The following is a 72,089-nucleotide window of genomic DNA, read 5'->3' as shown; positions in this document are numbered from 1 at the left end:
CCTTCGTATGTGCTGTTCTCTCTGCCCAAAATTCCCTTCCCTCTTCTTAGCCTGGAAAATTCCTACTTTCCTTTCAAGGTTCACCCTTGATGCTCTCTCTCTCTTAGGAAGTATTCCCCATCCCCTCCGAACTGCCTCCTCAGCCTCCCCCATGCTCCCTCCTCTGTGGCCCTTCTCCTCCGTGCTCCCACACAAGAATGCCTCCTCATCTATGACAGCATTAACCAAGCTGGAGCAACATTGTCTTTTCACGCTTCTCTCTCCCCAGCTGTGACATCCTGAGGGCAGAAGTTATGGCATCCATCTTTGGACCCCCAGATTATGGCCTCATGCCTGGTATAAACCAGACACTCAGCAAAGGTTGGCTGACTTAATGTAAGTAATGAATTAGTTATGCTCATCAATGAGGGAGAGGCAGGGGAAACACACAGAGAAGTTTGAGAGCCATGTAAGGCATAGTGGGATTAAGCAGCCCCTTGAGCAGTATAAGTAATAAACCCTACAGCTGCGATTTTCTACCCTACTGATTTAATTTGTCTGCTGTAGAACCTGGGAATCTGGTGTTTTTTTTAATGTTTCATAGGTGATTCTACTGTGCAGCCGGATTTGAGAATTACTGCTCATCCCACCTCCCATCTCCTTCCATTCAAATCCCAGCTCTGCATTTAACTGTGTTCTCTAGACAGCATGCCTGGCCAGCCCTGATGCTTCCCCATGTAGCCCTACGTGGCATGGCATTGCCCCCCTCAACCCCACCCCCATCTCTTGGGAACTCTGAGTAACATCTTGCCTTAAGAGTTCAAAAGAGGGGCACTTCCTCAGGCTTCTTATATCCACACAGCCCAGCCATATTCCCCATTGGGTGGTACTTATCTGCAGGGGCTGGTCCTTGGGCTCTAACCTAGCATCATGTGAAGGGTGAAGTGGGGTAAGAAAAGGGGCATGGAGAGATAGATGGGGTACAGAGGATAAGTGAGAGAGGTGTGAGCTGAGGGACAGCTCCCAAGTCAAGCCAAAACCATCATCTTTCAAGACCCAAGTCAACCTTCACTTCTCCTAAGAAGCCTTGGCTTGGGCACTTCCATATTCTGAAGCTCTCTGCAGCTGGCCATTAGCACCTGCTTGCCTCTCCCCAACTCAGCACTCTCCTGTGTGCTCCCTCCCTGAATCTCAGGGACCCTCAAATGATTGGTTACTGCGAAGGTAAAGTGAAAATTCTGAATTACAGTGTATTTTTAAGAAAAGCAGTTTAACTGCCTTCAGATGTCAAAAGTTCTCCCACTAAAAGCTAACAGAGTGGACCCAAAGCTGCACTGAGGAAGAGTGGAGTCATCTGCAATTAGCAGACTGTTATGTGTAAACAGAAGCCTCACAGTAGTTGAAAATAATTTGCTTGTGTGAATGAACATTACCTTGCAATATTATGATAACAATGGTCTACCTTAGTTTTCCTGCACTCTCCACCTAATATTGTTTACACACACTCTTATTAATAGTGAAAAGGAAGCCTGATTTTACTGGCTTCAAATCATCCTAGACTGCAAACCACTGAGGTCTGAATTAATGAGCTTGAACTCTATGCATTTGCATCCTGCAGCTATCTCAGTTCCCTCTACATGAGCTTTCCTTCAAGAACCATCTCTCAGATGACAGAGCCCCCTTCTCTTGGCAAACTCTACTACCCATCCTGTTTACAGAGGGGAAAGTGGAGGCACAGAAAGCTGACACAAATTCCTGAGTTGCACAGCATTCAAGCCCAGGGAAGCTGCCCCAGTATCTGTGTCCTTAATCATGAAAGTCCCAGTTATGGGGCAAAGATTCAGATTCCAGCTCTGCATTCAACTGTCTTCTCTTCCACTAGACAGCATGTCCTGACCAGCCCTGGTGCTTCTCCATGGAGCCCTGCATGGCATGGCATGCTCCCCACCACCACCCTCCATCTTTTGGGAACTCTGAGTAACAAACTCCCTTTTCAACGGCAAATATTCCCTGATCTGCTGGCCTCACCATACCTGAACCTGTTTCCACATCTGTAAAACAGGGACAGTATCACTGACCTCTCAGGTTTGCTATGAGGATGAAATGAGATGCCTGTAAAGCACATAATATAGCAGCTATTACATAATAAAAAACTAATACAAAGCATTGTTATCACTGTGTACTCATACCGTTGTTTTATACACTTGGCTCCAAATTCCCATGTTTTACAGGTGAGGGAAATCAAGACCCAGAGATGTGTGACATAAGGTATCCCGCCCAGCGTCACATGGCCAATAGGTGATGGGGCAGGCACTGGAACTTAGACCCTCTCCAGCCACCAGAGTCTTGTCCTGGGGCCCTGCCATTCCCTCTACAGATGCTGTGAATCATCAGGACCAGTCTTCACACACACACACACCCTAATTCTGTTTCTTCCACAAAGGAAGTCTTGCCTTTGAGGTACACGTGCAGGTAAAGCTCTCAAGGTTTTCCTTTTCCTTTGCTCCCCAGTTTCCCTAACAAGCTTTTCAACATGTGACACCAGTAACAGGAGATGGTGTGAGTACACATGGCTGCCCCTTTAAGTCCAGTAATCAAAACCATTCAGGGAACTGAGAGTGGGCTCCAGCCAGGTCAGCCTTTCTTTAGCTCTCTAGTTCTTTCCTAATTCTTCAAGGGTGGTGAGTAGGGGTGGGGGAGTGCCTCCACTTCCCCCACCTGCCCTGAATGTCAGCAGCAGCAGCTGCCGAGGACCCTACGCAGCACGGAGCACAGATGGGGCGGAGGTCTCCCGTCACTTAGCGTCCCCATCCCTCCTCCTACACTAAACTCTGTCTCCCGGCCATGGTGCTCCGTCCTGGGGCAGGATCATCCAAGATCCAATCCTTCTGAAATCAAAACCCCTTGGATACAAGTTGAGCAACAAAATAAATTAAATAGCATTGGATTATAACCCAAAATACAACATAAATATCAGTGAGCCCACACAGAAATAAACAAGTGCACGGATGCATAAATGGGGAGAAGAAACCAGTCTCCTAGGCAGAAGAATTTCAAAAAATTGATGTAGATCCTCTGCCCACAGGGAGGTGGAGTGTAACTCCCAGCACTTACATGCGGGCTGTGCCTGGTGACATCCTTCTGGGGAGGACAGCACCGAATGGGGGGAATGAAGTGTGAGTTTTCAGTGGAGAAGCCTGACCCAACAGGCCCTCAGCAGGTGATCGAGGTTCACGTCAACATGAGAAGTCACGTGGATTGTCTGTACCCTTGACAGGACGGGATGAAAATGACACTTCACGTCTGGCGTCTTCCTCCCTAAAACCCACGACTCCAAGCTAAAAGCTAATCATGAGAAAAACATCAGACGTCCCAATGGAGGGACGTTCTACAAAGCTCCGGACCCGTACACCTCACAGGGGTCAAGGTCATCAAAAAAGGGAAAATCCAAGAAACTGTCAAGGCCAAGGGGAGCCTGAGGAGACGTGATGATGACATGGAGTCCCAGTGGGGTCCAGGGACAGAAAAGGGGCATTAGGGAAAAACTAAGGAAGTCTGAATGAAGTGTGAGCTTCAGTTAATGAAAATGATCCATATTGGTTCATTAATTGTGATAAACGTCCCATACTAATGTCAGGTTTTACACAGGGGAACTGGGTGTGGGGTACATGGGAACTCTTTGGACTACCTTCAGACTTTTTCTCTAAATCTAAACTATTTAAAAGAAAAATTTATTAAAAAAAAAAATTCCAAACAAGAAAGCCTCCTTAGATAGTCCAGGACAGACCTGCTTCTGTTGCATTACCTCGGAATCAGGAATAATGCTGGCAGAGAGGGTTAGGGCTTTGTTCACCAGTCTCAGAATTCTTGGGGGTGGAGTGGGGGGAGGAGGTCAGGGAGAACCTGCCTCCCTTCCCACTACCAGCTCCCTCTTCATCTGCTTCGTACCTTCAGCTTTCACATAACATTTTCCCTGAAACAGAGGATTCCTCTGCTCACCTGGTCCAAACCCCTCGTAAAAGGTCCAGAGAGAGGACAGGGCACCTTGGACGGGACTGCAGCTGGAATCACACATGGCAGGCACCGAAGACTACCCCAGGCATTGCCCCAGTTCTCACCTGTGAGCCTGGAGCTCCTTGAGGCAGGGACCAGGCCTGGTTCATCTGTGTCAGGGGACCCAGAAGAGAACTTGAGACCGAGAAGAACACAATGAGTCCTGTGTAATGAATACGTGACCCTGCTCCCATCACATGGTGATTCCAAAAGGCCAGTGCCATTCAAACCTAGAAAATTCCGCTGGCATTTCAGATAACTGCAAAATGGTTCATGAACATAGATTTGGTTTTGTGAAACAGCCTCTTTTATATCTTCCAGTGAGCCCATGTCCTGGAGACTGGCTTTAGACTTTTATGCATCTATCCATCATTCACTTTTAAAGCTTTACTGAGCACCTCCTACACATTATGAACAAGAGCAACAATAATAACTCATACAGTAAGCATTCACTGAGCACCTGCTGAGCGTCAGGCTCAGTTCCAGGTATGACAGATACAGCCCTGAGCAGGAAACAACCACCGTACTCCTGCCCTAGGAGGGATCGCTCATTGCTATTTGATGCTTTTGGAGTGCCAGGCATCGTGCTCAGAATCTCTCACTTTAATCCTCACAACAGCCTTAAGAGGTCAGTATCATTGACGTCCCCGTTTTTCAGATGAGGAAATGGAGATCTAGTGACTTGTCCGAAGTCACTCAGTCAATAGGTGGCCGAGCTGGGATTTGAACCCAGGCGCCCCTTATGGAGAACTCACGTTCTCAACGTCCACATGGAGAGTCAGCGTGGAGCTTGGGGGCCTGGCTGGTGAAGCACACGCGCAGAGAACTGCAGTCAAGTGGAAAATGCAGCAGCCCTTTATTCCTAGTAACTGGCCATGGGTCCAGCATCCCTTCCTCACCCCCTCCTAGGCAGGACTGTGCAGGGAATGCTGAGGCAGGCAGGAAGGAAAGCTTTGCTTCAGCCAGGCTTCCTTTCTCAGCGCTCCTGAAGCTGAGACGAGGAGCCCCTCAGAGCGGGCCTGCGTGACTTCCTCCCGGGCTCAGACACAGAAGCTGCGCGGAGAGGAGGGTGGCGGGGCAGGCGTCGGATGGGATTAACAGGCGGGGGAGGTGCAGAGCCTCTGTTCCTGCCGGGAAGGCACAGACACCCCACCCACTAGTACAATTTGTTTTAGAAGATGTCCTGAGTCTGACCAGATGATCACCGTGTGATGGGTGGTGCAGTTAGAAAGGAATTAGAGGGGTCCTTTCCCCAGGTGAGAAGGGAGGCATGTGTCCTTTCTTCTCTGTGCAGAGAGGACATAAGGGGAGAGGGAAGAAAACATATCCTCTTGGCACTGTGGGCCAGACCCTGCCCTGGGCACAAGTGAGACTCAGGGGATAAGACGAGGTTCTTGTCCCGTGACCCCCACAAGGGTGAAATAGACTAAAACTGATAGATGAATGGCACTACCCGGCAGGACTGGACCAGCTGGTTGGGTGGTAGGACGGGCTTCCTGCAGGAGGGGGCAGGCCTTGGTTCCTTCATCCCAGCTGGGGTTTGAAGGGCGTGTTGAAGTTCTCCATTGAGAGAAGAGGAAAGAAGAATCCAGCCGGAAGGGCAGGGAAGCCTCAGGTGGGTCAGGAGACTCTGGAGGGCTGGGTATGCCCGGGGCTCAGAGAGTCTAGCAGGAGGCTGGAAAGGCAGGCTGGAGTCAGACTGTACCAGGCCTTGTGTGATGCTAGAGAGCTTAGCCTTTTTCTCAATAAGCAGCGAGCCCAGGGTTAAGTTTTGAGTTTCTTGGTTTTGTCTGGGAAGGGGAGAGTAGTGGGTTGGGGGTTTATGTGATCATATTTGTGATTCAGAAATTTATTCTGACAATCATTCTGAAGAATTCATTGTCATTTAAATCACTAATTGGCACCTACCATGTCCCTGATGCTCCACAAAGACTGGAGAGAGAATGGTGTACTGAATAGACATGATTCCAACCATCACTGAGCTTGTGGCTGGCAGAGGAGAGAGACATTAGATAAGTATTTCATTCCAAAATCTATAGAGGGAAAGGCCAGAGGGTGGTGGGTACATAAAGCTAGGGAACACATAAGGGGATAGGAGAGGGCTTCCCTGAACATCAGTATGTAAAGTAAGACCTGAAAACTGAGAAGTATCTGCTCAGGGGGCAGGAGCAACGTGTTCCAAGTGCAGGAACAGCATGTGCAAAGGCCGTGGGGCAGGAAGGAGCATGGTATAGCAGAAAACCACAAAGATGGCCAGGAATACAGCAAGCACGGGAGAGGGTGGCTTAGGATGAAATTGAAAAGGGAGACAGAACAGGGCCTTGAAAGCCATGGTAAGGATTTGGGGCTTTATCTCATTATCAGGGTCAAGACATTAAAGGGTTTTAAGAAAGATTATGACAAGATCCCATTAGCATTTTGGAAAGACTTTTCTCCCTATTATGTAAAAAACATATTGGAAGGATGCTCAGGGAAGCAGGGGTATCAAGAGGAGGTAGAATGGGGAGGATTTGGGGGCCGTATCTTTTGAGGTAAAGAGAAAAAGGGAGAACGTGATTGTGAGGGTCTGAGCTGGGAGGGAGGGACAGATGGCAATGCAGGGTCGAGAGGGAGCCCATAAAAGAAGGGGCCGATGTTGTCAGGGACCAGGAATGTCTCCACCAGAATTCCTGCCTTCTCACTGTTAGAGAACAAGCAAGCAAAGGTGAGCTCCCCAAGAGGCAGGAAGGGTTGGGCTGGAAAAGAGATGGAGAGCGGCTGCAGGCACCTGGGCACCTCTAAAATCCACTGCAGGGGAGCGAGCAGGGAGGGGTCAGGAGTCTTGTGAGCCACATCCTGACCCCACAGGGACACAAACTTCTTTCCAGCTGGTAAGAGAAGCAGAATCAAAGGCACAAAAGTTCCCCACTGCCTGACATTTTGGGGAGCTCGCAGAATGGCGAGTTTCTCATCGCCAACCCCGGCACCAACCAAGGAGGAGCTGAAACACACTGTACCCATTAGAAAAGGAATGCAAATCAGAAAGTCAGGCGTTTGTGTCCATGACAACAGGGGGAACGTATTTTGGCAAATCTGAGTTCATTTATATTCAAATAAATATTTCAGTCTATGACTCTGGCACTTTTTTGCATGAGATATTTCCGAACCATATTGAATGTTGCTCTCATGCTAAGAACTTGAGAATTAAAATGAGGGCCAATTTCAGAGTCTGTCAGGCTCCAAGATTCGGAGTTGGTTTTACCTCAAGGAATGGAAAGGAATGATAAACTACAGGGGAGGGGGGTGTGATTCAGCACATTTGTATATGAACTTCTTAACGGGACAGAAAGGACATTCAATGTTGTCCCCTGAAGGTCCCTCTTTGTACAAATGGGAGAACAGGCCCAAGCTGCGTGGGAGATCACACAACAAATGAATCTAGACCTCGGCCCCTGATTCTCGGGCCAACGTCGTCCTAGGCACACTGAGCCCGCTGTTCGAACTGGAAGATGCGCAAGCCTAAAAAGACCTCATGATTTCATCAACTGTTTCTTTTTCAAGGGAGGTTGTTTTCCCCAAACTATAAAAGCAATCTCTGCCTGTTGTGGAAAATCTGTATATTATCAAAAACTTCAAGATATTACCACTAGTAGATCGTGTAATTCCCCATAACATCACCAGTACATTTTAACATAGCCCCTTTCTACCTTTTTTCTGTGTGTATATCTTTTACATAGTTGAAATGTTAGCATACACACAATTTGCATTCGAAGCATTTTCCAGAGTCATTAAAAACTTTCCCTATCCAAAAAAAAAAAAAAGTTAATGGGTGAAGACTGATCCACCCTACAAATATACTATAAATTTATGAATTCATTTATTTAATTCACTATTGGGTACCTAGGAAGTCTACTTTTTTTTTTTTTTTTGGTCCTTTGAGTAACAATGTGTTGGATACCTTTTTGTTTAAACCTTTATTTTCATGTCAGATTATTTCCTTGAACAAGAATTCCCAGACATGGAATTATGGGTCAAAAAAGTATAAGCATTTTAAAGGCTCCTGGTGTCTATTGTATTTCAGAAAAGGTTCTATTATTTGCTAGTGGGATGGGAAATGCTAATCTCACCGTAGTCTCACCAACAGGTTGCATACCACTTCAGGCATCAAGGAACACAGGGCTCAGTGAGGGTGAGATGAGAGAGGCCCAGATAAGTAATCTGCCATCACGGTTTGGAGGAGTGAGGAGAGGTGTGTCTGCCCTCGCAGAAGGGAAATTTCCTTAATTAGATGCTGACTCTGCTCTCTGGGTGAAGCGCCCGTATTTGTTACACTTTGTGGTTCCTGACTCTGGGCTATCAGACATTCTTCTTTGTCCATTACCTTCTGTGGCCACATCTGAAGTGGGTGCAGAAGAATATTCCCTCTTTAAGCCTGTGCAACTTTGGCAGCTGCTTTCTTCCTGTGCAAGTTCAGGGGCTCAGGAGTTGACATAAGGCTAACCAGACAAATCTCTCTTGAGCTCATCTCTTTCTCGCAATACATTGCCAAAAGCAGGGAGTAAACCCAGCACATTATCACTTTGGCTTTCTCCAACTGTGTCCCCTCAAGCAAGAGGCTCAGTGGGCACGTGGTCTGCCTTCCAAGTTATCACAGGGGCCAGTTGTACCAAAGGTTTGTCCCTGTATGTGACAGGTCTCCATATTTCCAGCCTCTAAGATCAGTTTCCTTGCTGCATGCCACCTGACTGCCACGGTGCTGTCACATATTTTAAGTTTTTATAATACCCATATCCCACTTCTGGTACCAAATTCTGTATTAGTTAAGGTAATGCCAGTTGCTGGAGCCTAAAACCCTCAAAACTTTAGTAGGATAACAGATTTTTTAAGTAAAAAAAGGGTTTTAAATATATGATATTAATTTTTTTTAATTTCCTTGAAGTCCAAAAAGTCTTGATCCGACCTCAGCAGGCTGCTTTCCTCCACTAATGACTCCATTTCCCAGGGTTTTTTTTTAATCTGGTGTTTCTGTCATTTTTAGTCATTGCCTTTTGAGGTCACTCTGCTCATTGATATCAAGCCAGGAGAGGGAAAGAACACGGAGAACTGAATGTTAGAGTTTCTCATGTCTGGTCTGGAGTGGCTCATGTCAATTCCAGCGGCGTGCCTTTGGCTAGGACTTAGTCACAGGGCCACACCCACCTGCAAAGGAGAATGAGACATGAGTCATCTCTAAGCCAAGGAGGAAGACAAACGGCTTTGGGTGAATTCATAGCAGCGTCTTCCATACATTTCAAGGTTCGGTTGCACAGTTCGTCTGGTTCACCTCTCCCTAATCCTGGCCATGTCAACAGAGCCCACTTTAACAAAAATGCTGATTTTTTTTCATCATAGGTGTTTAAAATTAATTTTAATTTTGAAAAATACCGTATTAAAATGCTATTTGTCTTGATGACTGAGTTTTTGGGCAGTCCTTAAATTTTGCATGGAGATGAGAGTCCAGTCAGCTCAGCCAAGTCCCAGCCTGGCTCATGTTGCAGAATCAGATAGAGGAAACTCACTTGGCACTACTTTTTTCCCAACTTGTGGGATTCATTTTTGAAAGAGCTCAGCCCTGAGGTTCCTCCATCCTTTATTATCCTACATATAATGACAGAAATAGAACTAGACATAGAGTCAAACCCTCGCTCAGCCACTGATCAGCTAGCTGTGTGACCTGGTACAAGTCGCTTGACCTCTCTGCTTGCTTATCTGTACAATGGAGATCACGAGTCCTGGGTCATGGAGTCCCTGGGCTAAATGAGAGAGTCTGTGAAAAAGACCTCAGGCCCAGGCTTACGGAGGCAGGGAATAAATATAGGCAGATCTGAATCCAAGATGTTTTCTTGGAAAATGCCACCCAGGCTAGGCTGTGTATGAAATATAAAACCAAATGTCTGTCTTCGTGGATTTTACACCTTAAAGAAGAGTCCAGTGTGCAAAGATCCTTCAGAAAGAATCAAGCCCTCTGCACAGCTATAACCACAGAGGAGCCAGGTTGTGGCCTCAGTGTCCTCAGTATTGGCAGTTATAAATAGACTGATTGGTGGAGCCAGGAAGGGAAGGGGGGCGGGGGAGCCTGGGGTGCAGTGGGTGGTGACATGGTTTCATTTTAAGTGCAGTGATTCTCCTAGCAACACCCATCAACCTGAAACTCCATCACGCCTCGTACAAAATACCTGCCAAGAGCTCTTTTCCAAAAGGTCCCACAGTCCTTGCCACAAAACATTTTTAGCATGTTCAGACCAGCATTTAAAGCATAGATTAAAGTGGTCCTGTGACTTCATGCGTGGAATATATAGAAACGTTCCTTGAGCGGAATATTTGATTTAGCTTCGTTGTCAACCACACATCTGTCTGGAGCAGCTGCAAGGGCCAAGCACTATTCCGGGCACTGTGGGCAGAAGCCAAGTGAGGGAGGGGAGTAGTCTGTGCCCCCGAGAGGCTCACAGTCAAGGTGGGAAGTCAGGATAGGCACATGGAACAAAGACACACCTTCGTCACTCAGGACTCTGTGTGTGGGGACAGACGTCCTATTTAAACTGGCTTAAGCAAGGAGGTAGTTGGCTGAAGAATGTTGGGATGTCCCACAGAAACCAAAATAACCAGAACCCAGGACTTAAGTGCAGCTGGACCTCTCTCCTTCTCTCTGTCTCCCTCTCTTGCATGACAGCCACGTTCTTTCATCTCCTTGGAGCCTGGCTTTCTCCCCCTACACAATGGAACACGTGGCTGGGCTGCCAATAGCCTCAGAGCTTAAGGTGTGGTGACCTCAGCTGCCCCCAGAGAGAGACAAATCTGACACTCCTAGTTCTGAATCCAGAATTCCTAAGGAAGGCATTGGTGGCTCATTTCAAGACAGGAGCCACCGCTGGGACAATTGGCGGCGCTCAGGGGAGAGAATTACAGCACGCCCACCTGGCTCCCAAGGTGAGCATGTGGGTGGAGGAGCAGCAGTTCCTGGAGGAGAGGGGCTGGAGAGATTCCCTGCAAACCACACAGGGTCCTGCACAATCAGAACCAAGAGAGGGACACTACCAGGAGGCCAAAGAAAGATGCAAAAGACGTCACTCAACCCCAGGGCTGTGGTAATCAGGGACGGCTTCTTGGGGAGGCAGCTCCTTGCTGAAGCAGTATTAGAAGGACGGCACAGCAAGGCACCTCATACGCAAGGGGACCACACGCATTTGCGTTGCCTGCCTTCTCCAACAGAGAGCAAGTGTGAAGGAAAAAGGGGCTGAAGGCCTCAGAAGCCAGCCCAAATATTTTTCAGATACTGAGTAAGCCTTTATATGCATGATCTCAATTCATCCCCACCAAAAAAGCCTGTGAGGGAAAAATGAGTAGCCCTTTTACAGAGGAGGAAACTGAAGATAATAAGTGAGTTGCCCCAGATCACTCACCCTTAAGTGGATGAGCCAAGTTTTCAGACAGGTGTGTGTGATGCCACATAGCGTGGTTTGGCTCTCCTCCCCAGCTGCACCCACCCTGACAGCAACTGATGGTTCCTGGGGGGGGGGGGGGGGAAAGGTGCCTAAAAAAATACACCTATTAGCATTCTCTTTGGAGCACTCTTTTGAGAAGGTGCATTAGTCCTCTGAGATTCAATGTGCAAAAATTTTCCTAGGGGAAGAATCTGGGGGAAAATGTAGGAAGGGTACCGGGAGAGGCTGGGATATAGGTCTAATCCTGCAGAAAGGAGAGAAGGAAGTTTCAGTGGAAACGTCCTGGATGGCAGTGAGATTTTAAGGACAGTACAGCAGACTGTGGAGAGGTTCTCAAGCCAAAGTTATCCATCAGAAGGGCCCGTGTCTCCTAGGAGCAAGCCTGCTTTGGTATCCCTGTCGTGTCCTGTCGTTGGCTGGGGACAGCCTATAGGAAGAGTGGCCTCCAGCAAGCACGTGAAGGATTTCAGAGCTCAGCAAAGGGGCTGCTGGTCAGTTACATTCCCAGCCTCCAGAAATCGGAGAGGGGCATTCTCACAGCCACCCCAGGAAGGCTGCCTCAAACTAACCCATTTTTAGCCATTATCTGGAAGAGATGAATGTTTTATTGCTATTGCAGGGGGATCAATAAATGTTTTAAAAAGCAAATGATAATTCTTTGGTCCCTTTTTTCCTTCCATGATTGATGAGTGTCATCCTGCTTCCTCACTCATCCTCGGACGCTTCAGCTCCTTTCCTGCCTTCACCTTCCTCATTGTGTTCCTACCCAACAATGCTATTTCTTTTCCTATTTTTCTTGGGGGCTGGGATCCTCTGATATCTGTTTCCTTTCCGGGTCTATGTATAGTTGTAGATTTGATCCCGGAATGATAGACACCCCAAATTGTAAGACTTTAGGCCTCACAATATAGCCCCTTCCATGGGCATCCGAGGCATTCAGCCCTTCCTCTATCATAACAATCCTTACACATCACTATACTTTCTTGCAAACATCTCACCTAACAAACTGCAAACCCCATGAGGGCGGGAGCTGTGACTACTACACTGTCATATTAGCAAGATGCTTAGCTCAATAAATAGTTCTTGAATTAACGAATCCCCCAACCTAGTCTCATATTTTCCATCAAACCCATTTGATGATTGATTGACTAGCTACTTTGCTTTTACTCAATGACAATCTAACAGTATTGCAGCATTTCGAATTGATCGATTTCACTTACCAATGTGCTTGATTGCAACTGATCCCCATGGCAAACAAGCTAAACTCCACCTGTACTTTCTGGGCAAGGGTCCCGGGAGCACCTGAGACAGCGTGCTCTCTGCCATTCCTTGTCCTACCACTGCCACCATCAACCCCCACCGCAACCACCACAGTGTTGCCTTTGGACTGAGTAGAGGAAGCATCTTCTTCTACTCTATGGGGAGCCTGTAGAGGTTTGCACACAACAGGCTTGTGAGAAGGAGCGTGTCATGATCAGAGCTGAGATTCATGAGTAGGCTACACCTGGAGTCAGGCAGCAGGATGCATTACAGAAGGAACAAATGGAAATCTAGAAGGCATGAGATCATGACATCAAACAGGGGAGAAGCACAAAGTCTTACTACATTCACCAAAGTCACAACCTAATTTAGGTTTAGTAATTTAAACATCCTGTCCCAGATAATAATCAAACCTCTAAATCTAATTTTAAGTTGGTGCTTTTCCAGAAAGAGAAAGAAAGATACCAAATGATATCACTTGTATGTGTAATCTTTAAAAATGACACAAATGAACTTATTTACAAAACAGAAACAGACTCACAGACATAGAAAACAAACCTGTGGTTACCAGGGGGAAAAGGGGGGCAGGCGGAAAGATAAACTGGGTGTTGGGATTTGTAGATACTAACTACTATATATAAAATAGCTCAACACAGCACAGGGAACTATATTCAATACCTTGTAATGGCCTATAATGAAAAAGAATGTGAAAAGGAATTTATATACATTTATATAACAGAATCACTGTGTTGTATACCGGAAGTTAACGCATCATTGTAAACTGACTATACGTCAATAAAAGAGAAAAGAAAATAGTAAAATTGAGGCTTTCCCACTTAGCCTCCTCCAGACTACGGCAGATAGGAAGCCTGCAGTCGGAGTAGAGGGACCTGGTAATCCTGCTCTTTTTCCTCATCTTTGTTCTATTTCTCACCCATCCCGCTACCACCTTTCTGAGTCCTCCAGGAATGAAATGCAAATTAGGGTAAGGGGAGTCAGAAAGTTCTCTTTTGACTGGTACATGGAGACCTAACATTGCTGTTCTCTGAACTCAGCAGATGTTTAAAGCTAATTTCTTCCTTTTCTCTTTTGGGTTCTTTGGGGACCCTGCTCTCTCTCGGCTGCAGCCCTCTTGATGAGGGCAAATGTATCTCTGCCTAGGGCAGTCAGTGGCCCTTCTTAAGTTCCGAGGCATTGGGTGACACCCGGTCCAGTGGCCAGGTGACCCTCCTGGAGAGGCACTCACACTGGCTTCCTCTCTTGCACATTCCCAGGAAACTCTCACTTATTCTTTATCCCAACAGATGGGCATGTAGAGCTTCCAAACACAGCAACTTCTAGGCTGCCCCAGGCTACTTCTGTCAGTCTCTCAACCTTTGGGTTTCTTAGCTGTAAATCAAACACCTGTGAACGGTATTTCTCAAACCAGAGGAGATGTATATTAAGCTCTCCAAATGACCCAATAAGCTCTTTCTCAAGACTTGAGGCAAGAGGCAGGTATCCCACAATCCTCCCCTTGGGGCTCCCAGCATAGCACCATCGCCTCCCAAAGCTCCTCTTCCCCAAACTTCCTCTCCTCGTGGTCCTTCTCATCTGGTTTAGGATTAAGAGGCAGATCCCACCTCTCTCTGGGGTAGGAGGGTAGGACTCACAGCGTGGTTTCTCTGAAGAAATTCTTTCCACAAACCCTCTCCAAATCTCTGATTCCTCTTCTTTTTGTACCTTCAATATGGGTGAGGCGCTCAAGATTTATCAATCATCACCTTCGAAAACTTATCGCATGATTCAGCTCTGAGCTTTCCAATATGGTAGCCACTAGCAACACGTGGCTATTGAGGACTTGAAATGTGGCCAGTTGGAACTGAGATGGCCCATAAGTATAAAATACCCAATGGATTTTGAAGACTAAGTACAAAAAAAGAAAGTAAAATAGCTCCTTAATAATTTTAAAATGATTAAGTACTGAAATTACAGTATTTTGAAAATATTGGGTTAAATAAAAAATATTATTAGAATTCATTTTGCCTGTTTCCTTGTACTTTTTTAAACATGGCTCCTAGAAATTTTTAAGTATGTGGTGCTCCTAACAAATGACACCGAAAGTATGATCCATAAAAGAAAACAGTTGATAAGTCAGACTTCATACAAATTTTAAAGCTTTGCTCCACGGAACTCGACAAGAGAATTAAGAGGCAAGCTACAGAGAGGGAAGAAATATTTTCAAACTATGTACCTGACATAGGATTTGTATCCAGAATATACAAAGAATTCTCAAAGTGCAAGAAACTGGCCAAGGAATTTGAATAGACACTTCACAAAAAGGGAGTCAAATAAGCACGTGAAAAGAGGTTCAACCTTGCTAGTCATTAGAGAAATGCAAATTAAGATCACAATAAATCCCATTTCACCCCCGGGAGAATGGCTAATTACAATGCTGATAACACCAAGTGCTGGTGAGGCTGCGGAGCATCTGAAATGCTCATAAATTGCTGCTGGGAATGCAAAATGGTACAGCCACTCTGGAAAAAGGTTTGGCAGTTTCTTATAAAGGTAAATGCACACTTGCCATATGTACCCCAGCAATCCTACCCCTAGGTTTGGATGTTCACCCTAGAGGAATGAAAATCTGTGTTTACACAAACACCTGCACACAAATGTTTATCGAAGCTGTCATGGCCTGAATGTTTGTGATCCACACCTCAAATATTTTATGTTGAAATCTGATCCCCAGTGTGATGGTATTTGTAAGTGGGGCTTTTGAGGGGAAATTAGGTCATGAGCATGGAGCTGTCATGAATGGGGTTAGTGCCCTTACAGAAGGAACCCCAGGAAGCTCTCTCACCTTCTTTCCTGCCACGTGAGGATACAAAAACTTAGCAGTCTGCAACTTGGAAGAGGGTCCCCATCAGAACCCAACCATGCTGGCACCCCGATCTTGGACTTCCAGCCTCCAGAACTGTGAGAAATGAAGTTCTGTTGTCTGTGAATCACCCAGCCTATTGCATTTTAGACAGCAGCTTTACCTGTGATAGCCAAAATCTGGAAACAATTCAAATCCTCTTCAGTGGGTGAATGGATAACCAAACTGTAGCACATCCGTACCATAAAAAACTACTCACAGTAAAAAGAAACAAACTGTTGATAAACATAACAATTTAGATGAACCTTCAAGACACTATGCTGAGTGAAAGAAGCCAAGCACAAAAGTATATATACTGTATGATTCCATTTATTTGAAATGCTTAAAAACACCCATGGTAGTGATAGAAAACAGTTGAGTGGTTGCCAGAGATTATAGTGGGGGGAGGCTGTGATGACAGAGATAGCCCGGGGAGCTTTTTGGGGTAATGGAATCATTCTGTGCTCTGTGATGGTGGATACATGAATCTATTCCATGTGCTAAAATTCTTGAAACTGAACGCTACAAGAAAAAGAAAGTTAATTTTACTGTTTTAAATTGTTTTTAAAAAATTAATTGCATTGGTGGCTTACATTATTTTCCTATTAGACAGCTGGTCTAGACTCTCCTTTAGAATGTTGTCTGTTTGCCTTGAGCCAGAGCAGAAACTTTCATCCTGACAGCCTGCTCCCCCGACGTGTCTGCACGTCCCACAACAGTGGTATAGTCTCTCATACACCTGTCCGTCTCCACCGCTGGACCATAAGCACCACGTGGGCAGGGATGTGATCTTTGTGCCCAGTCACAAAGTAGATGCTCAGCAATATTTGCTCAATCTATCAGCAGACTACATGCTTGAGCTTTTGGAGAATTAAGATAAAATATTAATTGCAGTGTTTTTTGAATTTCTCCTAGCCCCTCTGACTGACTGTCACAGGGTCCCAGGGCTTGACCCATGACCTCTGAGAGCCAAGACTGGGGGTGAGTGTAGGCCTGACCAGCCTTCAGCCAAGAAGGCACAGAAGGAAGGGGAATTAATGTCCAAGTCGTAGGCAAGAACACGGAGGTGGGAGGAGAGTAATAATGGGACCTAGATCCGTGGGTGAAGCCAGAGAGGAGACTAGACAGCCTTGTAGATCTGGAAGGTAGGGTCTGGAAGCAAAACTTCAGGCAGAGAAAGCATCTGGTCAGCCACAGCATCAGCTGGCTCCAGGGCTTATCATTCTTTGGAAAGTTGATCCTCTGGAGTAAGTGGGGGATGTAGGATGCACGCTGTCATAGATACAAAGTGACCATGTTTTCAGCCTGGCGCATTTTCCAAAGCAAATGAAAATTGTTATGAAAACAATTTATACCCAGCAGACATGGCTGATTGCCCGTGATGACCTTTTGCCAGAGAAAATGGGTCTGATAAAGAAAAAATGTGGACTCATTAGGACAAATTAGAAAAAGCAAATGATTGCTCTTAAATTACCGAAACTCCAAGGCTGGTGAATCTCTCTGTCCTTTGAGGACATAAAAACAATAAAACACAAAAAGAAACTGTTTATTCAGAGAAAAGCGTTGCAATTTGTGTGAGTAGATGTAGTTTTGTTTCTTGGGCGGTTTGAAAATGGAGGGTATTTTGTAAACTAAATGAAATTTAATTGACTTATTAACTCTGCTCTGAATTCTCCTTCCATAAATCTAGCAACAACTGGAAAAGAAGAGAAAAAAAAGCACTGAGAGTGAGCAAAATCATCCTTATCTTTGTATAAACGCTGTCCAAGGCATATTTCCATCAGTGTAACATGGTAGAATCAGGGACACAATATTGGTGCTTCCCTTGAAAGAATGTGGATGTCCAGAATCGCAGAGGAAAGTGGGGGAACCGCGGGAGTGAAGACATCACTCAGGAAAGTTTTAACACCCTCCAGCATCCGTGAAAATCCCCCACAGGCATATCTCTCTTTACAGTTTATAAGGTGCCTTCACATACATTATCTCATCAAGCCCTCACAGCAGTTCTTATCCATGTACACCCATTTCACAAGTGAGGAAACTGAGATTCGACCAAATTAAGTGATTTATCAGCTAGTAAAAGTCACAGGCAGGATGAAAATCCAAGACTATCCATGCTCTCTCCCAAGTGGTCCCTTGCTCTCACTCTGTTTTAGGTACCTTTGATGCATCTGAACCAAAATTCCCTGGATTCATATATTTCTCTGTAGGGAAGAGCAGAGTGAAAGGAAAGGAAGGAGAGGGGAAAAAAAAGAAAGAAAAGAAGCCTTTTCCACACAAATCCAAGAAGGGCTCCAAAAACAGTCCTCAGAGAAGAAATATGATGTATCAGAAAGGATCACCTATTTCCCCTGTCAGACAACCCCCAAGGCTCAGCGTTCAAGCACAAGAAAGGTTATTTCCTGTTCAAGCTGTAGTTCGACACAGGTCAGTGAGCGGGACTCTGACCCAAGCAGTCATTCAGGGGCTCACGCTCCTTCCATCTGGTTGTTCCATCACCTTGTAGGGACTCAGAGTACTCACCAGATCATTGCAAAAGCCAGGAAACTGGAAAGAAAGAGGATGTGGAGGGTCTCAGGAGGGGCCAAGCCTGGAAGCAGTATAATCACTTCTGTCCACGTTTCACTGATCAAAATGAGTCACATGGCCCCACCTCCACGCCAGGGAAATGTAAGCCATGTAGAGAGGGGAAAACACAGATGCTGACGGAGCATTAGCAGTCTCTGCCACAAACTTTCAAGTGTTTCTTTGAAAATGAAATATTTTCCCTGGTGCCCATGGAAGACCCTCTCTATGAGCCCCCAGCCAGACGCTCATACCTCTGGGTGAGTTCCCAAGCGAGACCACCTGACTATGCAAGGCCAGACACTGGACTTTTATTTTTCCAGGTTGAAGGAAGTGGACCTTTCAGGCTTATACAGCAAAGACTCTCTCTATATTTTCTTCCAACATAGCTGAGTGAAAGGGCAAACAGAAATTTGAAAGCGATGATTGCTTCCTTTGTGGGGGACAAGGATACCCACTGAGTTGGGAACATATATGAATTCTGATTTGCAATCATTTCCACTATTTATGAGGTCACTGGACTTACTCCTGCTGAGTCCAATTTACAAAGAGCTTTGGTTGGATCAGGGAAAGGAATATTAGAATCCCGTTGACTTGGTGATGGCCAGAGGACAATGGGTACCAAATGCAAGGAATGTTATCAATGAACTGCAAGGGAGCAGAATCCTCCACATCGGCTCCAAAGTGCTACATCCAGGTGGGTGGGAAGATAAATCTCTCCGGGGAAACTATCGGGGTTGGGTGCACCAACATTGCAATTTGACTACTGATCCCAGAAACAGGCAAGGAATCTTCCAAATTAAAAAATTGTAAGATAAGATTCAGGATGTCTAAGATAAGCAACACTGTCATCACGTCTCACTTCCAGGGCAGCTGTAGGATGTTGTCTGAGCATTGGTCTCTCTGGTTCTGACCCCTCTCCGGTGGTCTGCTGATGAATATCAATATTGTAAATATCCCACAGGCATATCTTTGAGCTCATTTCTCCATCATGGCACAGCCCCTATGCCTGCTCCTCCACCTCCATCACCATGCCAGTAAACAGCACCACAGCCCCATGGTCAGCCAAGCCTCTGACCTAAAAATAAAGGATACCTCCCTCTCTTTCAGCCACTGCTCCACCAGTCCCCAAGTTCAGCCAGTTCTACCTCCCAAACGGCTCTCAAGTCTATTTTTCCCTCCATCATCCATCCTGGAATAGATCAACTACATCTCCACTGGATTTTCTGACAGTGAAAATTGCCGTTCCATCCCCACCGACCCCACTTCCACCATAAGAAATCAGCCCGGCTGCAACACTCCCCTCCTTAAACCCTTCCAGGGAATTCCTTCACTTGCTAGTAGCGATCCTTCTTGGTCTGACCCCGGAGGCCCTCTCTGGTGTGATCTCTGGTCTCCCTGCCCAAAGCCCACCCACCTGCGCTTTTGCAACACCAGGTGACATACCCTTCTCCTGAGATTCCTCCTGACTTTGATACTTGCTATCGTCTCAGCAAGTATCGGACTGCTCAGACGAATCAAACAATCCGGACATGCACTGTACATCACCATGTGCCCAAGAGATGTGCATTGGCGGAGAAATAAAACATATTCACTCATCCCCCAAACCAAAAACTCAGTCACACTTCAATCACAGGCTTTGAAAAAGATTCTGTAAAAATACAAAGCAGATGCTGTCACTGATACCGTAGTCAAACAGTGTAAACCCAGAGGGGAAAACAAAATTCTTCATGAAAACTTCTGTTCTAGTCACAATCACCTAACACCAAGGATCAGACACTCGGGCAAACCAGCGTGAATACAAAGGTGGCTTGGGTCCTTCGCTTGTTTGTTATTATTGTTCCTATGGTCCCCACATCAGGTGGTGTAGAGATGAGAAGCACCGCTCTGGACGGAGACCACATGGATCCAAATCCAGTTCTGTCTCTTTCCCATCTCTTCACTGAGCCTGCATCCTCACTCTCAGATGGGGTGAGAATAAAACCTAACGTAAGGCTGTCACCGAGGTGACACGAGATCATGTGTGTAAAGGCTGAGCCCAGCCAAGGCTTCCTGGAGGTGATGCGAGATCACATATGAAAATGTTTATTCGCCAGAACAAATCAATGCTGGTTGGCCAATAAATGTTCTAATTTTTATCCAGGAGGATGTTCCAGAATCCTCCTGGAAGAAGGGAGAGTGAGGACCTCACAGCAGCTGGGACCACCATCTCACCTGCCCCGTTTACCTCCCTCCTCAAACTGACTCCTTCCACTGGCAGCATCTGCTCCCCATCCTTCATCCTGTCCAGATGTCTGGTCTGCCCTCGCCCTGACCCTCCCAGGGTTCCTAATGAAGCAGCCCCAGGCAAATACAGTCTTACTGACCACCATCACTTTGTTCCTGGGAGAAAGACAATGTTTGGAACAGCTGGAGATCAGATGTGCAAACCTGGACCAGTTTTGCATCGGGGCTGGGGAGGAGGGCAGAAGGAAGGAAAGGAGAAGGGACCGGGTTACCTCTCATTACCACAAGTTTTAGGAATCCCAGCTCCACCATGTACTAACTGTGTAAATTCAGTGACAACTTAATTTCTTTGCATCTCCAATATCTTATTATTAAGTGAAAGATAATCCTGTATTTTTTTCACATTTTAACATTCTGAAATTGGAATATGCCTTATGATGGATGTATGCATTTAGTGCAGTAGTGCCCCGCATCTGTCCCCCCAAATTAATAAATGGATGGTGTGTCTTGGAGTCAAGGAATTACAAAGCAAGACCTATCACCCAAGATTGTGCTGCAGATTGCAACAGCCAATGCAAGTGAGGGCTTAACAAGGTGTCTGGCATATAGGGAAATGTCAATAAAGGGCCACCATGTGACCACAAACAGGGCACTGAGAGTCTCTCCCTGTGAGCAGGAGCCTGAGTAGAAGCGGCTACCTTTGGAAGGACCTAAGTCTGGGAAAGTCATACTGACATGTCCAAGAGTTTCAACCAGGCAGAGATCTAGCAGCTGGAGAATTAGCTGAGAAATAACCACCAGTTCAAAGGTAGAGTCTTTGAAAACATTTTTTTTAATTGAAGTAGAGTTGACTCACAATGTTGTGTTAGTTTCTGGTATACAGCATAGTGATTTAGTTACACACATATATATGTATTCTTTTTCACATTCTTTTTTTGGGGGGTAATTAGATTTATTTATTTGTTTGTTTATTATTATTATTTTTTAATGGAGGTACTGGGGACTGAACCCAGGACCTCATGCATGCTGTGCACACACTCTACCACTGACAGACAGCCAACAGTCACATGAAAAGATGCTCACCATCACTAGTCATCAGGGAAATGCAAATCAAAACTACAATGGCATCTTAGCTCACACCTGTTAAAATGGCTTTTATCAAAAAGAGAAGAGGTAACCAGAGTAGGCAAGGATGTGGAGAAAAGGGAAACCTTGTGCACTACTGGCAGGACTGTACTGGCGCAGCCACTATGGAAAACAGTATGGAGGATCCTCAAAAAGTTAAAAATAGGACAACCATATGATCCAGCAATTCCGCTTCCAGGTGTTTATCCAAAGAAAACAAAAGCACTAATTTAAGAAGATATATGCACCCCATGTTTAGTGCAGCATTATTGATAAAAGCCAAGACATAGAAATAACCTGTGTCCATCAACAGATGAATGGATAAAGAAAATGTGATGTATATATAGACAGTGGAAAATATTGTTGATTCAGCTGTAAAAAAAGAATGAAATTTTGCAGTTTGTGACAACATGGGTGGACCTTGAAGGCATGCTAAGTGAAACAAGTCAGACAGAGAAAGACAAATTCTGTATGATCTTATATGTGTAATCTAAAAACAAACAAACAAACAAACAATCAAACAAACAAACCCAAGCACAGAAAACAGATTGGTGGTTGCCAGAGACGGAAAGTGGGGGATGCGCCAGATGGGTGAAGAAGGTCAAAAGGTACAAGCCTCCAGCGATGAAGTAAGTCCTGGGGATGTAATGCACAGCATGGTGACTACAGTTGGTTAACACTTTAGTGCATATTTGAAAGTCACTAAGACAGTAGATTTTAAAAGTTATCATCATACAAAAAAAATTTGTAACTATGCAAGGGGAGAGATGTTAACTAGATCATTTAGCAAATGATCATCATTTAGCAAATACAAATAATGAATCTCCTGAAACTAATATGTTATATGCCAATTATATATCAATGAAAAATAATTTTAAATTTTTATTAAAATTAGAATACAAAACAAAACAAAAAAGAACTAGTAACAATAACAGGAGTAACAAGAGTTTGTTATAGGAACCACAAAGGATAAGTAAGAGAAGCCTAAGGAATATAGGAGAAGCCACTTCGCCCAAGGGCTGAGATACAGCTCCCAAGGAAGAGCCTCAGCCCCTCGCCCGCTGTGCTGAGATTCAGAACGTGGGGAAGGTCTGTGTGGGTTCCGTGCAGAGGCAGAAGGAATGGTCCTCTTTCCAATTCCGTGTCACATCAGAATTTACAGCTTAAAAATATGTAACAACAATTCCCTTAAAATTCTGCTCAGGATTACCTGACCTTGGGACAAATCAAAAATCAAATAGTGGGCATGTTCATTTTCTTCAAGAGCTGCGATAAGAAAGCAAAAGGAATTTTATGTCCACTGGTAAATGCTGGTGCAAACATGTGCTGATTGCCGGCATGACTGTGTTTTGATGAGCTAAGAAAGATAGAAGTGGCTGGCCAGTGAGCCACTGGACCCTCACTTCTGCTAGACAACGCTGGGAGTGTGTGAGCCGATGGGAAGTAAGTCTCCCCTTCTAATGTAGCCACATTGAAGATGGACCAGTGAGGAGCCAGTGCCCACATCTGACGTCAGAGCAGGAGCAATGAGATCGGACCTAGGCCAGGGCCGCTGCATGTGTCCTGCTGGTTTCCATGACGTTTTAAGACTCCATTCAATTTGCCAGTGCTGGGGGAAGTCTTCTCTCTCTGCCTCACATTTCCAGCTCAGGTCAAAAAGGGGGCTCCATCTAGCAACACTTCATCCCCCCCTGGACATCCCTGAACTAACTTCTCTTGTTGGGACAGGGATGGCTAATTTGATTGGTCAGGTCTAGGTATTCACTGGACTGTATTTTACTAGTGGACAAAGCTTCTGTGGTTGATGGCAAGAAATAGGACATCCCCTTCCTCCTGCACATGGGCTTTTCTCTTGCTTCCTGGGCACGCCTAGCTCTTCGCTAAGCTCTCTGTTCTACCCATGACGGAGGGAATGAAGCAGAGCCCCCATTCTCACTATCAGCTTCAGAAACAGACCCACCTGTGTCTGTCTGTTTCTGAGGCCCAGCCTCATTTCTGTCTTTAGATTTCATAAAACCCTCCAACATCCTTGTAATAAACCCCTATTGGGGGGCCAGTTCCAAATGAGTTTACAGCATTTCACAGCATTGGTTTTAATATGTACAGAGAAAATTAGAAATAAGCAACTTTGGGAGGGGAGGACCAGCGATGAGCAGAGCCTACTCCTGACAGCAGTAAAGGCGGGGAAGGACGGCGAAAGAGCCCCAGTCCCAGGCGGGGACGGCTGGGATGCGCAGCTTGCCTTGCCTGGATAACACTGAGACGGGCTGACTTCCTTGGCTTCCTGCGTTAACAAGTTCCTGAAGCCAGGTGCCAAGAAGTAATTTAGCCGTGGTTTAAAAGCAGCCACCTCCATCTCAGAGGAAGAAAGCCAGATGCTGAAAGGAGCTCAGGAAGGGAAATTAGAAGGAGAGGATCTCAGTCCTGTCATCCCATCGCACCCCAAACAAATAGGCCTCTGCCCCAAGATGGTGCCTGTTTAGTGCTAAATCCCAACAACGCATCTAGGTGTTTCTCCCGCTGCCCTTATCTCTTGCCAACTCTGGGGCTGTCTGCTAACATGAAGACTCCCACAAAAATAGTGCTGCCACCCTCTCTCGAACCCTCCTAGAGGCTTGTGCCCTCCCTCTGCACTGTCCTGGCCTCCCTCCATCCTATATCCATCTTCCTCGGCGTAAAAATGAAACCCCCTAGCTAGTTGATGCCCACTCAAACTTCATCTCCAATGTTACCGCCTGGTGAAGTTCTCCCAGACTCTCCCAAATTAGACAGTGTCCCCTAACCTATATTCTCCTAGCTCCCTATGTCTGTCCTCTACAGCCTCACCACCGTTTGTGATTTTAGTACTTGGGAGAGTGGCTGGTGCCTGCCTCCCCCACTGGATTATTAGCTCCATAGTGGCAGAGAATTGTATCTGGTTTTGCTCACTACATATTTCACAGACCTGAGTGGAGTCGGCTCAAAATAAATAGTCAAATGGATGCAGAGTGGTCAAGGCTCTGCTGTCAGCCCGGCTGGGTTTGACCCTAGATCCAGGGGAATAATGTGGAATCATAACAGTACCCTTAGGGGCTGTAGGAAGGACTAGATACAAGTGCTAACAATAGTGCCTAACACACAGGAGATGTTCAATAAACATTCGCCAATATTAGTCTTGTTTCCGTTAGCCGGTCTGTGTTGGTGGGTGAGGTAAGAGGGCGTGGACACTGATCCGCTGGGATCGCTGGTGTATGTGTGTGTGCTGGGGTGTGGGAGGTGGGCACTGGCCTCCATGAGGGCCACTCAGAACAAAGGATCTTATTTCTGGGAAGAGTCAGCTTACCAGCCCTGCAGCTAGCCAGAGCACACTCTCTCTGGGGCTGGGTGACTTTAGAACTGCTTCTCATTGATATTTCATGGCCAATTAAGTGGCTGGGGATGAATTGGCATCATCAGAACAATGCTATCAAGTTGTCACACTAATGTAATTCATATTACAAACGATGGGGTGAGAACACCTAAATGGAAGGGTCTATGGTACCCGTAATAGTAGAGCAAGGTGAGATATTGATGCCTGTCAGACAGGACCACAGTGGTTTCCAACTGTTTTTACAGTAACAGAGGCCTTGCACCAGGAGGACATCTTACAAAAGATCCAATAAGTAAAACCAAGAGTGGAAGAGACTTATTTGAATTGGGTGCCCCGATGGTCCAGGTGCTTCTCAGCCCATCTGGGCTGATTCTGAACTGTCCTGAGCTCTGGTAGGGGATGAATGCATATCCATGGCAGCCTTGCAAATTACTTCTGTGTTCCCAGGGTCAGCTTCCTGGGCATGTGACCTGTTCAATCACACAGGGCCCCGTGACTAGACAGGGCCATACTCGGTTTAATGCTCTGCTACTGTCTTGAAAGTCTTGATAATTTTTAAGGGCCCCACACTTTCACTGGGCACCGAGCCCTGCCCGTTACGTGGCCGCCTCTGTCACTCTGTGCGCATGATCCTTCTCTTTGAGCTTCCTGCCTTTGGGGCTGGTCTGGAGAGCTGGAGATGGAGCAGGGAAGCTCACAGTGGTCACCCAGCAGTCTAAGCTGAGTAGACTCATGGGCCTTGGGGTCAGACAGAGTTGAATTTCAGATCCTCTGCCACTTACCATTATATGACCACAGACAAGTCACTTTTCCTCACTGGGACTCAGTTTTCTCATCTATCAAATAAGGACAGCATTCTTTTCTCCCCAAGATCGTAGTGGGATCCAGTGAGATACCCCATGGCTCCCAACATTTATCGCCACCACCAATTTCCTTTCCCTGCCCCTCATCCTCAGAGGTCTCTTTTAAAGCCCCTAGAGCCATCCATCCTGCTGGCTAACCACGGGCTCTGCTCACCAACATACCTGGCCAAGCACTGGGAAAGGAGGCTGCTTTCAGGATTGCCTTCTCCCTGCCAGCCTCCCTGACTACCACAGGCTAGAGTGACCTCACAAAACCACCATGAGCCTCCAACTCCCTCCAGGTTCAAGGCTAAAGATCTTAATCATTGTCGTCCAGAACTGAGGAGCTGGACCCCAGTTGGACCTCTCCCTCTTCTCAGCACCTGCACACAGCACAGTGAATTTCTCAGGAACCTTAACTCACTTTTACATTCCCGCCAGACTTCTGTTCAGGGTGCTTTTCCTAAGAAACCCTCCCTGCAACCCCACCTTCAAAAACACCCCCGTTGAAGATGCAGCCCTTTCTGAAACACCTCCTGCCTCTCCCTTGACTCCCCGCTTGGCCCCCTATCCTCCCACTGGGTCTTGCACAGTCACCATGAGCCTTACCCAACTGTTTATGTATCTATTGCCATGAAACCAGAGTCAGGGGCACGGGCTTTAGAGACAGACTGCCCGAGTTCAAGTCCGAGCTCCCCCACTTCCCAGCTACACAATTATAGCAAGTTCCCAACCTCTCATGCCTCAGTTTCCTCACCTGTAAGATGAGGATAATAGTAGCACCTATCTCCCAGTGTTGCTGTGGCAAGTAAATGAGTTCATAAACTCCAAAACACTCAATAAAATTCTAGCTAGGGTAGAGTATAGCCCAGTGGTAGAGCACATGCTTAGCATGCATGAGGTCCTGAGTTCAACCCCCAACACTGCAGTTCAAAAAAAAAAAAAAAGACACTGAAAATTCTAGTTCTTGTGATTATCCCTCAGTGAATATTCACACACCTCTTACTACGTGCCCATCACTGTGCGAGGCACTGAGGATGCACTGGTACACAAGACAGCATCATCACTGCCCGAATTTCTTTTCTTGTGGATGCAGTGGTTTTAAAACAAATAGCCACAAATTCTTTGCCTTCTTCCCATGGAGAAGTGGGGGCAATGTTCCCTCCCCTTGAATCCAAGAGGGCTTGTCAGTATTTCAACCAATAAAATATCATGAAAGCATGGCTATGTAGCTTCTGAGATCAGGTCATAAAAAGTCAAGCAGCTTCTGCAGGATTTTCCTGGTAGGCTTGTCCATGCCAGCCGCCATGGAAGACGCCCACCTGCTCAGACAGGCCACGTCTTGTTGCTCCAGTAGACAGTCAGCATCAACGGCTAACCACGTAAGGGGGCCATCTTGGTGCCCAGCTCATCTGAGCCTTCAGATGACCGTAGCCCCACTGCAACCACTCAGGTGACCCCAAGTGAGAAGTGCGCAGCAAAACGTGCTCCAAATTCCTGACCCACAAAGTCATGAGCAAAATAAACTGGTTATAGTTTTACGTCAGTACAATTTGAAGTCACTGTTGTGCAGCTATTGCTGCTGCAACGTGGGGTCGCTCGATTGTGAGCTCCTCAAGGGCAGAAGTCATGTTTTATTCATCTGTGGACCTCGTGTGTGTATTGTCCTGCCACTCGTGTGCTGATAATCCTAGGTAGGTGTGATGGTAGAAGAATTTAGTAGGCTGTTCCAGGCAATTCTGTGAGTTAGAAGAAAGATCGATCATTCAGAGGCATTCTGCAATACACTTCTTAGAACTGGGACCAGTTCTTCCAGGAAATGCTGCTTAGTCAAATCTGATTATGGTAACTTGCCATGCGTACCATCCGTGGGGTGCAGAACAGTGGCTCCCAAAGATGTCCACTCCCTATCACCAGAATCTGTAAATAAGTCATGTCAAAATGGCAAAGAAGAATTAACGTATCAGATAGAATTAAAGTTGCTAATCAGTAGATAAGGAGATAGTCCTGGACTGTCCTGGTGGGCCCCGAGTCATCTGAAGGCTTTGTAAAAGTAGGGAGGCAGGAAAGTCAGGGGAAGATGTGATTATGGCAGGATAGTCAAGTAGGGGCAACGCTGCTGGCTTTGCAGAAGGAGGAAGGGGCCATGATGAGACAAGGAACATGAGTGACCCCTAAAAGACAGAAAAAGCAAGAAAACAGATTTTCCCTTAGAGCCTCCAGAAAGAAATACAGTCCTGCCAACATGTTGGTCTTAGCCGGTGAAATCCACATCTGATTTCTAACTTTCAGAGATGTAAGATAATAAATATATATTGTTTAAAGCCACTGAGTGTCTGCTAATTTGTTACAGCAGGAAAAAAAAAAAAAGAAATACACCAACTTTACAGGAATGTCCTAATTCACCTTTCTCCGTCCAACTCTTTAAGGGTCTTGGTTCTTTAAAAACAAGACCTCTTTCCTCTTCGCTTCTGCCTGTCTCCCTCAACCCTGCACATGCTAATTGTATGCTTCGCAGAGTAGGCAAGAGGAAATACTTACTGAATCAGGGAATACCTTTATTAGCCAAGATTTTGGAATACCCTTGATTGTAGAGTCTAGAATGTAGTTAACACCAAGATGGTTCAGAACATTCTGGGGTATTTCTCTGATGATTCTGAAGATGCTTTATATTATCACAGCTCAGAGGTCATAATTGTGGGAACCAGAGTGTAAACAGAGGCACTGGTTAATCTCATCTGCTGTCCAGGATTCTGAAGGTTCTCAGGTATCAAAGAACGGCAGGACAAGGTTGCTGATGCTAGGCACAGGGCGCAGCGCCCCAGTGAGCATCGCAGCCGGGCTGTGTCATCCCAGCACCACCATTTCCTGCCTCTGCAGCCTTGGGTAAGTTTCTAGGCCCCTCTAGGCTTCAGTGTACTCCTGAATAAAATGAGGAACATGGACAACATTACCCACAAAAGTCCTTTCTGATGTCAGCTTTTTTGGCAACCCCTTTCAACATTCTCCAGGAATTTCTGGCATTTATAAACACTCAAGAAATCAGACTTGCAAACAGGACCTTTTGCTGATGACTGACATATCTGGTAGTTAGGTTTCAAGGTTGTCCCCGAATGATGGGTTGGAAGGAAAATACACAGTCCGGATTAGAAATATGGCCTCACAACTTAGCTCCTTGTCCCATGGGGAGCTCTCATGTTGGAAGAAAGAGCCATAGGGCCCAGGGAGCACATAGATGAGATGGAACCACAGTCAAGAGAAGTCTGAGGGTTACCTTTCAATGCTTCAGAAAGAGACACCAGCCTGAACCATGATTTAAATCCTTGCTCTAATTCTTCCTCTGGGCAAGCCCCTTCTCACCTCTGAGCTTGTTTCTTTCTTTGTTTTCCACTATAAACTATATCATACAAAAGAGGGTTTAAAGCACATATGTACTGTTTGAAGAATAACAATGAGATGAAAACTCATGTATACACAACCCTGGTTAAGAAATAGAATATAGAATAGAATAGAATCTTAGAAGCCCCTATGTACTCCTCTGATTTATACCCTTTCCCACAGGTCCCACCCACCATAAGGTCACCACTACCCTCAATTTATTGTGGTCATTCCTTATAATTTTCTCTATAGTTTTACCATCCACTTACAGATCCCTAAGCAAAATACTAATTTACTTAACCTGTTTAAGAGTTGTCTATAAATAGGACTATACTCTAGGTGTTTCTTTATGACTTCCTTCTGTCACTCAACATTTGTTTGTAAGTTCCTCCCAGTTAATGCGCATAGTAGTAATATATTCATTTGTATCATAGAATAGGATCCCATTGTATAAGTTTGACACAGTTGCATTATCCATTATGCTACAGATAGGTAAGTTGGTTAAGCCCATCATCTTTGCTACTATAGAAAATGATGCTAGGAACATTTTTGTACACATTTCTGGCACACATATACAAGTTTCTTTAGGGTATACTCTGGGAATGGATTTGTTGGGCCACAGCAAAGTGTGTGTTCAGCTTTGCTAAAGAATTCCAGTTTTCCAAAGTGGTTGCACAAATTTACATTCCCAGCAGTAGTAGACGAGAGTTTCTGTTACTCCATATCTTTACCGACTCTTGGTACTGCCAGTCTTTTTCATTTCTGGAAGTATGATGGACATGTAATAATATCACTGTGGTTTTAATTTGCAATTGTCTGTTTATCAGTGAAGTTGAGCATCGTTTTATGTTTATTGCCCATTCATGTTTCTTCTTGTAGAAAATATCTGTTTATGTCTTTTCACACTAGTCTATTGCAAATGTGTTCTTACACATCGCAATCATTCTTTATATGTTCTGATATATATTAATATATATATGTTCTGTATATTAATCCTTTGTTGGTGATGTGTGTTGCAAATTTCTTTCCCAGAGTGTGTCTTGCCTTTGCACTCTGTTGTGTCTTGTGATGAATACATTCTCAATTCTAATGTAGTCAAAGTTATTAATCTTTGTCTTTAGAGTGTGCATGTTTCATGACCTCAAGGTTATGAAGACATCTTCCTATATTGTGTTCTAAACATTTTCCAGCTTTTCTTTTTATTTTTAATGACTTAATCCACATAGAATTTACCTTTGTGTACATTGTGGGGCAAGAACCAAATTCCTTTTTTTTTTTTTCAGTAACGGTTGCCAATTTCCCCAGGACTATGAATTGAATATTCCATTCTTTTCCCGCTGATCTGCAGTGTCCACTCCATCAAGAGTCAAGCTTCCCTGTGTGCAGGATTTGTTTCTGGGCTCTTTCTTCTGCTCCAGTGTCTTATTTATCTATCACTTCCTTGATCACTGTAGTTTTATGACAAATCTTGCTACCCAGTACAGAAAAATCCCCCCAGCTGCTGCTTCTTCTTTTGAAAGATCTCAGGCCTTTGCTATACTATATAAATGTAACAATTAGCTTGTCAACTTCCCACCCCATTGTAAATCTAATTGGAATTGCATTGACTCAAAAGAGCATATTGAATATTTTGTCCAAGAACATGATGTATCTATTTAGTTTTTAATTTAACATATTTCAATAAAATTTTATAATTTTCTCTGTAAAAAACATTCATAGCTTTTGTTATATTTACTCCTTGGTCACTTTTTATTTTTGTTACTAGTATGAATGGTTTATTTTAAATAAAGTTTTCCAACTGATTGCTATTCCAACAGTATTGTTATATTGCTATGGTGTATAAAAATTCAATTGACTTTCGTATATTGATTTTGTATCCAGCAGCCCTACTAAAGTCTCATTTTGATTCTACTAATTTATCTATAGTTTCTTTTGGGTTTTCTACATAGTCAGTCATAGATCTGCAAATAATAACTATTTTTGCTTCTTCTCTCCTAGTCTTTATACTTCATATTTAATTTTTTACATCTGCATCTTGGCATAAGCCTGGCAAATGTGATAAATTTTACCATTATTCCTATTTTTATAAATGAGGAAACTGAGCCTCAGAGAAGTTAAGTAACTTGCCTACGGTCTCACACCTAGAAACAGACAAAGTCAGGACTCAAACTGCAGTCTACCCATCCCCAAATCCATATTTTTATCCCCTAGGCTAAGGATTTCTTTTCCTTTCCCCATCACACAAATACATCTGAGGCTTGTAAAAGAGAATCTTGGCACATAAAAACATTGCTCTGCCATTGAGGAGAAGGATTTTTATTTCTTTGTTTCTTTTAAAGAAAAAAAAAAGATTATTTGGAGTTGGTCAATACATCTGCACCATCTTTGAGCCAGAAAAAGAAGTAAAGGGGGAAGGGACCTAACATATTGTTTCCCATATATTAGCTGATTCCATCTTCACAGCAAAAGTAAGCCTAGTGTCAGTGTCCCAGATCTGCAGCTGAGGAAGCTGAGGCTCAGAGAGATGAATATAAAAAAGCAATGACCGAAAAAGGAGTTTTCCATGGCAGGAAGGACAGCAAAATGTGTATATTACATTTAAAAAAAAATTGGAATAGCCTCCAAGTACAATTTGCAACTTAGTTTTACAACCCCAGGTAAATTCTCAAATACGAAGCCTTGGGAAGGTTCCTTGTGTGTTCCCTGCAGATCCATGGAGACAAAGAAACCCTCCATGGAGTCCTTATGGGGACCAGGAAGGAAAACAACGGGGAAGTCATTTGTTCTTTTGCATGCATATATTCATTCATTCATTCACTTAATAAATACACTATTTATTAAGGACCACCTATCTGAGTCCTGGGTTTAAGGTTGGCGATACAGCTGGGAAGAAGCCCTGCCTTCATGAAGCTTTCAATCCAGCAGGAGAGTCAGGCATTAAAACAGTAATCACTACTCTGCATCCATGGTACTCAACGCCAGACCCCACCATCAAGCAACAGGAACCCTGTGTGAAGCGCTTGCAGACACTCAGTGCTTTGCTCCCAAGCAGCTCCAGGTCCCCTTGCGGAAGCTGCCACAGCCCTGCGGCAGGCAGGTGACCCCCCCCCTCCCTCCCCACCTTGGTTGCCTGCAGCCCCGATGTTGCTGAGTGTCTGTCCATCAGAGTGCCAATCGCCAGGGAAATTGAATCCAGAGGCTCTTTCTAGTCGTGTTTGCTCACTTTTTTCTTAGCATGATCTTTGGTTTCATTATATTTAGGTATTTCTTTTATTTATCCATGCACTAGGAAAAAAGGGGGGGAGGGGGGAAGGTGCCTCTTTAAACCAAGCATGAAATGTATTAGGAACCTAAAGTTGAGAATAATGGGTTTTGGTTTTTTTTTCCCCCTCCTGGAAAGCTAGCCTACAGGAGGAAAAAAAAAAAAAATCCATTCAAATAATTTCGTTTAGTCCTAAGTATAAAATAACCGAAGTCAAGGTGTCTCTGCTGTTATTATTTTTTCTGATGTTTTTGACACCCGCGTGTGGAGTTCTCCGGCGCTCACAGCTTCCAGAGCTGTGAGCTCCCACTTGGTATATTCGTAATACTCCTTAATATTTTCATTTTGATGTAATTTGCGGCCCCAGCTTTTTAAATATCCGCTCTGTAATAATGTTTAATTTCAGGGGTCACTCCGCCAAGGAGTATATTAAAGCTTATAAAACTCATTTCCAAAGCTCAAATATCAAGCTGTGATCAGGTTAGGAGGGCAGCATCTGTGAATATTTCATCTTTTATCATGCTGATAATAAGGAGATGACAGAGGCACATTATTACAATGAGAGAATTGCTCATTTCAGGCCTGGTGCTGGAAGCTGGGGTCTGCCGTGTGTATTACTCAATAAGAGCAATTCTGATATGAAAAGCAAGTTTACTGAGGCACCACTGTGTCTTATTTGATTGGAATGAATAATATATGGAGCTGCCGATTGGGCGGCTGCCAGCCGGGGGAGGGGAGGCTTGCACGGGTGAGGTGCACTTGGGGATAGACGGCGAAATAATTTATCAAAGGATGTGTTTTACGGCCTGAAAATAAAGTTAAGATAACCACTGTTTATTAGAATCATTATTTCGGAAATCTGTATTCTGGAAATCTTAAACATGTGCTGGCTGACGCATGAGAAGCATCTTGATCCGTTCCCTTCGACTGGTGGAGAGGCCTCGTAATTATCTATTTGCACATGGGAGCTGAGTGAATTTGACACCCGGGCCAATTCCTGCCACATTCTCCATTGGCAACTTTCATTATCGCTTTGCGTCAAGCCAACTTCATCAAGCGGGAACCTTAAAACTCTGGTCTTTCTGGGTGGTGACATGACGAAACACCATCAGGAGAGAGTGCATCTTTTGCCTCTCAGGGAAAAGTCAAGCATGAACCACTTCTAATTATTGCCCCCCACCCTACAGCCGCCAAGGCACCCACATCCATCCTCTCTTCCTCCTCCATCATTGTGGAAGAGGGGTGCCTCCTCTGAATAGGACTAATCCTTTCCCCCAGTCATCGATCACGCCCTTTCCCACCTGTTCTGACCCCCACGTGGTACCATTCTGCCATCTTCAGTGCCTTTAGCAGCTTCCCTTCAACCTATGCAATGTGATCAAGTCTCTCCCATCCTAGTAAGAAATCGCTTTCTTGACCTTCCAGCTCCCTCCAGCTATCACTTTAGGTCTTGTCTTACCTGCTCATCCAAGTGTCTCATGAGAATTGAATACAGTTACTGCCACACCAACTCACATCGCATTCATTCCTCTGCTCATTTCATTTTGACTTCAGTATCCACCATTCCAATGAGGCCACTATCACCAAGGTCATGAGTGCCCTGCTAATTACCAAATCCACTGGGCCCCTAGCTTGACTGCCCAGCTGCATCTGTCCCCGTTTCAGGACACCACTGTCTGCTGGTTCTCCTTCTTCCTAACTCCCTATTCCTCCTTGGTTCCTTTCCTGGAAACTCTTCCTGCCCTCCCTGAAGATGATGGTGTCCTGCAGGACCGCCCCCTGCCCCCTCCTCACTCCGCCCTCTCTGCTGGGCAGCAGTGTTCACAGCTCTGACTGCAACTGCCACACATTGGCTGCTGACTCATGACTTATGAGCCATAGTAATTGGTTTGTAATCCAGCCTCTTTCTTGAAGCTCCAGATCCATCTATCCAACTCGATGCCCCACCAGCACTGCAAACACAATAGGTGGAAATTTTAACAACCAACATAAACAAACACCCAACATGCAGTGCTACTTCTCCTTCTCACGATCTCCCTGTCTGAAATGGAGACAGAACCCTAAAGGCGATCACCCAAAAAAAAATACAGGCCGTCATCCTCAATACCCCATTATCCTCATGCCCCACATACAACCATTCAAGTCCTCTTGATTCTTTTATTTTCTAGAAAACAAATAGATCTATTGTTATTTATGATTATAAAATATATGTTTGTTAAAAGTTTTTCAAGTTGTACAGAAATAAACAGGGAAGAAGGTAAACATCACTGAACACCCTCATCCACAGATATTCGTTGTTAGCATGTGATATACTGTACACCTATCTGGACTTTTTAATTTGGACATTTCAGCCAGTTAACATTTACTGAGAGTCTACCATGTGCCAATCATTGGATTGGGCATTTATATATATTATATATATATATATATATATATATCTCCTTTTTTAATTTTAAAAAATGTGATCTTAATATACACAAACCATCTTCAGTTTAACAAGGAACATCTTCCTATTTCAATTGACATAAGTCCACATAATCCATTTAAATAGTTACATAGTTGTCCATGGAATAGCTATAGCATAATTTACTTAATCAGGTCCCTGCTGATGGATATTTAGGTTGTATCCAAAACCTAATCTTATCAATAATTTGCAATAAACATCCTCATACATAGATCTTTTCTCATTTGTTCAATTATTGCTTTAGAATAAATTCCTGGAAGTGGAATTGTGGCGTTCAGGGATATGTATCTTTTTAAGACTTTTGATAAATATTAGAAAATGGCCTCCAATGATATCATAACAATTTCCAATCTCACCAACAATATGAAAGTTTCCTTGCACCTGATTTGACACGAAATATTATCAATCTGTTAACCTTGGCCAATCTGCCAATGTCTGTTATTGTCTACTTTGCATTTATTTTATTACTGTTGAGACTGAGCACCTCTTTATGCTTTTGCTGGGTATTTCTATTTCTTTGGTAAATTTCTTGTTCATGCCCTTCGTCCATTTATGAGATAGTTCTAAATTTTCCTCTTTGTGTGTATTAACTCTTTATATATAAGAAATAACCCTTTATCTATCATATATGTTGTATATTCTTTTATTGAAGTTGATTTACCATGCTGTGTTAGATTCAGGTGTACAGCAAAGCAATTCAGTTATACATATACATTCTTTTTCAGATTCTTTTCCATTGTAGGTTATTATGAGATACTGAATATAGTTCCTTGTGCTATATAGTAGGTCCTTGTTGTTTATCTATTTTATATATAGTAATGTGCATCTGTTAAACTACTAATTTATTCCTCCCCTGCCCTTTCCCCTTTGGTAACCAGAGTATATTTTCTATGACTGTGAATCTATTTCTGGTTTGCAACTGAGTTCATTTCTATCTTTTTTTTAAGATTCCACATATAAGTGCTATCACATGATATTTGTCTTTCGTCTGACTTCACTTAATGTGATAATCTCTAGGTCCATCGGTGCTGCTGTGTTGCGTACATTTTTAACCAGGTGGTAATTAGTCTTCTTAACCAGGTGGTAATGAGTCTTCTATATTTGTTTATGACATCTTTAGAACAGCAACTGACAATTTTTATATAACCTAATTCAACATTTTTCTTCATGGTTTCTTCGTTTGGGGTCATGCTTAGAGAGGACTGTCACATCACCAAATTATAAAAAGATAAAAAAGATTTTTTTCTCTGTTTCCTTTTAGTTATCCTTAAGCTTTAATTTTTACATTTTAATATTTTTCCTTCCAAAATTTCTCTTGGCATAATATTGATTAATTTTCACATATAGGAAAACACCTACGTCAACATGAATGTGGGATTATACTGCAAAAATGTATGACCAAAAAAGAAAGTCTCAGCAAACTAAGAATAGAAGGAAATTTCTCAACCTGATAAAAGGCATCTATGCAAAAGCAGACAAATACAGCTAACAGTATACTTAATACTTTTCCTCTAATTTCAGGAGTAAGGCAGAGATGTCTACTCTTACCATTTCTACACAACACATATTAAAGGTCTGGCCAGTACAACAAGAAAAAAAGAGAGCGAATTAGAAATAGAACGCATAAAGATTCAAAGGGTAGAAGTTAAATGATCTTTTGCCAATGACATAATTGTAGAAAATTCTAAAGAATCTACCAAAAAAAATACCTAATGAACTAATAATGGAAATTAGTAAAATCACAGAATAAAAGATCAATATATCAAAAGCAATTATATTTCTAGTCCTAGTAACAAACAAAAGGAAAACAAACATTTTTTAATGATATGATCTTCAACAGTGTCAAATTTTGAAAAAAACAAATGTTTAGAATAAATTGAAAAAAGAATGCCCTATCTCTACACTGAAAACTACAAAATATTACTGAGATAAATTAAATAAGAGCTAAATAAAAGGAAAGATACACCATAGTCATAGATTAGAAGAGTTAATATTGTAGTTGTTCATCCTCCCTAAATTGATCTATGAATTCAACACAATCCCAATCAAAATTCTAGAGAGAAATTTGGGGGATACAAATTGATGAAGTGATTCTAAAACTAAGGGGTGTTATAGAAAAATGTGTTACAACTCTGTATTACAGCTCAGTTGTGACAGCAACCTGGATCCAGATGAGAGACCAAGCAGCACTCAGAGAGTTGGAGAACTCAGGTTTATTACGCCAGCGGGCCTAGAAGAGTTAACACTCCAAGCTCTGGACCCCGTCTATAGGTTTACACCGACTTTTATAGGCTGCCAGTTTACACTTTGCAACATCACATGCAAATAATGTATAACAAAAGTTGACTAATTAGGAACAAGCTTTATAGAAAGGGACCAATCAGGAGTGAGAGAAATAACCAATCAGAGTGAGCTCCATGCAAATGAAGTACTACAAATGGACCAATCAGAAGTTAGGGAAATGGACCAATCAGGAGTGAAGAAAATAACCAATCATGAGTGAGCTCAGAGAACCAATAGAATTTTAGGCTTAAGTAAGCTGTTTCAGAGGCAAAAAGTGAGATAGAGCCTCTGGGCCAGGGAACTGGATGGTGCTGGCAGGAGAGTAGTGGCCCTGCCTGGGGGCTCTGTGGGTCTTTCTTATGGGGCTTCCCACCTTAGGGAATACAAAGGAGCTAAACAAAATAGGCAGGAAAAGAGCAAAGTTGAAGGATTACCCTAGCTGGTTTCAAGATTTATGTCATAAAGCTCCAGTTATGAAAATAGAAGGATACTGGTATAAGGGTAAACATATACATCAATTCAGAAGACTAGAAAGTCCAGAAATAGGCCAACAATGTATAGCCAGTTGGTTTTCAATGACATAGGCACCAACATAACCCAACAGGGAAAAGACAGTGTTTTTAAATAAATGATGTTAAAACAGCTGGATAATCCAGTGAAACAAAAGGAAACTTAACCTCCACCTCATACCATACACAAAAATTAATTTGAAGTGGATCATAGACATAAACAGAAAACCTAAGGCTATAAAATGTTTAGAAGAAGTCATAGGAGAAAAATCTTTGCAGTTTGAGGTTAGGCAATGATTTCTGAGACAGGTAAGGCAAAGCATCAGTTATAAAAAGAAAAAAAAGATAAATTAGCCCTCATCAAAATAAAACACTTCCGCTCTATAAAAGACACTATCAACAAAAGGCAAACCACAGACTGGAAGGAAACATTTGCATCATATATATTTGTCAAGGTGCTTGTATCCAGAATACATGAAAAACACTTATGGCTTGATAATAAGAAGGCGAACTACTCAATTTTGTGAAGTGGGCAAAATTTGAACAGACACTTCACAAAAGAAGACATACAAAGGCCATTAAACACGTGAACAGATACTCAACAGTAGGAAACAGAGACATAAATTAGAACCACAATGATCTACCACTTCACACCCACTGGAATGGCTAAAATTTAAAAGACAGACAATTCCAAGATCACATGATGGGGATATGGAGGAACAAGAATTGTCACACATTCCTGATGAGAATATATAATGGTCCAACCGCTTAGGGAAAAAACTGTCACTCTACTACAGAGTTAAACATATATTTATATAACCCAGAAATTTCACTCCTCAATATTTATCCAAGAGAAATGTTATATATATGATGTACATAGATTTATATTTTTATAATGCATATACTTGTACATATTATATGTATATATAAATCATATGTACAAGAGAAATTATATATATACACATATATATAAAATAGAGAGAGACTTGTACATAAATGTTCATAACACTAGTATTTATAGTAGCCCCAAACCCTAGAAACAACCCAAATAGTCATCAACAGGAGAATGGATAAACAAATTGTGCTGTCTGCAGACAATGGACTACTACTCTGCAATAAAAACAAGCTACTGATACACTCAGTGACATGGTGAACGTCAAAATACTTACGCTGAGTAAAAGAAGCCAGGTAGAAAGGGGTATGTATTGTACGATGTGTGGGCCTCAGTTTATATAACAAGAATAGGCAACACTTATCAACAGTGACAGAAAATACAGCCATGGTTGCCTGGCAGTAATTTGGCAAAGGGGCACTGGGAAATTTCTGAGGGAGATGGAAATGTTCTGTATCTTAATTGGGGCGGCAGTTACTTGGGTGTCTACCTATATCAAAAGGCATCAAATGCTTAAAACACGTGAATTGTATGGAAATCAGACCTCAATAAAGTTGATTTTTTAAAAAAAAAGCATTAGAACAGGATTTGGACAACTTCTCAAGGCTGGTATCTCCTCCTTATATTGCAAGTTCTTGCTTTCTCCCCCACCACCCCGCCTCCCACCATATTGCTTAGTAAGAAAGGTCTTGCGCAATACATGACAGACTGTATTCATCAAGATTCTTTTGGTTTTAAGTAACAGAACTTCAATTCAAAGTAGTTTAAGGGGTAGAGCTCAGTGGTAGAGCACGTGCTTGACCTGCACCAGGTCCTAAGTTCAATCCCCAGTGCCTACCTTTAAAAAAAAAAAGAAGAAATAAGTTTAAGAACAGAAGTCGGGCTGACTGACTAGCACAAGGACATCAAATCAAACTGGCAGTGAGGTTGCTCTGCAAGACTCTGGTGCCCTCCATGCCAAGAATATTGAAGTCCTGGGCCCTCTGGTGCTCGGGTGACGTACAGCTACATACGGGAAGCTGGGTAACGGCGTGCACCAGGACAGGTGGTGAGTGTTTCTATTCAAACAATTTTTTTTCCCATTCGTCCATTTCAGAAAATGGTGTCCATGAAAGAAATGGAGAAGAACTGCTGGGTGTCAGACCTTGGCAGCGGCAACTGGACTTAATTCCCCTGCTCGTGAGGGTTCTAACACCTCTCCTTCTCAGTGGAAGGGAAAGCAGGGCAAAGAAGGAAGATGATTCTTCTCTGACCATTAGTGTTCCCAGAGGAATTGAGCAATTATTCTGTTTTGCACACCTGAATCCATCAAGACGGATGTTGCGATGTGCAAAATAACATGCCCTTCAAAGCCTGTGGGTTGGGGGCTCTGCTGGGCTTTCATTGTTGGCAGTGGGTCTGAATCTGTGTGCAAAGAGCATCAGGGTCGACCTCTTGGCATCATACAGACACCCAGATACTGAGGTACATGTGCTCAATATGGGCCGAGCTCTTGGCAGTGGTAGGAGAAAAGATGAAGGAAGGGGAGGGAGAGAGGGCGTAATACGTGAAGTCACACAGTTATTTTCCAAGCCAAGCGGCTTGCTGGAATTGCACACTGCTCTCTCCATATCTTTGCCACACTGCTATGCTTTGAAGAACCCTCTCTTGTCCCCTCCACCTCTCTCAGTATCTCCACTTGTCCAGATATTAGCCATCCTTCGAGACACAGCGGCGGGTCTGGTCCCAGGGCAGTGCCGGATGGGGCCACCCGCCATCACATCCTCCTCCAGGAGCCCCCCTCACCCACTCAGCCACTCCATTAAAGACCGGCCCACCCTTATTAGCAAGTCTATAGCCTCAGAAGCAGAAAAAGTGCTACTCATCTCATTTATTGGGCGTATTATTCTCATCAGCGGCTTTTAGAGGATTTGGCTAATGGCTCTGGGACTGTATGTACTGTCACAATTAAGACATTGCTCATAAATTAAGTTTTATGGACATAAATCAGCAGGTATGCTTATTCAGCGGTTACACCTCACTTAGAAGTGGGCTTCGCACCTTAAGATGAAGCATTACTTCCATTCAGGACTTGTAATGGCCTTGTTAATGGAATATTAATTACCCCGCTTGTTGGACAGCAAGATGTCTGCTCCTGCTGTCCTGCCGCAGCGTTCTTAGAAAAACACTATCCAACTTTGTGTCACTGCGGCTGACGGATCTCACTGAACCCTCTCCATTGTCCCCAGCAGAAGGACAGAATGAGGAATCAGATAAGCAAAACCTTAGGTGGTCACAGGGATGGTAGGCAGTGTCCCGTCCCCAGAAGGCCCTGTAGAGGAGGACTGTTGACCTGAGGGTCAAGAGGAGTGGCTGCTCCCCTCCTGCCATAGTCAGTTCAGGCAGCCATAGACTGGCATAAACAACAAATATTTAATTCTCACAGTTCTGGAATCTGGGAAGTCCAAGATCGAGGCACCGGCAGATTTGATGTCTGGGGAGAGCCCACCTCCTGGCTTGGAGAAGGCTACCTTCTCCCTGTGTGCTCACGTTTCCTCACGTGTTTCTCCTGCTTCCAATAAAGGCACTAATCTTATCAGGAGAGCATCACCCCTGTGACCTTGTCTAAAGCCAATCACCTCCTAAAGGCCCCACCGCCTAAGAACATCACATCAGGGGACAGATTTTCCACCTGTGAATTCTCGGTGGTGGACACAAACATTCAGCCTGTAACACCCCCACCCCAATAATAACCAGCAGTGTGACTTCAGGCGAGCCACGCGCACACTGTGGGCCCCAGTTTCCCGTGTATTACATGATACAATAAAGTGACCACGGATAAAACTGAGTGAAAAACACAACTGTTTGAAAGATACCAATATGGGACCCGTTTGTGATCACCTTGCTGAGATTGTCCACAGTGGGCGCAAGGGAGCAGTCAGCCTCCACGTGGTAGCAGCAGCATCAGGGGCCAGAGCAGCCCAGGTACCAGCAGTGCGGGAAGGCAGCCGTGTTCCATGTAGTCAAGTTCAGGGCCGACCGTGTGGCCCTATCATCCACAGCCTGAGCTACAAGCAGGGGCCCTCTGGACGCAGGAAAGCAGGACCGTGCCATGAGACTGCCTTGAAGAGAAGTATTTTCCAGCAAGAAGATAAACTGAACCACATGGGAGTGTGACCTTGCCCTGGTCTTGGACAGGTTGATTCTGAAAACTTGCTCAGCAAAGGAAGAGCTCAATCAGGAGCTAACACACCTGGGCCCAGATCTGTGCCCCCAAATCTCTTAGGCAAGTCCACACCCCTCTCTGGCCCCAGTTTCTTTCTCTCAACCCAATGATCTCAAGGTCAAGCAGCCTCTTCCTCTGAGAAATACCAGTTAAAATTGTGTCAGAGCACACATCACCTTTCTTTCCTTCATCTAGGGGGAAAATTCTCAGTCCCAGGGAACTGCTGGAAGAATTTCTTTCTTTGCATCCATTTAGCATATCAATTCTCACATTTTCCGCTTGAACTTGAGAGCAAAGGACTGGGAGAGCTGCGCCTTTGCCTCTTTAATGCACAGTTTTGCATATTCTCCTGGACTTTTTGTCCTTGAGTTGCCCACCACAGGCCAGCCCTGCTCAGTTGAGGCTGAGACCCATTCTCTCCACAGCTAACTGGGGCAGCTGCCATTCCCATTTCCCCCTCCCTTCCTTCTGCAGAGAGTGAAAGTCCAGCTCAAAGTGGGATGCAGAGAAGAAGTAGAGGATGGGGAATAGACAGTGAGAACCCCAGAAGGGAAGGCTACAAAAGCAAGGTGGCAGGGGACAAGCAATGGTTTGCAAGGCTCATGATACAAAACTAAAGCAACTGATACTCTTCTCTGAGTTGCTGGACAATAAGAGGCTGCAGAGCCAGGTCTGGGGTGAGAGGCTCTGACACAAGATGTTGCACATTTCAATGTCAGTAGCATCCAGGAGACCCTAGGCCCCTTGCAAAGATGGAGGAAGGAGGGAAAGCCAATCTCTGACAAGGTGCCCTTCCTACCCTGTAGCTCATTGTCCTTTATTCCACAATGAAACTGCAACCCCAGAGAGAGAAAGCTGCTTCCTACCAGGAATGGCCATCAGTGGTGCCTCAGTCAGCTGTTGCTGCATAACAAACAATCCTAGTCACATAATCGTGATAAGTGTTCATTCAGCTCAGGCATCCACAGGTCAGTGGAGGGCCAACTGATCCAGGCTGAGCTCAGCTGGGCAGCAATAAGCTGTAGGTTGGGTCTGAGTCTGCTCCTCGTTTCTCTCATAGTCCTTGGCCTGGTGGGCTAGCTAGGGCACATACTTCTCAGAAATATGCCATGCCCCTCAAGGCCTAGCCCAAACTGGCACTCTATGGCTTCTGTCCCTTTCCATTGGCCGAATCAAGTTGCATGGCCAAGCCCAGGAAACGGCCAGAGAAATATACTTTGCTTTATAGAAAGAACTGCAGTCATATGGCAAAGGGCATAGAAACAGGGGAAGTTAAGGAATTGGGGCCAACAATACAATCTACAGAAGGAATGAGTCCCACAATGCTTCATGGTTGATGGGACGCTTTTCCCACTTTCCTTAATTTACTCTTTATGACAACCCTAAAAGATAACAATTATATCTCCACATTATAGATGAAGAAATTGAAACTCAGAAAGAAGAGACATGCCTGAGATCACACTATCATTAAGTGTTAAGGGTGTACACCAATCTCTTCATCCAAATTCAAGTCCAGAATTTCTGCCATAACCTCAATGCTAGCTTTCCTGAAGGAAATTCTAGAATACCTGGGATTTGGAGCAAGGTCACTCATTATTTATGAGCCTCCCATTGTTATATAATTTTATAGACAGCCAAAAGGACCTTGATTTTCTTAACCATAATGTAAAGCATTTTGATAAAATCAGGAATAGCAAATACCTGGCATGCATGCTGCCACTAACTATTCCCACATCCATGACAGACATTACTAATCAATGGTGGCACTCTTTCCTCATGTGCCTCAGAATGTTTCTCCACACAGCATTGTAGAAAGCCACTGCTGTCAAGTTGGAGAGGTTACAGAAGATAAAGACTGTTTTTAAATGCTGTATAAGCCTTTTCTGAGGCTCATTCAGCCCCCAAAGGCTATGATCTTGAAACCAAGAACAACAGCATGGAAACAACAGCATGGAAAGGCCTCTTGGCTGGTATCAAAAGAACTAATTCTAGTCCCAGTTCGGTTATAGCTCACTCTGTGTGGGAAAGACAAACCTCCCTGAGCATTTGTTGCATCAGTTTTGTGACCTTTTAAACCGTTTATTTCAATTCCATAAACATTAATTTGGGACACACTGAATGCCAAGCACTTCTGTCAAGGGAATAAAGAAATGAATGTGACATAGTCCCTATCCCGGAAGGAAGGCAGGGGAATAGGGGAATGCTTTGATTTCTGAGGTCTGGTCCACCACTGTTACTCCACTAATACGACACTAAAAAAGCACAAGACATTGTCATAGGGCTCATAAATCCTGCAGGCTCCCCAGGCTGGAAGATCCCCTCCTAGGGAGGAGTGTGGGGTTATGGACAAGGGGACCTGACCCAAGAGTGGAGGTTTCCATGCCACACTGTTCCCCATTGTCCCCAGAGCAGAAGGCAAATGTCACTTGGGACCACATATTTCCAGGCTTATCATCCAGATTTGGGGATGTGAATCCCAGCTCCGCCATGTCCTAGCCTTGGGACTTCGAGCTACCCACTCACTCACTGAGCAACTGGTTTCTTTATCTGAAAAATGGGAAGAATCATCCCCACTGCTGTGGGGGGTCTGTTTGCTATTCAACAAGCTGATGCTTGCAGCCGAGATGCCCTGAATGAGTTCACACCCTTTTCCTTTCTCTCCTTCAGGCCCCGGCTCAGAGCTTCTCCACCCTACTTGCACAAGGGAGTCCCTGGGGAGCTTTTGAAAAAGAGATATGCAAACCTGACCCCAGACCAATGGAATCAGAGCCTCTGGGGATGGAGCCCATGGAGTCTCCCAGGTGATGCTCATGTGCAGTCATGGGTGAGAACCACCACTCTGGCTCTGTTAGTCAGGGTCCTCCAGAGGAGCAGAACCAGTAAGACAGACACACAGACAGACACACACACACACACACACACACACACACACACACACACACACACACACACACACACACACACACACGAAGAGGGAGAGGGAGATAGATACGGTAGATAGATGATTGACTGATAGACATATGATAGATAGATAGAATGGATGATTGATTGATAGGTAGATAGATAAATAGATAGATGACAGATGTATTATAAAGAATTGCTCAAGAGATTATGGAGGCTGATTTTGTAAAACAGAATGGAGATTCCTCAAAAGACTAAAAACTGACTTACCATGATCTGGCAATCCTACTTCTGGGCATATATCCGGAGGGAACTCTAATTTGAAAAGATACGTGCACCCCAGTGTTCATAGCAGCACTATATACAATAGCCAAGACATGGAAACAACCTAAATGCCCGTCATCAGATGACTGGATGAAGAAGCTGTGGTATATTTATACAATGGAATATTACTCAGCCATTAAAAAAGAATAAAATAATGTCATTTGCAGTAACATGGGTGGACCTGGAGATCATCATTCTAAGTGAAGTAAGAAAAATACTTCTTTACTCCTAAGTGAAGTAAAAAAAAATACAGAAAGAAAAATATCATATGATATCACTTATATGTGGAATCTAAAAAAAGGAAAAAGAAGACACTATTGAACTTATCTACAGAACAGAAACAGACTCACTGACATAGTAAATAATCTTATGGTTACTGGGAGGAAAAGGATAGGAAGAGATAAATTGGGAGTTCAAGATTTGCAAATATTAACTAGTACATATAAAATAGATAAACAATGAGTTTTTACTGTATAGCACAGGGAACTATATTCAATATCTTGTAGTAACCTATAATGAAAAATAATATGAAAACAAATATATATATGTATATGTGTGACTGAAACATTATGCTGTACACCAGAAATTGACACATTGTAAACTGACTATACTTCTATTTTTTAAAAAAGAGAGAAAGAGAGAGGGAGAGAGGCTGGAAAGTCCTAGAGTCTGCAGTCAGCAAGGTAGAGACCCAGGAAAGCCAATGGTGTAATTCTAATGTTAGTCCAAAAGCCCGAGAACCAGAAGAGCCAATGTGTAAGTTCCAGTCCTAGTCCAAGTCCAAAGGCAAGAGAAGCCAGTGTCCCAGCTCTGCAGTCAAGCGTCAGAAGTCACCACTTACTCAACCTCTTTGTTCTAAGCAGGCCTTTGTTGGATTACATAAAGAACCCTCCCCAACCCCCCAACCCCACCTCCCATCCCCCCACCCTCACCCCCCTCGCCCCCCACAGCAGGAAGGATAGTCTGCTTCACTGCACCGAACAATTCAAATGTTAACCTCATCCAGACACACCCAGAATGATGTTTCACCAAATATCTGGGCACCACCACACTGGCCTCAGCCAGCTTCTCCACACTTCCCAGATTCCCCACCTCCCTGGCTTTGCTCACGCAGTTTCTTTTGCCTGGAAAGCCATCTCCCCAGCCCCAGCACTTTGTTAATCATACTCTGCTCACTCAACCCAATGATCAAACTCCCTCCTCCAGGGAGCCTCCCATGAGCCACTCCTGGATTTCTGGGAGCAGAGTGGCTCCCAAATGACCAGGATGGCCCAGAGTCTTTCCACAGCTCTGCTCCTGTGTAAAGCTGGCCCCACCCCCTAAGCCAGGGAGAGCAAAAGGGGCAAAGCCTCAGGACTGCAGGAGGGAAGGGTTCCCCAGGGAGCAGTGTTTAGGTTACCTGCTGTTATTGATCAGGGACCAATTTGTTTGGAGGTAAAGACTAAACAAAACCTGATTGCTCCAGCAGCAGCAGGTTTGCGGGCTTCACTGAGGCCACGTAACAGAATTCTCAAGTTTCTCCATCCAACATCCACATCCCTCCACCTGTCTACGGCAAACTCCAGCCCCCTCAAACGCTGCCCTTTTTCTGTATGGAAATGTCCAAGCATAATGCAGGCACATGCTCACAAACTGCGCTCTCGTGTTCAGGGACATCCGGGTGGCCCCCACCACTGTCCTCAGGAAGAACATCCCCCCCACTGCGGGAAGCCTGCGGTTCCTCCTAACCTCAGGCCACATCGTGCTCCCCGTAAAGGCAGGAAGGAGACTCCTGTCCCCGGTGCTGCCTGTGCCTTCATCCCAGGGTTGAAAACAGCTCACCCTAGGGCTCTGATGCCGATGCTGGCTCCCTGGGCCAGACCCCAGGCTGCCCTTTCCACCCCCCACCTCTGCCTCCAGAGCCCCATGCGGGAGCCTGGCCCCCCAGCCAATCAATTCATGCAAATGGGATGGACAGGCAGAGATGTGGCCCGCCTATGCTCAAACTTGACCGAACTTTCATTCCAGCTTCTTGGCAGCACGATGATCATTCTTCAAAATCTAGGTTGAGAGTAGCACTTTGGACAAATCAGCCCCATGGCAGGAAGAAATGTGGAGTCTGGTCCCCGCTGTCCCCTGGCTGGCTCCCCAGTCGCTCCCCAACCCCAGCTCTGTGAACTCTCATCTTAGGGGCGAGACAGGAGGTTCACTTCTCTTTGGGAATTTTCTTCTCCCGTTCATGCTTTGTTTTAATCAAATATCTAAAGTCAGTCCTATTCATATTTTCTCTTTTTCACCATGATTATAATCTTCATGCGCTTCCTTCCCCAGAGGCCGCCAGGGGCTCCCTGACCTACCAGCCCCTTTTTCTTCAGTGTATCAAGGGGGAGGGTATAGCTCAAGTGGTAGAGTGCCTGCTTAGCTTGCTTAGCACCCTTAGCATGGGAGGTCCTGGGTTCAATTCCCAGTACCGCCTCTAAAAATAAACAAACCTAGTTAGCACCCCCCAAATAGAATAATTAAATAATATAATAATAAATGAATAAAATTTTTAAAAATAAAAATAAATTTTAAAAAAATTTTTCAAAGAAATTGAAACATGGAGTAAACATGACATTTCAAGGTGGGCAAAGAGGGGTAGCCCCTGAAGAAGGCATCTGTCTGGTGCAGAAGGACATGGTCTAAGTCCTCTTGAATTTCCAGTCACTAGACGGTGCATAAATATTTGATGAATGAATTAGTGAATGTTTAGGAGGGCAACCTCCCCCCCTACCTCAGAGCGGACTTCGGGAGAACAAAACAGAAATCACCCCCAGTCAAGAGGGACCAAGGACAACTTCCAAAGACCCAGAGCCAAATAGCCAGTGTTGGGGGCAGGGGAAGAGGTCAACACTGAACTGGGCCATGGGATGGGCAGGAAGAAATCCTGGAGGATCCTTGGAAGCAACAAAGGAGGGCAGCAAGATGAGGTACCCCCACAATCCTCAAAGAACTTGAGGGCAAGGATTGGGACTAAATCCATGGTGGAGTCTGAGTCAGGAAGACATTGTTTTTTATTATTCCAAGGGTCTTCTCTCATCCCCCGGCAGATGGGACCAGAAGAATCTGGCTTAGTACAGACTGATGCATCATTCTCATGACAGCAGTGAAATGCCATAATTAGCCCACTGAGGAGGTGAGGTGGACAGGCAGAGGGTGTATTATGAGAAGGCACAAAAAGAACTTCCAAAAGGAGAAGGCGGGCTGCCAGGACACAACAGGGGCGGGTCCTCTCTCAAGGACCGAGGGGATGGTATCAGACTAACAGATGCTGAGATGTAAGAGTCTGTTCTTCCTGGGAGGGGAAGTGGTGAAAGGTAAAGGATTCAAAATTGATATCTGAGGGTCTGGATTCAAATGCCAAGACTGTGCGTGCAAGTCATTTGATCTTTCTGATTCTCAGTTTTCTTGTCTATAAAATGGGCACATATATAACGTTTATCTCAAAAGTAGTTAGTAGGTATTCTTACTGGGAATTTTGCAAGCCCACCTTTAGGGTGTCCCACACCCCACCACAGCCCAGCACAGAGCCATGTGCATCACTCATATACTCAAAGACTGTTGTTGACAAGGCTTCATGAGGCAATGGGACCCTGGGATCAGGTCCCAGGGGGGAGCTGGCCAAAGCAGACGCCAAAACCAGGCTCTCTCAAGAACAGGCTTGAGAAAAGGGCCTCTTGTCTCTTCTTGGTGCAATACAAGCAAAGAGACCTCGTGTTCACCGCGTCAACTGCCAAGGTGTGAGATTAGTGGCTTTCCTGTACAACAAAGGCCTTGCTGCCAGCGGCAGAATTCAATATGCAAAGCCCAGCACCTAGGCCTCAGACCCCGCCCTCCCAGCCGGGTGGACAGCAGCCGCTGGAACCCAGTAATATATGCGCACTCCGGCTGCTGGGCCCAAGTTATTATTCATTACGGTTTTCTATTACCCAGTGATAAATGATGCCCCCAGGCTGGTGTTGCCCCCAGAATGCTTATTATGGCTCACTTAAGTAGGCGTTGATTTAGCTTAAATCGGTTGTTCTGTTCAGCCCAGACACGGGCCTGCCCCAGCTCTGCCTGGAAGACTCCCTTCACTAGGGCTTAATTGAATTCTAACTACGCGTGGCCTCCTGTCAGGGAGGGATGGGGTAGGAGGCCCCGTGCAGGGCCACAGGGTGGCCCAAGCCCCAGCGCTCTCTCCAGCCCTGTGTAATCCTCATTTGATAAGGGTCTTCCCTTTGACTCTAGGCAATAAATTTTGACAGCAACTCCAATGAGAGTCCTAGGTGGACTTCTCTCACAGGGAAAGGATGACAGCTCAGGGGGAAGCAGCCCATGGGGTGTCAGTGCGACTGCCTCTAAGCCCTGCCCTTGGATCAGGCCACTCAGGCCATGGTGTCTATCGGCTGCCCTGGTCTATGCATCAAATTGTTTGCCAAAGTGACAGAGCCAGCGCTGGCTCTTCATAGGGATCCAACACAGCTGGGCCACACTGAAGACACTGCAGTCACAACAAGTAGGGCCACTACCATTTGCTCACGTGGCACAGATTCTCCAAGCACACAGAGTGTGCCAGGTGCCGGGCTGGGCACTAGGTGCACGATAATTAGCAGAGCAGATGGTGCTCTCTGCCATCCCGGAGGTCACATTCTAGTCTTCTTTATTTATTGTCGATTATGTGCCAGACATTGTTTTACAGACTTTACCCAGACTACCTACCACATTTGTCACCACAATCCTGTACTGTTTCTCCTGTTTTACAGAGAAAGAAACTGAGGCTTGGAAACACGTGATGATTTGCCCAAGGTCACTTAAGTGATAAAAGATCAAACGTGATGGAGCAGAATGAACAGAAGCTTATAACCATCGTGCTGTCCTTCTCCTGTCTGTGTTGTTCTGCACTGTGACACCGTCACACTTACCTAGCATATGAGATGTTAAGATGTACTTGTCACATTCGTCAGTAATCCCCCAACAACCTCCTGGACAGTAGATGTTAACATCACTTAGCTACAGGGTAAGAACAGGGGTTCAGGATCAGCTGGGTCTAGATTAGAATCTTTGTTCTGCCTCTTCCTAGTAGTATGACCTTGGGAAAGTTATTTTTCCTTTCTGAGCCTCCATTTCCTCGACTTTAAAGCGGATGATAATAATAGAGCTACCTCAACGGTCGTGAGTATTAAATTGGAGATTGTACGTAGAGCACGTAACACAGTGCCTTTTGCGTATAATAAGCTGTGGTCTTGAGTCTTTGGCAGAAAGGAGGCAACAGCCAGGAGATCAACCATTCGTGGTGGGAAAGAAAGCTGTCTTCAATATGGAGCCGGTCCAGGAGGGTGTCAACAGACCAAAGTCCTGGGAAGACTTCGTGATATCTGGGAGAAAGAATTCCTGCAGGGATGGCATCCAAGGCTCAGAAACTTAAAGGGCATTGTAAGTCTTCGGGTTATTCTGTATCTTCTGCTACTATTGCCTTTTCTTTCTCCCTTAGTAAAGTTCTTTTTGAAAAAGCAGGGGAACCAAGGAAAGAGATGTTCATTAAATAGCAATGCTAACACTAACAACAATAATAATAAGGGCCGGCATTTACCGAGCACTAAGAATGTGTCAGGTCTACACTCTGCTTGGTATTCCTCAACTCATCCAACTTCACCACAAACCTCTAAGGTGGGTACCATCTTTATCACCCATTTTATAGATGAGAAAACTGAGATGATGAGATGAAAGCATTTGCCCAAATAATGGAGCCACAATTAGTAAGAATGGATTCAGTCCTGGCTGTGTCTAATTCCAAAGCTCACCTTCTCACCCACTATGTTTACCTTCCTTCCCCACCCACCCACTGAGGAGAACATTAACAACCCAAACCTGATGAGAAGCTGAGGCAATTTTCTAAGTCCGTTTCCTTTACCTCCTACTTAACTTCTCAAAGAGCCGTGCAAGCTGAGGATGCACCAAGGATGGCTGAAAGTCAGAAACCACTACCGCCTTTAAGGTGGTTAGAAACCACAGAGTCTTTATCACTAGCTGGGCAGATAATAAAAACCTTCCAAACCATCAATCACGTCCTTAGTGGAGTTTCTCAGCCTTCGTTTTTATTGTTGGTTTTTTCTTTTAATCAACAATGGAAATGCTGTATCCAGTTTTTTTCCTCCCTGGGTTTCCGAACTTGCTACCCAGCTTTGTTTAGAGCCAAGGGGAGACACAGCCATGTGTAGAAGTGGGGACACTGCAGAGAGAAGAAGGAGGTCGGGTGCCTATGTGTCTCAGACAGCCAGGTCACCTCCTGGTGTGCAGGACCTTCAGGGACCTAGGGTCAGTCCCTGGCTGGCAGTTTTCCAGGGTAGCAGAACACACACACAGGTATCCACCACCCCTACACCCCCAGGGCACACACCACATGCTGCCTGACCCTCCCAGCATCGATCCAAGGTCCGGAGAACGTCTTCTTTAGACAAGGTCACCTTTGTCTGCTAATAAGGCTCAGCTATGGAATTATTCATCAGCTTTAAAAAAAATACATCATTTTCATCATAAAAAATACTATAACTATGTTACAGAAGAATTGAAAAATAGAAGAAGAAAAAAAAAAAAAGAAACAAAAATAAGCCATAATTCATTCAACCTGATACAACCACTATTAACATTCTTGGCATGTTTCCTCTCTCCCAGGCTCCAGGTTTTACCTCTTAGTAACCGTGGTACTCTGGCAATTGTGTGTCCAATTTTTTTGTGGCCTAATATTACACCCTAAACATATTTTGGTATCACACACAATCTCCATCATTGTCATTTCCGTGACCACCTATTACACGATGGAGTTGTGTGATGATTTAAACTTTTCTATCTATGAGTTTGTCACTATCATAACTAATGCTGCAATGAATATCATTTTTCTTTTATTATTGAAGTACCATCAGTTATAATGTGTCAATTTCTGGTGTACAGCACAATGTCCCAGTCATGCATATACATACATATATTTGTTTTCATATTCTTTTTCATTAAAAGTTATTACAAGATATTGAGCACAGTTCTTTGTGCTATACAGTAGAAACTTTTTTTAAATCTATTTTTATATATAGTGGCCAACATTTGTAAATCTCAAACTCCCAAATTTATCTCTTCCCATCCCCTGCGAGTCTGCGAGTCTGTTTCCGTTTTGTAGATGATTTCATAGTGTCCTTTTTTTTCTTTTCTTTTTTTAGATTCCTCATATGAGTGATATCAAAAAGTATTTTTCTTTCTCTTTCTGGCTTACTTCACTTAGAATGACGATCTCCAGGTCCATCCATGTTGATGCAAGTGGCATTATTTTATTTTTTGTGGCTCAGTAGTATTCCATCATATAAATATACCACAATTTCTTTATCCAGTCATCCATCAATAGACATTTAAGTTGTTTCCATGTCTTGACTATTGTAAACTGCGCTGCTATGAACACTTGGGTGCATATAGCTTTTTGAATTAAGGTTCCCTCTGGATATATGCCCAGGAGTGGGATTGCTGGATCATATGGTAAGTCTACTTTTAGTCTTTTGAAGAATTTCCATATTGTTTTCCATAATGGCTGCACTAAATTGCATTCCCACCAACAATGTAGAAGGGTTCCCTTTTCTCCACACCTTCTCCAGCATTCATCGTATGTGGACTTTGTAATGATGGCCATTCTGACTGGTGTGAGGTGATACCTCACTGTAGTTTTGATTTGCATTTCTCTGATAGTTAGCGATATTGAGCATTTTTTTCATGTATCTTTTGACCATTCATATGTCTTCATTGGAGAATTGCTTGTTTAGGGCTTCTGTCCATTTTTTGATTGGGTTGTTTGTTTTTTATTATTAAGTTGTATGAACTGTTTATATATTTTGGAAATTAAGCCCTTGTCAATCTCATCTTTTGCAAATATTTTCTCCCATTCCATAGGTTGTCTTTTTGTTTTGCTTATGGTTTCTTTTGCTGTGCAGAAGCTTCTAAGTTTAATTAGACCCCATTTGCTTATTTTTGCTTTTATTTCTATTGCCTGGGTAGACTGCCCTAGGAGAACATTGCTGGGATTTATGTCAGATAATGTTTTGCCTATGTTTTCTTCTAAAAGATTTATATTGTCTTGTCTTATGTTTAAGTTTTTAAGCCATTTTGAGTTTATTTTTGTGTATGGTGTGAGGGAGTGTTCTAACTTCATTGATTTACATACAGCTGTCCAGTTTTCCCAACACCATTTGCTGAAGAGACTGTCTATATTCTATTGTATGTTCTTGCCTCCTTTGTCAAAGATTAATTAACCAAAAGTTTGTGGGCTTATTTCTGGGCTCTCTATTCTGTTTCATTGATCCATATGTCTGTTTTTGTACCAATACCATGCTGTCTTGATTACTGTAGTTCTGTAGTATAGTCTGAAGTCTGGGAGGGTTATTCCTTCAGCTTCATTCTTTTTCTTCAGTACCTCTTTGGCAATTCTGGGTCTTTTGTGATTCCATATAAATTTTAGGATTATTTGTTCTAGCTCTGTGAAAAATGTCCTGGGTAATTGTTAAGGATCTCATTAAATCTGTAGATTGCTTTGGGTAGTATGGCCATTTTAACAATATTAATTCTTCCAATCCAAGAACATGGGCTATCTTTCTATTTTTTTAAGTCATCTTTAATTTCCTTAGTCAATATTTTGTAGTTCTCTGTGTATAAATCTTTCACTTCCTTGGTCAGATTTACTCCTAAGTATTTTATTTTTTTTGGATGTAATTTTAAAAAGGATTGTTTCTTTACTTTCCTTTTCTAATATTTCATTGTTAGTGTAAAGAAATGCCACTAATTTCTGTGTGTTAACCTTGTATCCTGCTACCTTGCTGAATTCTTTTATCAGCTCTAGTAGTATTTGTGTGGAGCCTTTAGGGTTTTATATGTATAGTATCATGTCATCCGCATATAGTGACAATTTTACCTCTTCTCTTCTAATTTGGATCCCATTTATTTCTTTTTCTTGTCTAATTGCTGTGGCTAGGACTTCCAATACTGTATTGAATAGAAGTGGTGAGAGTGGGCATCCTTGTTTTGTTTCAGATTTTAGCAGGAAGGCTTTCAACTTTTCACCATTGAGTATTACGCTGACTGTAGGTTTGTTATAAATAGCTTTTATTATGCTGAGATATGTTCCCTCTATACCCACTTTGGTTAGAGTTTTTATTATAGATGGGTGTTTAATTTTATCGTATGCTTTTTCTGCATCTACTGAGATGATCACGTGATTTTTGTTCTTTCTCTTGTTGACATGATGTATCTGGAATTATTTCTTTAAGCTGACTTTTCAATGTGAAAGCAATCTTTGGGTTAAAGGTACCAAGTTTTGATGCCACAAGCACAGGAGAGTATATTGTTCACTGCAGTATTGTCAACATTGATGTTATCTTTTCATCCTCACTTCCTAGGTTAATAAAAAAGATGCCTCTTTGTTGTGGTTTTTTATTGAGGTATAATTGATACATTTCACCATATTAGTTTCAGGTGTACAACATAATGATTTGATATTTGTGTACATTGTGAAATGATGACCACAATAAATCTAGTTAATATCTATCACCATTCATAATTTCAAATTCTTTCCCTTTGATGAGAACTAAGATTTATTCCCTTAGCAACTTTCAAATATGCAAAACAGTATTACTAACTATAGTCACCATGCTGGACATTACATCCCCAGGACTCAGAAATTTTATAACTGGAAGTTTGTACCTTGGGCTCTCTTCACCCATTTCACCCATCCCCCTCCTCTCTGCCCTTGGCAACTACCAGTGTCTTCTCTGTATCTTTGAGCTTGGTTTTATTTGTTTGTTTTTAGATTCCGCATATAAGTGAGCTCATACCGCATTTGTCTTTCTCTGTCTGACTTATTTCACTTAGCATAATACCCTCAAGGTCCATCCAAGTTGTTGCAAATGGCAAGATTTCCTTCTTTTTTTATGGCTGAATAATATTCTACTGTGTGTGTGTGTGTGTGTGTGTGTGTGTGTGTGTGTACACATTATATATATATAGACATAGATACAGATATAGATATATAGATATATACACCACATTTTCTTTATCCATTCATCCATCAATGGACACCTCTTTGTTGTTTTAATTTGCTTTTGGGGAAGGGGTGTCCTAGAGAAAGGAGACAATATCTTATTATTTTCAAGAGTTAAAAGCTTTGGCCTCAACTAGGCTGGGGTTGAAAATATAGTTCTGCCATTCCATGAGCTATATAAGTCATTGCCTTACTTAATTATCTCTAGTCCCAGCCAGTCTTCTCATCTGTAAAGTGGTGATGATGGTCCCACCTACCTGCTGGGTTGGATCCAGCCCATGAAGCCAGTGGGACTAGTTGTTGTTCCCCAAATCCACTCTGGGTGAGATACCTCACTTCTACAATGTTGTTTATGCTCTTATCCCCACCTGGAATGCCCCTCCCCACGTCCGCCCACTCATGTCTACCCATGAGAATCACAACTCTGAGCATATCTTGAAGTTTAAAAGGAAGAAGGGAGAGAGGGGTTAGGGCTTTGCATTCCCTTACCTTAGGGCTTTGATGTTGAAGGGTCACAAAGGTTGAAATTCCTAGGTGGAAAAATTAACCCACTTTTGCTTTTATCCACTAGGTTATCTCAGATGAAGGAAGAATGGCAGAGAATGCTTAGAATATCTAGAACAAAAGTGGTTCGGCCATTAGGGAGAGGAAGAAAAGAAAGGCTGGTGTTCCTGAAGGGTTCCAAGTCGGGGAGAGACCAACTGGCACACTGCACCCAGGACGGAGAGTTGCTGTGATGAAAAGGTGTGGGAGTGGGAGAGGGTAACTGAACACTAAGATCTGTGGCCATTGGACCCACATGGAAAGATTCCTGTGACCAAGTGTAGCAGAAGGGCTGAGGAGTGCCCCACCTTCCAAACACCAAGCAGGCTTTGCCAGAAAGCTAATCCACAGTGACCAGAAGGGACAGAAACCAGAGTGGCCTGGGTAAGACCTGCCAGACTGTTTGTACTACTCAGCAAAGGGGGGAAGGTAACAAACAGAACCCAGTTGAAGACTTGATATTGCCAGCCTACAGCAGTGGATACGCAGCAAAGGCTAATTCTGACTTACAGAATTAGAAAGCAGTGTGCTAGCTCTTAAACTCTAGAGCTATAACTCTAATGAGACACTTCCTGATGCCCAATAAGCCAGCATTTGTCCCCAGATGGGCACAGGCTTCTTCCCAGCACTAACTTCCCCGTGATTCAGCTGTCTTCCCAAGCTAACATTGCTTTGCCTCCCATGGACTCTGAATACAGAATACATCCATCCATTACTTACCACTCTTCAATATCTATCTTGTCCTCAGAATAACATCTAAACTCTTCAGCTTGTCTCCGATGTTCTCAGCTGATCCCAGCTTCATCTGCCCCCAACCTCCTTCCCCAAAGTCACACTGGTCTTCTTTGTGTTTCTTGAGCAAGCCCGCATCTCAAGGGCTTCGGGCATGCTAGTCTTTCCACCTGAATGCTCTTTCTGCTAAACATCCCCAACTGCTCAGAAATCACACACACACACACACACCCTGACCATCTCTCACAGTCCTTCAGATCTCAGTCTCCCCTAGAATGCCTTCAACATTGGGTCTTAAAATCAATGCGCACATTGAAAGTAATTGTGTTTCGTTCCCTTTGCCCCTCCAAAAAAGTGTCCTTATTGCGTCAAGAGGCCATGTTCTAATCAATGGTATGTGTTAGATTTTTAAAACTACGGTAATTGTTGAATGAATGGAACAGAAACCTTCTATTCCTTCCCCTACAGCCCATTCTTCTCTGCTTCTGAGAGCAGCCCACTGACTCCCTTGTCCCCCGAGCACCCTGTCTGTACCCTCTCCCCTGTTCTGAATTCTACTGTAGTCACCCGATCCACAGCCACCCTCAGAAAACTCCAACAGGATTGCCTTCTTTATGAAGTAGAGGGGTGGTGTGTGCCCACTGTTTCAAGATGGAGTGACTCAGTAACACAGGTTCAAAGGTTCTGATGTCCTGACCCAGGTGAGAGTCTTTGATTGCTAACAATCTGAGCAGCCAAGCACACTGGTGGAGTTACCTACAGAAGAACCAAGTTTTCCAATGTTCTAGACTGAATTATTATAGCCAGAGGGAGCCAATCGTCAGCTCTGACACTGCAGGAAGCTTCCTAGGCAAACAGCTTTATTGTCGCGTGAGATTAACCCAGACTGTAGTAATTTGTAACAAAAATAAGAAAATCGCACTGGTCTCATAGAAATAAATCTGAATTCCAGAGTGGACAAAGGGGACTTCAACTTGAAATCTGCTACTTCAGATATAATCAACTTTATAACAGCCCCAGAAGAGTACAAAAAGCCAAATGCAGTTTCTCATTGAAGGTGTCAATTCAGGACCCAGCATTATAAAATTAAGTTAACCGGAATTCCAAACAAGCCACAAGTCCGAGCCCCACCTAACTTTTATGGAAGATTATCTGGCTTATTTGAGAATCATTCCCTCATCTGTCTTCATGATGTGAGATGTCATGGAGTAGCCAGTGAGGGAGGGGGTGTGAGGTCAGGGGACCTGCCTCTCACCAGCGATAAGAACTTGATGAACCAGTGGCCCCTCCCAAGACTGCTGTGAGGAGTAAATGGGATAAAAATGTGAAATTGGAATATACATGTTGGTTATTAATGAGAGTCTGTTAACCTAATAGATACCATGAGTTGAGATCTTACAATCACACCAGACAAAGAGCTAACTTCGGGTTGATCTTGTTTAGTCCTCCCCATAATCTTATAAAAGAGGCCCTGGAAGTACTCATCTCCATTTACAAGTGAAGAAACTGAAGGCCAGAGAAGTCATGGAAACTACCCAAGGTCACACAGCTGGTAACTGGCATGACATGGATCTGAATACCTGCCTTTGGCCACTATACCACAGGGCTCTCTGCTGTGCAGCAACCTCTGTATTAGCCCCAGAGATACACGAGTGACAACCTTGTGGTGCTGAACCTACAGAGCGCACAGTCTGGCTACAATACACACCAATAAGTACCTTTACTACATTAATAATAAGTAATGCACATTAAGAGCTTATGTTGCCAGGCATGGTCCTAAGAGCTTTCTACAGATCCCATTGGGTACTTACATGACCAGAGAGGGAGGTGGGCACTATTACCCCCACTGTATTGATCAAGAAACAGGCTCAGTGAGGTCAGGGGACTTACCTGAGATCATCACTGCCAAATAGTAGAGCCAGGAATTTAACCTGAGCTGTGTTCTTACGTCTCTGTTGCAGATGCTATCAGAGCGAGATGCTGGAGGACCTATGGGCATCTGGGCTTGAAAATGGGTCAGAAGTCTCCCCAGAAGAGGTAACTCTGGAACTGGATGTTGAAAGAGAAGCAAGAGTTTGTCTAGCAAACAGGGAAAAATCAGGCAAAATCTCAGCTTGCCCTGGGACCCTGAATGACCCAACCCGTGCTGCACAGGGCGTAGCCACCATGGCCCAGCAGTGTAACATGAGCTGGAGGACAGTCAGCTGCATGGAGCTGGCGGGGGCCCACGTGACCCATCTCTGCACAGCCAAGGCCCACACCGGTCTGGCCCACCCAGAGAAGGCACTCGGTCTCCTTCTGTAGACTTGAACCGAGTCTATACAAACTTGGACCTAGAAGAGCTCTTAAAGACTGGGTCATCCAAGGTCCTCACTTTACAGGTAGCAAACTGAGACCCAAAGGGGGAAAGATGGAGGAAGATTTTTAAGTTCCATGTGCGCGTGGGTCTGGAGGTTCCCAAGACAAAGGGGGCAGGAAGGAAGTAGCATGGAGTCAGGGGAACTAGTTTTCACTGTGAACTGGGTCTAGCTGGAGGCCTGAGTTAAGGTAGTGATTGAGGACAGGAACTACTAGAAGGAGGCCACATAGCATGGAAGTTGTTGCCAGGTAGACCTCAGATTGATTTGGGGTTCTGCCTCCCACTGGCTGCATCAGCTTGGACAAATTAACTGCTCCTGAGACAGAAGGGAAGGGGGCAGGGCACAACTATTAAAAGAATGACACAGCAATTGAGGACAGAATGTAAACTGGTTAAAACTAGACTAGGCCCAAGATGGCTAAAAATTCAACTTCCAGTAGACCTTGAAGCACTAGATGGCAGAAGATTTGACTTCCAGTAGGCCTTGAGCTTCAGTATATGCTCATTGTAACATATTAGCATACTGAATGGCGCCATGACAGTTCTGAGGCTGACCATAAAAGGTCAAAATGTGGTTGGTGGCCCACCTCCCAGGAACTCACCCAGGTGGGACATGGCCATCCTCTCACACCCCACTTTCCTGCAACATTCTGAGCCTGTTTTCACATTTGGAAAATGGAGAGAATATCAACCATCGGAGGACTACTGTGAAGATTAAGGGGGGGTGATGCCAATAAAGAACTCAGCACTGTGCCTGGAACATAGTAAGTGCTCAATAAACAGTACTGATTACTAGGGTCCCAATTACGCCTTTTTTGCCAACCCCAATCAGTAGCCTATTGAGCTGATTCCCCTCCTGCGCCCCACCCCGTTCATTCATCCCTGCTGTTCCTGCCTATCAGAGCCTCTCCCTGGAACTCCGAAGTGCTGCAAAATTGGTGAGATTCGGTGGTGACTCAGCCCCACGAAGATGGCTTAAAATGTCACCGCAAATGAGAGCTGGGAGATGTGGACTGATCTGGGGTCGTGAAAGGTTTGCTTTCACCAACAGGTGTGAGCAAAACATCCGAGAGTGGCCCCATCTCGCACCCCAGCCCTCCGCTCACCTGTGAGATAGTGAATCCACTCAGAAGTGGACCCCTCTTTACTGTCCTCAATACTCATGGGTCCCTGAGAAAGAATACAAGTTCCAGGATTTTGCAATAGGGCTCGGACGCTTCTTACTGCTGCCAGTCTATTCAAAACAAGTTTGGGGAGGGAGGGTTCATTTTAGAAATTTACACAAGAAAGGTTCCCAAGAATTCACCCAATGCGGGGGTGAGCACATAGCCGGGTCTCCTGCCAACAACTCCCCACATACAGTCACTTCTCCCAAAACCCTTCTTCCTCGAGGGTCCATCAAGACGTCTTTCGTACTTTGCCCGGAAATAAAGTAAATATTTTTCAATGAAATTCAGCGATCAATTAAACACCGTCTCTCTTTAATATGAACGTTGAACCAACAGCGGCTGCACATTCCAACAAGAATATTTAAAGCAATTAAACTTTAGCTACTTTTAAAACAAATTCTTTTAAATGCTAATGACCATTGTTTTCGCACTTGATAAGTAAAATTTTGTGTCGAGCAAGGTTAGATGATTGCAATGATTTAATTGTACTTCTCAAAGAAAGGAAAATGTTAAGAAAAAAGCTAAGATGGACCTCTTACCACATTCCTACCGCAAAATGTCCTGTAACAATAGAGCCGTGATTTGCTGAAATTAAAATGCTATTATGGTGAAATTAGGGCTTCAATATTTTTAGCAGCTTTAATAGGCCTTGCATTTTAAGGGACATCTGATAATAGATAATTACATTTCATCTTAAAGAAACTGAGTTGTTTTCTTAAGGAAAATACTTTTCTTTCTTCCAGAGAGGTTAAAGCCGAGCCATCATTAGAAGCAGCACCCAGCTCGAGGTTCCTGCTTCAGCTTGGGAAATAGAGATTAGCATATAAATAGCCTTTGGTGCCTGCTTGATTCCAGCTATTTTGCGTTTCAATGTGGCATCAGAATGCACTTAGCAAGAAATGTTCGAGAGGAGAAAGAGGTTTGTAATATGTCGCTTTTATAGAGGGGGGAACTTTAAGTATAAAAGATCATCCACTCCTCTGTGAGCTTTTTTCTTTTTTGTATCCTTTCAATGCCCCAATTACAGACTCCAAGGAGCTAACAGGCCCCCTAGAACGGAGCCTTAGTTTACGCTGCAGCTCTTTCTTTGGATCAGGAAAATAAGTCAAAATGGTGCACGGGAAATAAGACAAATACGCGGGCTTCCTCCCGGATTCGGCGGGAGCCTGCGGGGGGCACAGCCATGCCCTTTCTCCTCACCTCCACGCTACCCATCAGCCGCGGGGACGTGGGACAGCTCCTCCAGGACCCATTTGCCGGGGCGACGAGGGAGACTCCTGGCTTCCTGCCTGGAGGTCCGCTTCCCTCCTGGGAAATCGCAGGGACTGGGCACGGAACCCGGGGCGCGCTCTGCCCTCGCCTCCCCAGCCCAAAGCCCACCCCTACACACAGAGCGCACACACACACACACACACACACACACACACACACACACCACACACACACACACACACACACACACACACTCGGGCTGACTAGGGGTCAGGCTGAGTCTTGGGCTGCAGCAAGATGACTCTTAAAAAGTCCCCGCTTCCTCTCATTCAGCACAGCTGTTGGAGGGAACGTGGTTTCTCCTGGATGCGGCAGTAGCAGAAGCACTTGGGCCAAGGAGGTGGCAGCCTCTAGCCTAGCTCCTGGCGTGTCTGGGACCAAGCTGGGGGCCCTGGGCTCTAGTCCCAGCTCCCCTGCGAACTTGTGATGAAGTCATCACGCCAGCTCTAAGTACCCTCAACTATAAAGAGGAGAATCACAAACCCTGCCCCGTCCACTCATGGGCCATCACAGGGAAGAAAGGAGAAGATAAATATGAGAGGGCTTCCTGAGCCCCCTCCCAGGCAGCAGTGCTGTCAACAGTGCAGGGGGCTCAGGCCAGAGCTCCAAGACCCGGTCTGCTCTCTGCTGCTGACCTTGGGTGAATTCTTTCCACTGTGTGACCAGTTCCCATTTACAAAGTGAGGGTTCTGCCTCAGCTGTAACTTCCTCTCCTTCCTGTATTACTTTTCTCCTGGACTTTCTCTGGCCTGAGCACTTTTCACTCTAGCCAAGATGCCCAGCATTATCTGTCTTGCCAACCCAGGCAACTAGAATATCAGCTTCCACTTACAGGATCTTTGAGGGCTCAGAGAAGTTGACTGGCTGACCCACAGTCACACAGCTGTTTGTGAAAAGACAAGATTCAATCTCAGGCTTAGACTCAGCTTCAGAACCCATGTTCCTAATTATCACACATTGTAGCATTGTCCTAGGTGACTGCCTAGTTACTGTTTACCATCGACATGATTGTAGGACCGTGTCTCTGTTGTCTCAACTTGTTTTCCAAAATTTGATATGAAGAACACTAAGTCTATTGAATGTTAAAGGTTTTCCTTGAAGATAAAAAAAAAAAAAAGATAGATTTCATGATCAAATGAGTTTGACATTGAGTAAAACAAGTAACAATTTTTTTTTTAACTGAAGGACTTTTCCAGTCCTTTAAGATGTGAATAAGGTGCATTTTAAATCTATAAGAGGGGATAGAGTTTACCGTTTTTCTCAAACTTATCTGTACATAGACCACCGCCTTTCATTTCTCTTGAGCAGCTTGTGACCCACTAACAGACTAGATTTCTAAAACTTTGCTACTCAAAGTTTGATCCCCAGAGCAGCAAGATCAGGCATCACCTGGGAGTTAGTTAGAAATGCAAACAAACAAACAAACAAAAGCAAAACGTCAGACCCCACCTAGACCTGCTGAATCAGAGTGTGCATGTTAACAAGCTGCCCAGGTGGCTCATGCAAATCATGAAGATTCGAGAAGTGCTGATCTACAGCACACACCTAGGGAAACATGGCTGATTCGCCATGGCCTGTGTCCACGTCTGAGCCATCAAGCCAGAAAATCCAGTGGTGTAAAAAGTATCAAGGCTTATTTGGCAGCAGGGGAAGGCTATAGTGCAAGTAGTAGAGCATATGTTTAGCATACAGAAGACCCTGGGTTCAATTCCCAGTGTCTCTTCCAAAAATAAATAAATAAGTAAACATAATTAACTTCCCCCAGCAAGAAAGAGAAAGAAAGAAAGAAAGAAAGAAAGAAAGAAAGAAAGAAAGAAAGAAAGAAAGAAAGAAAGAAAGAAAGAAAGAAAGAAAGAAAGAAAGAAAGAAAGAAAGAAAGAAAGAAAGAAAGAAAGAAAGAAAGAAAGAAAGAAAGAAAGAAAGAAAACTTATTTGGCATCATGTGGACCAAACAGCCAGATTTAGAATTAAGTTTCGATGCTGTACCATCACACAGACATAATCCAAGAGAGTTCTCACAATGGAAAGTCTCTCCCTATTCCTAATGGGATGTAAAAATTGACAGAGGTGGAAGGATGATCAATACTCTTCGCTAAAGAGCTTCCTAGAATGTGGACACGGAAAGCATTCCTCTTCCTAAAATGTGAGAATCTTTTTTTTTTTTTAATTTGAGCTTTATTGAGGTAAAATTGACATAAAATTGTAGGATACGTTAAGTGTGCACAGCAGTGCTTGGATATACACATACACTGTGAACAGATCCCTCGCATCCAGTTCATTAGCACTACCACCTCACACACTTAGCTCTCTTTTTTTTTGTCTGTGAGAACACAAGTTCTACTCTCTTCATAAATTTCAATTATACAATACAGCGTCATCAACTTATAGTCATGAGGTTTTACATTAGATCCTCAGACCTTATTCATCTTACAGCTGAAAACTTCTACCCTTTACCAACCTCTCTGTATTTCCCCCACCCTGGCAACCCCTTTTTCACTCTCTGTTTCTGGGAGTTTAACTTTTTTTTTTTTTAAGATTCCACATATAAGTGATACCGTACAGTATTTGCCTTTCTCTACCTGGCTTATTTCACTTAGCATAACATCCCAAGGGTCCATCCATGTTGTCCAAAGTGGCAGAATTTCCTTCTCTTTCATGGTTGAATAATTTTCCCTCGTATGTATAAACCACATCTTCTTTATCCATCGTCTATTGATGGACACCTTAGTTGTCTCCATATATTGACTACTGTGAATAATGCCGCACTGAACGTGGGAGTGCAGGGAACTCTTTGACATCCTATTTTCATCTCCTTTGGATATATACCCATAAATAGTTTTCTTTTTTAAGTTTTTGAGGAACCTCCATACAGTTTTCCACAGTGGATGTACCAATTTATATTCCAACCAGCTGTACGCAAGTTTGCCTTTTCTCCACTTCCTCGCCAACACTTAATATCGCTTGTCTTTTTGATAACAGCCGTTCTAACAGGTGTGAGATGACATCTCATTGTGATTTGGGTTTGCATTTCCCTGATGATGAGTGATACTGAATACTTTCTTATGTACCTATTGGCCGTTTGTACCCCTTCTTTGGAAAAATGTCTATTCAGTTCCTCTACCAATTTTTTAATCAAATTGTTTGGGGGTTTTGGGCTTTTTGTTTTTTGTTGTTGTTGTTTTGCTGTTGAGTTATGTGAGATTCCTCACATATTTTGAACCCTTTATGAGATTTATGATTTGCAAATATTTTCTCCCACTCTGTAGGCTGCCTTTTCATTTTTTTTTTTTTTTTTGATGGTTTATTTTGCTGTGCAGAAGCTTTTTAGTTTGATGTAGTCCCACTTGTTTATTTTTGCTTTTGTTGCCTTTGCTGTGAAGCTCTGTTAATTCTTAGGTGTGCGCCTCCATTTCCTTTGATCCCTTCTCAGTCACAGAAGTCATCAGGGTTACTGGACATCCCTGAGTTCATCACCTGGGATACTCCTGGGAAATGACCCACTGGTCCCGACTCTGGCATCTGAGAAGGCAGCCTCCGGGGTACAAAAGCTTGTCTCAAGGTTTTAAAAATCACAGGTGAAATGACCCATTCATGCAAGATAAGACTTTTGCCTAAAAAAAAAACTGCCTTTGCTTTTGGCTGCAATTATTTCAATTCATGTGGTCACACTCGCTCAAGTTGACCTGACATTTCAAGCTGCGGTTTGATATATCCTTGCTCAACACAAAATGGAGAAACAAATTAGTTTTTACTTCACAACTTCAGTGCTTTTGGGAGACAAAAATTTTTCAAAGTATGTGTGCAGATGATCCAGGAAGAAATGGGGCATGAGAGGATGGCCGTGTCCCAGGTCTCAGACGTGCCCCAGCAAGTGAGGGTATTTGGCTTCACACAGGAAAGAATTCAAGTGTGAGCCACAGTTGAGTGAAAGTAGGTTTATTTAGAGAGAGGAACACTCCACAGACAGAATGCAGGCCATCTCAGAAGGCCAGAGAGGCCGCGAGTCGTGGGGGTGGGTGTTTAAAGCAAAAATAGATATACACTCCATAGAGTGCGGGCCATCTCAAAAGGCAGGAGAAAAGCCACAAGGTGCAAGGTTGTTAGTTTTTATGGGCTCAGGAACTTCATATGCTAACAAGTAGGAGGATTATTCCAGCTACTTTGGGGAAGGGGCGGGGATTCCCAGGAGCTGGACCACCACCCACTTTTTGACCTTTTATGATCAGCCTCGGAACTGTCATGGCGCCTGTGGTTGTGCCATTTACCATGTTAATATATTACAATGAGCGTATTATGAAGCTCAAGGTCTACTGGGAGTTGAATCTTCAGCCACCTTGGTGCTAATTGCTGCGTCATTCTTTTAATGGTTATGCCCTGCCCCCTTCCCTCCTGTCTCACAGAGACATTTCGTAGCTGGCCTGAAAACACAGTTTGTAAGTGATGGCATCTGAATTAGAACCCAGATCTGTCTGACTCCCAAGTCAGGACTTTTCACTGCGGAGGCAGCCCAAGGACAAACACTCATGTGTCATACTCTATACTGTGCTCCTATGCAGTTCACTCTTCCCTTAACCCTTCCTTTTATAATGCAAAGTACCTGGGTTTCCCTCCCCACCTCGCCAACCCCGTTCTGCCTCTGGGTTTAGAATCTTCCATTCATTTTTATTGAAGTCCTTTTTCAGGTGCTGCCCAATGTACCAAGCTGGCCAAGACTTTTTCCCCCATTCTAAATTGTCATGCAAATCATTTTCTGGTGCTTCCCACAGCTAGGATGAGTCCGCCTCCCTTGGCTTTGGAGGAAAGGCCTTGTCAAGGATTGAGCCCTCCAGCCCCATCTGGTGACCAGGTAACTAGGAACCTGTCAATCCATACTTGGCTTGGATGTGAGACAAGAGGGAAGGGGGCAGGGCACAACCATTAAAAGAATGACATAGCAGTTTGCACCAAGATGGCAGAAGATGTGACTTCAGTAGAACTTGACCTTCATTATATGATCACTGTAATATATTAGCATGCTAATAAATGGCACAACCACAGACGCCATGACAGTTCTGAATCTGACCATAAAAAGTCAAAAAGTGGGTGGTGGCCCCATTCCTGAGAATCTCCACCCCTTCCCCAAAGTACTTGGAATAATACCCCCACTTTATAGCATATGAAGTAACCAAGCGCATAAAAACTAACAACCCCACACCTCACAGTCTCTCTCTCTGGCCTTCTGAGATGGCCTACACCATGCCTATGGAGTCTGCCTCTCTCTGAATAAATCTACTTTTATTCAACTATGGCTTGCTCTTGAATTCTTTCCTGTGCGAAGCCAAGGAACTTCACTTGACAGGGCGCATCCCAAGGATTCGCCCAAGACCTGGGACATGCGCATCCTCTTGCACCCCATTTTCCTGTATCAGATGCATTCCACAGTCAAGACATTCAACATGGAGCTTCTAATTCCTGCCCAGTCTTCCCACCTGCAGTGTGGCATCACTATTAATTCAGGTGGAGGGGGGATGTCTATTCCTCTCTATTCTTAGTTCCCCTATCTTATCTATCAGCAAGTCCTTTCCACTCTGCTTCCAAAACATACGCTAAATTCATCACTTCTTGTCTTTACCACTGTTATCACCAGGTCTAAACTATGATGATCTCTCACCTGGACCACTCACTGCAAGAGGCTCCTAACTGGTCTTCTTGCTTATACTCACGCTTCCTGCAATGCCTCTTCTCCAAGGCAGCCACAGTGATCAGCCATCAGAAACAGCATCAGATCACACCATTTCCCTGCTTAAAACCTTTTCCTACCAGAATGTAAGTTCTGTAAGATCTGGGACCAAATTTTCACATTCACCTCTGTATATTCCTCGTGGCTGCAACAGTGCCTCACACAGAGTAGATACCCAGTACCTATTGCTTGCATGTATGAATCAAGTAATAATCTTAATTGCAAACAGTAAGAATTTTCTGTTATTTATCTAAAAGTGTCTCTACTTATGTTTTACCTCTTCTTTTTATTATAACATTGTGGTTGTTCTTCTCTGGTTTCTGAGGAGATGTCAGCATACCTAGACTCTAAGCAATTTATTCCTCCCCTTCCCTCCAGCCAGCAGAGGCAAAGGAAAAGGAATTTGCGACTCGCATACACAGATGCATCTCGCTTCAGTTACTTTGCTTGAGAATAGATGGGGGATTACGCTGATTGAAGTGGACATTTTCCATTTTTATTATTTTAATTATAAACATAAACTATTGGGGGTAAAATCAAATGGAAATCTGCCTATCAGTTTCACAATTAGCATCTCATTTCAAGAGACCAATCAACTCAAATGAGGGCCAGTGACCTTAATCTTTCCCCAAATACAGGGCTTGATTCCTTTTATTAGTTGAAAATCTCCAAACTATGAAATATTTGGGTTAACCCCATGTTTGCATCAATGATGCTATTACCACATTTAAATAAGTCAAGGGATTTTTGTGACCTTTGTGTTACGGTTTGTATGGATGAAAGCAGAAGACTAAGGCTGTGCAAATCAAGTAGAAAAAATAAAAAGGCTACTTAAATAGAACCTCTTTTTTCATTTATTTTTCTTAGACTATGGAAGAAAGTGTGATTTTTTTTTAGACTTATCTTGCCACCAATTAGCTAAATTAACCCAAGAGGAGAGTAAATCCCAGAAGTTAAAGGCAGCTAATTCTAATCATAAAAGTCCAATCAGAAAAAAAAAAAAAATCTTTTTTGTAATATGGGAGGGAGAATTTTTTTGTTTTTTAAAAAAGAAAGAAACAGAAAAAGACAAATTTGACCTGGCAAACAATGCATCTACAGAACATCAATATCCCTGCAGGACTTAGAGCAAGACCATATACTCTACAGAGTTGACCCCTCCTCCCAAAACACAGAAGTTTCTACCTAGATAAACATGGGAGCTGTACATGCAGGTACCAACCAACCATTAGAACTGGCAGACTAATGGGTTTGTTAACAGCTATCTGGACAATTTCACTTTGGAGTAGATGCGAGGTGCGCAAGATGCCAAAACTATCCATGAACCATTTCAAGGTCAGCCAAGAAGCTGCCAATCTTGTCTAGCTGACTCCACTGATATGATGTGCCTTGAGTGTTTCCATCCAAGTCTTTGCTAAGGTGACTGATTTTTCTTCAACTTGCCTGCAGTGATGATTGGATGTTTGGGATCTGGAGAGCTAGAATTCTTCAACTGCAAGAAACAGAGCCCAACATAAGCTAGACTGAAGCAGCAAAGGGGAATTCACTAAAAGGCTATAGGACTGTTTCCCAGAACTCAGGGGCATGAACGACCCCAGAGCTCAAGACAGACCTTGCTCCATGTCTCATTTCTGTTCTCCCCAGCATATCTGCTTCTCCGCTCACCAGACAGAAGGAAGTGGCCACCTCTTACCCCAGGTTCCCATCTGGTCTATTCTAGAGACCATTCCAGCCTGTACTAGAATCTCTGGGTCTCCAATTCTGAGAAGAAAGAATCTGAATCACAAAATATGGGTCAGGTATCTGATCCAATACATCCAACCGTGGCTGAAGAGGGTACTACATGGCACAGATACACTACAGGGGTTTGTAGCCAAGAATGAGGGGAGCAATTCAGGAAGATTGCTGTGAGCTGGGCAGAATCTTCCCGAAGGTAGCCAGTAAGGGATTGTACTGTCACAGCCAGAGACAACTGAACTAGCCTAACACAGAGAGCCAGACCGTTCCCCATTGTACCTCTGGACAGACTGTCTCCTCAGGGTGAGGGGCTGGCACCAGGAGGCACAGATAACCTGCAGCTGTACAACATCCTGAGAGAGGAGCTGTAGCTACCCCGACAGTGCCCTGCTCTCGTCTGCTTCCCACTGCTTATCATGATTTATAATCCTACATTTATTTGTCAACTTGTTTAATCAGCATCTCTGTCTTGCTCTCGGCTTGAAGCTCTATGAGGTCAGGTACCATACTGGTTTTACGTCATATTTCTGGCACCATGCCTGGCATATAACGGACACTCAGTGAAGAGTTGAATGAACAAATGAGTAAATGAGTGAAGTGGAGGTGGCCAGGGAAGTTTTTCAGATGATTTGGTACATGAGTTGAGGTTTAAAGGACGAACAAGAGTCTTTAGGAGAGAGAATGACGAGTACAAAGGCAAGGAGGCACATAGTCCAAGTACCGTGGAGACTGTGAGGCGGGTTAGGGCAAGAGGTCCTGCTAGAAAGGGGAGGTGGAGGCCACCTCCTTGATAGGTTCGTGTAGAGCTTGGATTTGGAGCTAGGAAGTACCTGTCTCGATTTTAGACAAAGCTATCTGATGGGAGTGTGGCTTCGGGACAGGAAGATGAGTTAGGAGGTATATGGAGTCATCCAAAAGAGAAAAGAAATGGCAGTGGGAATGAAGAGGGAAAGATCTTAAGAGATAGATATTAAGTAGAATCCGCAGAAATTCAGAGGATACCATTTTCTCCATTTTATTATGTAGTTATTTACACACTTCTTAGCTCCCCTGCAAGACTGTGGGCTTCTGGCTCTGTCTTCCTCATCCCTGGGCTGCCGGGGCTTGCAGACTGCCCACCCAACCCACAGCAGGTGTGTGGAAACAATAAACTAAAGAATGATTGAATGATGACCACGACCATGAACCAAGAGGGGCAATAGCATGCTGGGGTAAGATGCTGGGCAGCGTCCTTGGATCTTTGTGTCTTTATCCTGCCTCCAAATATGCTCAGAGATCCTAAACCTCTTTATATCCATCTCAATCCCCAGCACAGCCAGGGCTCAGGGTAACATCCCCTGTTTTGTTCTGTTTTTTAATTTTTAATTTTTAAAGTTGTTTTTGTTTTATTGAGATACAACTGACTTACAGCACTGTGTAAGTTTAAGGGATACAGCATAAGGCCTTGGTTTACATATACTGTGAAATGATTAGCCCAGTAAATTTAGTTACCATTCATCTCATAATGATTAAAAAAAAAGAACAAACAGAAAAAAGAAAAAAATGGTTTTTTCCTCGTGATGAAAACACTTAAGATCTATTCTCTTAGCAGCTTTCCTATACGTAGTACAGCAGTGTTAACTATAGTCATCATGTTGTGCATGATGTCCCAGTACTAATTTATCTTATAACTGGAAGTTTGTATCTTTTGACCACCTTCATCTAATTCCCCATCCCCCACCCTCTGCCTCTGGTAACCACAAATCTGATCTCTTTTTCCATGATTGTTTTGGGACTTGTTGTTTTGTTATTTGTTTTTTAGATTCCACATATAAGTGAGATCATAGGGTATTTCTCTTTCTCTGTCTGACTTATTTCCCATAGCTTAGTACTGTCAAGGTTCCTCCATGTTGTCCCAAATGGCAGGATTTCTTTCTTTTTTATAACATCCCTATTTAATGGGCTGAACTTGAATAGACTGAAACGGAGTAGATCAGACATCCTATTCTTTAGAAACTACATAATATATGGACCTGATGGGGAGAGGGTGGTTGGTAGAACAGAGAGTAAGTAGGCAGGAGTCTCTGCCCAGGGCTTCTGGGAAGAATGACTTAACCTAACTAAGTCTCCCATCCCAGGTAAGCACCAGGAGAAGGGAGGATAAAACCCCTTTAATGGACAAAAAAAAAAAAAAAACTCTGGAACACTTGGGCAAAGACCTGAATCCCAAAGCCTCTAAGAGCTAGACTGAGCCTAAACAAACACCAGAAGCTCTGACCTTAGGAGAGGATGCAAGTGAATGACCGGTGTCCCCAGCTCTGTTCTCAGTAAACATGTGATGAGTGATGAATGAATGAACAAACTCATAAAGGAATTCTTTCTACCTATTCATGGCAATTTTTAAATAAGAGTTAAGACCAGAAATATATAATTTTTAATGAATAGAGATATTACATTTTACCTGGGAATCTCTTCATCATTTTCTTGATCTATATTATTTCAAGCTGGAAAGCAGTTTATTTCAAATATTAGTTTCATTTGGATAGCAAGTCATATAGGGAAATCATAAAGTGACTGGATAGTGGCATTCACACTGATGTGCTCAGGGCCAGCCTGGCCTTTCAGCCTTCAGAGCAAACTACGCTGTCACCTGTGCGTTCATTGGTGGCAACCACCCTAGCAGGAAGCAGAAAGCCAGGGCGGAAGTAATTAGCCCATGACTATTTCAAGCCTTACATCAACTTTAAAACTGCCACTGTCTAGTCAATGTCTCAGTCCACGTTTCGCCGTAACTTCTTCTACAGAAATCTCTACACACAAACCAGTGTGACTCAATTGAACATCATGAAGAGGAAAAAAGGAAAAGAAAGAAGAGAAAGATGCATTTTGTTTTAAAAAAAAAAACTACACTGCACAATAAATATCTTGGCAGGTTTTCTTATGTCTTTTTGTTTGTGCAGATTTAAGTTATAAATATTTCCTCACAGTACTGAAAACACCTGCCCAGGCATCACTTTTGCCAATTGCATAATATTCCTTCAAGTAGCCAGGACATGGGTTACACAATCCTTAGCCTGTTTTGAGCAATCGGGGGTGTCTCCATGGCGTTAGATTGCACACGACGCTACAGTGACTCTCCCTGTGCATAAAGCTGTTCCCGTCTATCAGGTTAACGAGCTGGGAGGAATTCTGGGACAAGCAATTGAGGGAGATAACCTGGGACACACCTATGCCCGTTTCCTAAAAGAAGACGTTGTTTTTGTGCCCTGGAAATATTATGAAGCAGGATCAGGACTGTGACTTCTGAGTTCTGCTCAGCTCGAAGAACCACCTAAACCAAAATTCCCCATGATTGGCTGCTTCAGAGTCTCAGGGGCGCGGCCCAGGCATCTGTATTTTTTAGCCCTTTAGGGCAGGAACACTATGCCACGTCCCTCTCACAGGGGCACAGCTGACAGAGGACAGCAAAGGCTGGGACTCTGCACAGAAAATGACTGAAGCCAGCTGTGGGTGACTGAAGCAGCAAAGGAAGGCTAT

This window comes from Camelus bactrianus, chromosome 13 (genome assembly GCF_048773025.1).
Source record: "Camelus bactrianus isolate YW-2024 breed Bactrian camel chromosome 13, ASM4877302v1, whole genome shotgun sequence".
Taxonomy (NCBI): Eukaryota; Metazoa; Chordata; class Mammalia; order Artiodactyla; family Camelidae; genus Camelus; species Camelus bactrianus.
Note: the sequence above shows the minus strand (reverse complement) of the source record.